This window comes from Mytilus trossulus, chromosome 1, assembly GCF_036588685.1.
Source record: "Mytilus trossulus isolate FHL-02 chromosome 1, PNRI_Mtr1.1.1.hap1, whole genome shotgun sequence".
NCBI classification, from domain to species: Eukaryota; Metazoa; Mollusca; class Bivalvia; order Mytilida; family Mytilidae; genus Mytilus; species Mytilus trossulus.
In genome coordinates, this window is record NC_086373.1 from 31,492,540 (window position 1) to 31,550,281 (window position 57,742).

General features: G+C 31.7%; 4 protein-coding genes across 4 annotated transcripts; 2 read left to right on the plus strand and 2 right to left on the minus strand.

Annotated features, from left to right (window-relative positions):
- Nucleotides 1-6,598: 6,598 nt before the first annotated feature.
- Nucleotides 6,599-7,971, minus strand: LOC134712248 (UDP-galactose translocator-like). The gene is made up of 2 exons (XM_063573642.1): nucleotides 7,648-7,971; nucleotides 6,599-7,213 (listed from the first exon to the last, which is right to left on the minus strand). The coding sequence occupies exons 1-2, from the start codon at nucleotides 7,969-7,971 to the stop codon at nucleotides 6,599-6,601; spliced, it is 939 nt and encodes a 312-aa protein (XP_063429712.1).
- Nucleotides 7,972-12,707: 4,736 nt separating this feature from the next.
- Nucleotides 12,708-17,726, plus strand: LOC134707522 (uncharacterized). Its single transcript, XM_063567345.1, has 2 exons — nucleotides 12,708-12,765; nucleotides 16,018-17,726. Exon 2 carries the CDS (start codon nucleotides 16,023-16,025, stop codon nucleotides 17,670-17,672), a length of 1,650 nt encoding a protein of 549 aa, XP_063423415.1. The 5' UTR covers nucleotides 12,708-12,765; nucleotides 16,018-16,022; the 3' UTR covers nucleotides 17,673-17,726.
- Nucleotides 17,727-25,211: 7,485 nt separating this feature from the next.
- LOC134721489 (UDP-galactose translocator-like) lies at nucleotides 25,212-41,860 on the minus strand. Its single transcript, XM_063584547.1, has 3 exons — nucleotides 41,597-41,860; nucleotides 33,448-33,794; nucleotides 25,212-31,954 (listed from the first exon to the last, which is right to left on the minus strand). Exons 1-3 carry the CDS (start codon nucleotides 41,718-41,720, stop codon nucleotides 31,304-31,306), a joined length of 1,122 nt encoding a protein of 373 aa, XP_063440617.1. The 5' UTR covers nucleotides 41,721-41,860; the 3' UTR covers nucleotides 25,212-31,303.
- A 254-nt stretch (nucleotides 41,861-42,114) lies between these two features.
- Nucleotides 42,115-53,440, plus strand: LOC134721496 (protein O-glucosyltransferase 1-like). Its single transcript, XM_063584556.1, has 10 exons — nucleotides 42,115-42,322; nucleotides 44,718-44,814; nucleotides 45,280-45,417; nucleotides 45,852-45,987; nucleotides 47,465-47,586; nucleotides 47,936-48,095; nucleotides 49,448-49,506; nucleotides 50,352-50,519; nucleotides 51,075-51,131; nucleotides 52,090-53,440. The coding sequence occupies exons 1-10, from the start codon at nucleotides 42,175-42,177 to the stop codon at nucleotides 52,220-52,222; spliced, it is 1,218 nt and encodes a 405-aa protein (XP_063440626.1). The 5' UTR covers nucleotides 42,115-42,174; the 3' UTR covers nucleotides 52,223-53,440.
- Nucleotides 53,441-57,742: the final 4,302 nt, after the last annotated feature.

Consider the following 57,742-nt stretch of genomic DNA (forward strand, 5'->3'; position numbering starts at 1 on the left):
TGCAGCAGTAATATACATTTGTAATTTGTATTGTGAGTTTTGCGACTAGGACTCAAATGCCAAAAATTAAACACACCACCTCGATTTTTCTTACAAACCAAAACATTATGAATTTTTAGAATATGCTAGTAAATGCCAATGCATTAAGAAAAACCGTTCGGTGAACGAGAGTACGGATTGACAATAATTCAAAGCAAAACATTAATATAAGTAAAATGAAGGATTTTCTTTCAAAACAAATTCAATGTTCAAATGGTTAATAATAAAACTTTGATATCTAAGTTAGACATATTCAACTGTAAAACAAAGTTTGCATATGATTTAAATATATTTGCTATGTCAATATTATGACAGTTGTTTTCCAATCATTTGATGTGGTTGAGCTTTTGATTTTGACATCTTGTAAGGGATTTCCCGTTTTGAATATTCCTTGGAGTTCGGTATTTTTTGTTATAATACGTTTTCTGATCTTTTGGTTGTTGTTACGAAACTGTCGACCGACATTGATCTGTTGTTCTTTTGGCGTATTAGATTATAAAACTGGTACATTTCATAACTATTTACTCCACTGGGTCGATGCCACTTCTAGTGGACGTTTCGTCGTGGAGGTTACCACCAAGCCAGTAGTCAGCACTTTGATGTTGACATGAATATCAATTATATTATAATGTTTTATAAATTTCTTGTTTACAAAAGTGAATATCTTTTTTGAAATACTAAGGATTTTCGTATCCCCAGGTATAGATTTTAAATTATAGCTATATTTGGTACATTTTGGAATTTTCGGTCCTCAATGCACTTCAACTTTGTACTTGTTTGGCTTTATAATAAATCTGATCTGAGCGTCACTGTTGAGTATTAAATAGACGAAACGCGCGTCTGGCGTATTAGATTATAAGCATGGTACCAACTCAAACACGAATAGATAATAATTGGCATACTCCTAACCTGGTACAGGACTATGATCTTGTGTATATAATTGTGGATTTAACCTGATTTTATAACTAGCTAAACATCTCACTTGTATGACAACCGAAAATGCATGTTCGATCGGGCATAATATCATTGACAATGGCGATTGTATCGTTTTTCATATATCATAATTTAAAGTTTCCATCTATGTCAATTTGTAGAAGGTTATCCAGATATATAGATGACTTTATGTCTGAGATAAATGTTACAACTTGAAATTGAAGCTCAGCAAGATAATCATAGATAAACTCATCATAGATACCAGGACTAAATTTAGTATATACGCCAGACATCTGCAAAAGACTCATCAGTGACGCTCGAATAAAAATAGTTATCAAAGGTACCAGGATTATAATTTAGTACGCCAGACGCGCGTTTCGTCTACATAAGACTCCTAAAAAAGTGTTAAAAAAGAGCCAAATAACATACGAAGTTGAAGAGTGGGTACTTTTGCCAAAAGTAATTCAACGGTACCCTACTTATATCAGAAAATGTCTCAACGCTTTTATATATGGCGCTAATCCGGAATTGTCTTTCAAATAAAGCAAATAAACAAAAAGATAGGATCTTAATTGATTAGTGGACATTATACAGTGACATATTCTTATCTATCTACCGTTTTTGGCCATTGGAATGGCATTTTCGGTATTTTAGAAGACGAAAACTTGCTTAACTCATAATTGATTTTAATTCCTTAACTTCTGTTGCGATTAGATGTTATATCATTAACGGTACCTATTTTCCTGCACCAGATGCGCATTTCGACAAAACATGACTCTGTATGCGTACATTGCCTATGAATTTTTTTTTAAATTGTTTGTATGCACATTGAACATCAATGTGACGTATATAATTTTTCTAACGTCAGACACTCAAATCAATCCATGTGTTCTTAGACAGTAGATGTAATTGTGTCCTGTTAAATTGTTCCCTTTAAAAAGTTTTGGATTCTCATATATTCTATGTATAATTTTTGGACTAGTTTGAATCTCGGTCTATTTCTGTAATTTATTCTTACATACTTTTGATTTTTTAACCCTGTTTGCGTACATTGCCTATGTAAATTTTAAAATTGTTTGTATGCACATTGAACGACAAATTTATGTGACGTATATAATTTTTCTGACGTCGGACACTCAAGTAGATCCATGTGTTCGTGGATAGGTTTTTGTGTCCTGTTAAATTGTTCCTTTTAAAAGTTTTGGATTCTCATAAATTCTATGTATAACTTTTGGACTAGTTTGATTTCTGTAATTTATTCTTACATACTTTTGATTTTTTAACCCTGTCTGCGCTCATTGCCTATGTAAAATTTAAAATTGTTTATAATCCAGGTACTTTTGATAACTATTGTATGCACATTGAACGACAAATTTATGTGACGTATATAATTTTTCTGACGTCGGACACTCAAGTAGATCCATGTGTTCGTGGATAGGTTTTTGTGTCCTGTTAAATTGTTCCTTTTAAAAGTTTTGGATTCTCATAAATTCTATGTATAACTTTTGGACTAATTTGATTTCTGTAATTTATTCTTACATACTTTTGATTTTTTAACCCTGTCTGCGCTCATTGCCTATGTAAAATTTAAAATTGTTTATAATCCAGGTACTTTTGATAACTATTGTATGCACATTGAACGACAAATTTATGTGACGTATATAATTTTTCTGACGTCAGACACTCAAATCAATCCATGTGTTCGTAGATAGTAGATGTTGTTGTGTCCTGTTAAATTGTTATACGATGATGACTGATGTTCCCATATTTTGACTATTTTATTGATTGTGACTGTTTATTTAACGCATCATGTAAATGTAACGGAATTTGATGAAACTGTTATTAAAGTGAGAGGGTTAGCGCTATAGAACCAGGTTTAATCCACCATTTTCTACATTTGAAAATGCCTGTACCAAGTCAGGAATATGACAGTTCTTGTCCATTCGTTTTTGATGCGTTTTGTTTTTTGATTTTGCCATGTGATTATGGACTTTCCAAATTGATTTTCCTCTGAGTTCAGTATTTTTGTGATTTTACTTTTTTTCAGTGATGCACGCGGCCAAAATATTTGAAATTCAAAGCTTATATAAAAGATGAAGAGCTATAATCCAAAAGGTCAAATTCGTAAAAAGAATCAGAACTATGCATAATGGAGATGCATTCCTTAATTTATAATAATTTCTAAAATTTTGTAACAGCAATTTTTAATTACACAAAACCCGTATGTTCATGCCATGTGCAATGAATAAATATGACGTGTGCTTCTCAATTCATCACTGTGTTATATTGGGGTTCGTGTTCTCTTACACGTATACTTTTTTATGTGTTGTAAATTGTTGTTGTATTCTCTTCGTTTCCTCTTTGGTCAAAGTATTGTATCTTTTTATTCAAAATAGGATATTTGATTGCCCCTACGTAGCTTCGTCTTCTTTTGAAATAATTTAGGAACGGAATTAACTAAAAATCAACATTTGAGTATCAAAAACAGATTAAACACTGTTTAGCGCTTCCATAATTCATTGGCAGTTCTTTCATGATGAACTTCAATCAAGGTTTATTCAATACAAAAAAAAAGGAGGTGTGGTATGATTGACAATAAGACAACCCTACACAAGAGACCAAATGACACTGAAATTAACAGCTATAGGTCACCGACCCCCCCCCCCCCCAAAAAAAAAAAATAATATTTTTTTTTTTTTTTATTTAATTGGGACCTCGGTTGACCAGTTTTCAACATAAGTGAACAACTGAATCACTAACCAGTCAACAACGAGGTTGTGAGTTTGAATCTAGCACGGGAAAGGGGCACTTCAAACCAACATATTTGACTAGGAGTAAAAGTTTCCTACCAAAGCAAAGTTCGGAGGTAATCCCTGGGCACTACAGCTTCCTTCATCATTAAACACTGACAACGAAATTGTATAATAGTTTTGAAAATGGCGTTTAACACCACTCAATCAAATAACTATATTAAATTTATTTATTTCATTCAATTTATAACCTTGTCTTTAATTAGTTGATGTTCTATTCTCAGCTTTTCTTAAAACGGGACGAGTATCGATTGAAATAACCATTATGGTAAATAAACTCATCATAGATACCAGGAATACAATTTAATATATATGTTAGCGGCAATAAGTGAAATTAGGAATTAAGCTTAAATCCTAGGCAATAAGCTAACGCCTAGGCATTAAGTCTAATGCCTAAATGATGTTAGGCATTAGTCTTAAATCCTATGACTTAAGCTTAAATCCTGAAAAATGTGTCCAGGCATTAAGCTTAATGCCTAAAGTATAATTAGTTATCAAAAGTACCAGGATTATAATTTCATACGCCAGATGCGCGTTTCGTCTGCATAAGACTCATCAGTGACGCTCACATCAAAATAGTTAAAAAGCCAAATAAATACAAAGTTGAAGAGCATTGAGGATCCAAAATTCAAAAAAGTTGTGCCAAATACGGCAACTAAATATAGTGTAATGTCGATTGTCGAATTGTGAAAACACTTGTCTCTTGTGGAATACAAAAAGTTTGATCTATAAATTTATTTGTTTTGGAACGTTGGAATGCTGTCTCTTGGATGTTAATCACAATGCTTCCTTGTTCATATTTTATTTCAGGATGTTAATAATGTTTTGAATCGACATTTTATCATAAAAGACTTGAAAAATAATCACGAAAGATATATGTGAAGAAATTATAGTAAATGACTTTGCACAAAATAGTCATTTGAATTTCTGTATTATTCGGGAAAACCTTTAAAAAAAGAAAAAGATATAAAAAAATAATCATACACAAATTGACGAGAGGAATCAAATTCCTCAAGATCACGTAAATTTATGTCTGTGCAAAGTCTTTTGGTCGTTGACTCCAAGTACCATTTATAATAAAAAAAATTAAAAAAAAGAACTTGTCCTCCCTCAATAAAAATTGACCACACAAAAGTGAACAATATTCCTGAGAGTGGCTTAAAACACCAATCAATCAATAAATAAATCACTACCATTAAAAAAGGTCACGATAACTATTTTCTTTACTTTTTTTATTAAATTATTTTTGTTTACTTTTTTTTTTACCAGAATCAATTAGGTAGTCGCTTATGTCATCCAATGAAGCCACCATCAACATTATTTTTCTCTAGCAGCCAATGTTTATGATATAAATAAAAAACAACATAAACTGTGTAAGACTAAAAAAAATCCAAAAAATCTTAAAATCTTAGATTGCTATTACCTCTCCATTTATAGCGGAATTCGACATTTAACGTCTTGTCGTGAAGATAATAAAAAGATTGTTTTAAATTTTCCGAGGCGAAATGTAACATTCAAATTGAAAGTAACGGAATCAGTTTTCGTTGATGCCATTAATGATTATTTACCTGCAGCTAGTAAAGACAAGATAGCTATTCGCGTATGCCTACAAGGATGTTATTACTCTTTGGTTAAGTTACATACCAATCATCTTTAAATCTGAACATAATTATACATCTGGCTATTCACATCATAACTTCAATTTTCTACTAGTAAATTAAAAATTAAAATAAACCACCGGGATTGACCATCTTTTCAGATTGTGTCTGATTACTAGACGATTAATTGGAGAAAACCGTAAATGCCAGAAGGCGATCTCATTTCACAGGAGTTTAAATACGGAAATACCTTTTGCGAAATTAAAAGTCTTTGTTGTTAAAAAAGAAATTTTAAATGCGTTCTTTCGATTTATATCTTTGATATGAAGAATAAGTCTCTTAGTTTGTGTTAACAGTATTCCATATATGGAGCATACAACGTCATTATAAAAGTCAATACAAAATATAGGTATTATTAGTGGCTGAGTTAAAAGTCATAAGCTAGAATATTTGAAATAGTGCCCTTTATACATTTATATTATACTTTGTTACTTTCAGTTTAATAGTATGAATGAACAAAAATGTAGGTAAACGTCAAGAACACAACAATCCTACGACAAAAATAACTGTAATTTTTTCAGAACAAACCTTTTTTTTTATTTGTGTTTGTCTTTAAATCTATGAATTATTAAATAACTAAGGTCACAGCTCCCTCAGGCAATGATGACCTGAGATGGATTCAGCAATTATTGTAGGTCAATTTTTGTAATGAAACTGTTTCAACTGTATTGGTTCTCATACGCCGTTCATCTTCGAGCGTTCATGGTGAAGATTAATTCGTAAAATCACTTCGGACGCATGTAATAAATAAAGTGCTGTTTTCATTTTATACACACTTGTCTGTACTGCTGTTAATAGACTATGATGCACCGAAATGATCATTATCTCAGTAGTCAGTTCTTCGGTATTGACATGATTTAAACTAACATATGGGGCTCTTTATAGCTTGATGTTCGTTGTGGAAATGTTCTGTTTTGAAGACCTTACTTTCCCCTATAATGGTTTACTTTTTACAAATTGTGACTTGGATGGATGGTTGATTCATACGGACACATCTTCTTATATCTAATGTTTTATAAATTGTCCGTTTATAAATTTTTAAGAAATTGAGGTTGAATTAGTTATCTAAAATTGATAATTTAAGTTTCTCAATTGGATGAATCCGATAATCCAAGAATCTATAGATAAATAATTCTGAGATGGTTATTCTAAATAATGTTATTTCACGGAGCATTTACTATACATGAAGACGGATAATACAACAAGCAAAGCCCCAATAGTGAATTCGTTTGTCAAATGAAATTCAAAAAGATATACTGAAATTATACAAGATAAAACAATAGCACCGGAAGTGGCAAAGCCTTTCAGTATATTGTTTGCATATTTTACAACGACTGCAGTACATAACCCACCAAACGATTGTAAAAATATAACAAACCACACAACACTATAGTAGCCATGAAAAAATCCTTTCTCAATTACTTTGACACCATCTTTGAAGCCCATGGTAATGAATCCTACGGCTATTCCAAACATCCCAAGTTGTACATTTCTCAACCAAATCGATTTTTTGGTTCCTTTCAAAATCTTTTCAAAGTAAACACCAGAGAAACCCGAAAGACAGCATGAAGTAACGACACAGATTATACCAACTACTCGATTTTTGTCCTCGTCCAGTACGGCTCCTTTTGAAGATTCTGTCAATGGTAACCGTTCAACTGACACGCCTACAAATAAAATACACAAGGATATCCATTGAAGCCTTGAAATCGTCGTCTTCAACATAATGACAGAACATATCGCTGTAGTAAAAATCTTCAGTTGATATGTTACCTAAAAAAGAGGTATGAATACTGTGTGTTTTTTCTTGATATATATTGGAAAAATTGTAAATACGAATTATTGAAAATATTACATAAATTGTAACTTAATGAAATGAAAGTCACTAAAATACTGGAAAACGAGCTACTCAGATTAAAAACTAAAGAAATATCGAGAGACAAAAATGAGAGTTAATTGTGACAAACTAGATGATACCGGTAATACTATTAGTTACATTTTTCAAAACTACTTTAAAATATGTGTGTGTAAAATGCTATACCTGTATGGCTAGCAGATATCAAATTTTTGCTGGACCCCCACAAAATGATATTTAAATAGCTTATATCCCTTAACGTTATAACAAAAAGGGAATATCTTTAACTATAAAACATTCACAGGTTCATGGACAATTAAATACACCTCAGTTTTGATAGTTAAGCTAGTACCTGACATGTAGCTGCATCAAGATTTGAAACGGCAACATAGAACAGATTATTTTGGAAGACATATATAATGGCAGGGATGGACATACGTAAGCAGTCCACAGGCTGGTCAATAATACTTTTCACCAAATGGCGAACTGAGTTTGATACACTCTTTTCTTGGTAAAGGATGATGGCCAATGAAGCCATCATTTTGAACGCCTCGCACTGGATAACAGCTGTGGATGCAATGAACATGTCACCTTTCTGAGTCCTTACATAACGCATCACCATGATCACAAGTGTCGTCTGCACTGCGAGTAAAACCAAACTTAGGTATTTCAACATTTTTCTCTGCTTTTTTGGTGTTAAGGAATTTGACAATACTTCATGCTGATACAAAGTTTCCTTGTCTAAAATATATCAAAGTTTTATTAAAACTACAGTTTTACACTATTGACTTATATAATTTACATAAAAGAAAATTAAAAAAGTAGGAAAAGCAGCTCGTATTTTGACAGACCCTTTAGTGTTATGTATTGATATCACTTTTGTTGTATTTTCCATATTAGAGGTATGTCAATAGACTCTCAGGGACCATATATATTTATTCGCCAATTTCAAGAAATGAGTTGCTCCTTAACCCTCAATCGTAAAGCCTGTTGGCACACATGATCCCAATGTCCAGATATTCTCTTCTGTATGTTTTAGCAGTCCTTTATCCTCGGCTATAACCCAACGTCTGCGTCAATGATTTTTAATTGATCAGGTTCCCTAGCCTTAAAATCGTCTCCTACCTTTTGACGTTGAATATGTATTGAATGCAATATACATGTCTTTGAAAAGAAACTGGAATCGAAACACCTGTTGATTTAACTGTTTGTTTGACGCAGGTTTTGAAATTGTTGATTGATATCATTGACGTTTTTTCTGTTGTAGAGCGTTTGCTGAAACAGTTGAAGTTAACAATATACACCAATAGCGGACAATTATGTAAATGCAGTTGATTCGTTCTCCTATTGGACTGTTTCTTAAATCATAATGGCAAGAGCCTGTATCGGATATCATACACGTATCAGATACATATATTCATATGTGACGAACATCGAATTGTCGTAAACAGACAAAATTAAAATAAAAAACGAACTCAAAGGAAAATATTTTACCCGGAAAATCTCTAATTTGCGTGTACCTTCGGTACCAAAACATTAAAATCTCAAACTTTGCATAGTACAATAAAAACGAAATCGTACAAACGGTAAAAACTTGACTCCATGCATCTACCACTAAAAATTATTGAAATAAGTTCTGATGTAAAACTAGTAATACTATTTCCTAACTATAAATATGTCATAAAAATAGTGATTGAAAATTTAAAAAAAAAATAGTATGTTCTTTTTTTTTTTTTAAATGTTTTCATACTAAGAATCAATGTTATCACAAGATGCTAGACACCATTACTTCACCTCCAAGTCGGATTGAAAATCATACTGAAAATGGTTTATTTCACATCTCAAAAGTTGCGAAGCCATACAAATTTACAACTATAGTATCGTTACGTTAAACAAGCGCCTAATACTTTTACTTAAAGGCTCTAAGCACTTTGACTCAACTACCTTGCTAACTTTTGAAAAAAAATGATATCTGAAAAATTTAAGCTGCGTATGGCTTTTGTTACATCATTCCCATAAAGTTTAAATCCTTTTGACATTAAAGATTTTCTGGAAATCTGGAAATTGACAACAATAAAGAAACAACGCCTGATATTTGTCTTGTTATCATTCAGTAAAATTCAAATGCGGATCATCCGTAGAAAGCAAACACAACTTAAATGTCAAGTAAATCCAATACTTTCAAAATATGGCCGTTTTCACATTGACCTAAACTCGATGTGGTTTTATTTGTTTTCTTCACTTAACTAAACTCAATAACCTTCCCACTGTTAAAAATCAATGTTTATATGTAGTTTTAAACAGGTTTTGAGAACACGTAGTCAATGTAGACTAATTTGTGGGTTAATTGTTGATAAAACACGATATTAAAAACGTGGATATTATTGTAAATATTGAAGGAAAAAGTTTAATTACAAAAAAACTGAACTGAAAAAATTCAAGACGGAAAGTCAAAAGCTCAAACACATCAAATGAATGGATAACAACTGTCATATTCCTTAATTGGTACAGTCATTTTTTTATGTAGACAATGGTGGATTTAACCTGGTTTTATAGCTAGATAAACCTCTCACTTATATGACAGTCGCAGTGAATTCCATTATTTCATTATTTTGAAAAACAATGAGTGAACAAAACAAAGACATAATAGGTTAAAAATCTCAAATATACGGGTACAACAGTCAACATTATGTTATAATCTAAATGACTATCAAATCAAACAAATATGTAACAAAGAAGCACAAAAGGGATATAGACAAAGCACATTAGCAAAAATAAAATATAAGGCTACACATATTTACAGTAGCACAATAACATAATGACAGGATGTATAAGTACAGAGCCACGTCATATGTATCAACGAAACACACAATTGCATATAAACAAAGCACATTAGCAAAAATGAAAGACAATACAAAAATTATCATAGAACAGTACCACAATGATGGGATAAATAATTAGAACTGATTTTTATAGTTCGTTATTATGTTTAACTGTGTAACCAGTGTCACAGGTTATAGGGAAGTTTGGGATCCCGCTAACATGTTAAATCCATATTCTCTATGTATGTGCCTGTACCAAGTCATGAGCCTATTATTAAGTGGTTATCGTTTGTTTATGTGTTACAACTTTGTTTTTCGTTCATTTTTTGCACATACATTAGGTCGTTAGTTTTCTCGTTTGAATTCTTTTACATTGTCATTTCTGGGCCTTTTATAGCTGACTATGCGGTATGGGATTTGCTCATTGTTGAAGGCCGTACGGTATTTTTGTTAATTTCTGTGTCATTTTGGTCTCTTATGGAGAGATGTCTCATAGGCAATCATACCACATCTTTTTTTTTTTTTATATATAAAGAATAATAGTAATATTTATAAAGACAAATGAAGAATAACAAAATACTTATTATATATTATTCTTCTATTCTTATGGTTAATTAATAATAACTATATATCAACTGTTTACAAAACTTAAGATTTTTAAATACTTACGCCTTTTTACTTGAGGAATATATTACCTTAGCTATATTTGGCAAGTTTTATAGGATTTTTTGGTCTCCAATACTTTCAACCTCGTTCTTTGTTTGGCCTTTTAAGCTTTGTTTTAGATCCGAGCGTCACTAATGAGTCATTTATAGACGGAACGCGCTTCTTGCACAAATACACAATTTCAATTCTGGTATCTATGACTATGATGAGTCTGTCAAGAAGAGCAAATATTTTATATCAAAATCAAAATTAAGATGAAGTTCAGTTATTCATCGTCCTTGATATATATTGGATATATGTGGTTTCAAATAAAAAGAAGACATTGTAAAAAGGTTACGAAGGATCGAAGCTAACTAATTGTAGTATATAAATAAACTCATCATAGATACTGGGACTAAATGGTATATATACGCCAGACGCGTGTTGCGTCTACAATAGACTCATCAGTGACGCTCGAATCCGAAAAAGGGGGAAAAAAAGCAAAAAAAGTACGAAGTTGAAGAGCATTGAGATCCAAAATTCCTAAAAGTGTTGCCAACTACAGCTAAGGTAATATATGCCTAAGGTAGAAAAGCCTTAAAGTATTTCAAAAAAGTATATCACATGGTCTAATAATTTGATATCTGTAAATCCAAATAAAAATAGTATTTGAATTGTGTTTCAGCAATTCAAATCGAAATACAGAAATATTTGTATGATTAATCTAGTTAAAAGTATAGACAATTCTTTTTGTAGAAAAAAAATACTACATAGTATCCAACATCTTAAATATAAATTTGATTATAAGTTGGATGATAAAATGTTAAAAGGTGTCCTAATTTAGCTACTTAACTTTTTGTGTATATCAACGAAAAGTTTAGTTGAAAACAACACAAATATATATTGTAAGAAAGGAAACAAATACGAAAAGATTGAATTCAAAAGCTTACCATAAAAAGACATTTTACATATGAGCTAGATAACAGTACTGAACTGACATATTCATACATTTGTAACATATGTGTTTTTTAACAGTAAAAACAAACCTAGAAAAATTTTCATAAATGGTTTACCACTGCTGGTAGAGATTTATTTCCCCGAGTGTATCACAAGCCCAGTAGTCAGCACTTTTTGTGCGGACATGAATTGTCATTGATATTGTTATATTTATAAATTGACTGACTTTTTGAAATACTAAGGGTTTTCTACCTCAGGCATAGATTACCTTAGCTGTATTTGGCAAAATTTTTAGGAATTTTGGTCCTCAATGCTCTTCAACTTCGTACTTTAATTGGCCTTTTTAACTTTTTTGGATTCAAGCGTCACTGATGCGTTTATTTACAAGTTAATAGCAGAAGTCAAATCCCGTCCCTGTAAGTTAATTTGTTCTGTCATGGTGTTTTCATAATGTAAAAAAACGTGATGTTTTCAAAATGTAAACAAACGCAGTTTTTTCAATCATCCTTTATTCTACAATAGACTAACTCGCACACGACAGTGTACATGAACTAACTGGATTCGCACTTTTTCAAGTCGAGTTTTTCTCATGTTTGTTTTGTCTTTGTATTTGCTATGATCATAATTGGGTTCACCCAAATAAATACTAGTTTAATGTATTGTACAAAAAAATAAATATTTCAGAGATACACTTTTTAAAAACGATGGCACAATCATAAATAGATTTGTAGGGGTCTAGTACATTATACACTTGTTTCTCGCGAACGGTTTCAATCAGAGCATAGGTAAATCGTTCGCTAAAAAGGTTTGCCCTTTTCTGTTTTATTTTCCAATTCATTGGATTTTTTTTCAACAAAAATGTTACACAAATTCAATATGAGTTAACTCTAATTTATCCGCCCACTTGACACAATTATAAATCTAATGAACATGTTATCTGACATTGTGTAATATTTATTTAAGTTATCTGAATAAGGTTAATTGATAATAGAACGATATGCAGTGTATGGTAGGTTGAGGTTTTGACAGTGTACTGTAAATATAAGGTAACATTATTATTATTATGTCTTCTAAATTTGTATTAAAATTACTATTTTTGAGTATTGTTATTATCGTGTAATATTCCGTATTGTTCAAATAAAAGCCCTGATATTGCATTGTTTCCAACAGGACATTCCATGTACCCGTACTTTTTCAGTTACAAATTATAAATCAAAGTTTAACTCAAATAGATCATAGGAAAATGTCTGTACATTTCAATAACATGACAGGTAGTTTGCAGTAATTTCATTGGTTCATGTAGTACATTTGTTTTTTTTTTATTTCCCCCTTTTCAGTTTTCATTAGAGTTCGGTATTTTTGTTCTTATCATTTTGTAACATTTACAATAAAATACATAAATATATAATTGACCGTTGAATTTCTCATTAAATAACCAACACAAATAGGTGTTATAATTTGTTTAAAAATATTCATTTGAAGTAAAAAATTGATATTAAAAATTTCAAATGATTTCTAATTCTATTTAAAAGAAACGCTAGAACACAAAATTGTTTAAAATATGCCTCTTGGATTATTCAGAATCATTAATTCATAAAGTTTAGTTTAGTTTAAACATATTTATTTATAGTGGATTGGGAAACAAGTTTTACAACTTATATTAATCCCTTTCCACTTTGCGGGTGCGAGTGCTGCCTTGTAGCGGCATTAGACTACTCTTTTTCGAAATCTACAAGGGTGTCTTTAACGTGCAAGAGATATGGCTCTCTCTTAACACGGGTCAGCCATTTATCGTCCCCGTCCGACGGACTATCATCGTAACCTCAAGACCATACTGGCAAATGGTGTCAAGGGAGAGCCGAAAATTGAGTTACTGAAATTTTCATCCCAAACGGGAATCGAACCAGGAACCTTTATAAAGTCTAACGGATTGAATTTTTTTTTTATTTGTTTTAAACTGATAATAATAACGGTATTGACGATCATCCGAAGATGGTATATTGTAGATACCAAATACGCTTGAATTTTTTTTACTTTTTGTTCATATCTGCTACATAAAAATATCAGTACAAATAAATATCAAGGTGTAGTTATACCAACCATCATAGTTTAAAATCTCTTTGAATGCGTAAACGTAAAAAAATAATCTGGATCCGTCACTGCCTTAAATTCCTGTTTCTGTTTGAAAATGTCCTATATCTATATTTGTATTTCTCAATAAATCATTTTTATTTACTCAAAATTTCCACAAAATTACGAGAGTAATGCCAAACTGTTACCGATACCATGTACTAAATCCTGATTTACTAATATTACTTCCATCTGCTACTATCTTCTATGTTCTTTGTCCGATTAAAGATACTATCATCATCTATTTACTAATGTTTCTAACTTTTCAAGACAATGCTTTTTATTCATTTTTTAACAAATGAATTTTTATCGAAATTGGTATGTATTTTTAATTACTATCTGTAACCTATAACATATGTTATTTTAAGACAAGTATAATTACCTGCTTTTGTTAAAATGTCTTTTTAAGTTTAATTGATATTTTATAGTGTGTCTTTATATTTTCTAATTTAACACTATTGTTTCAAGTTTGGGTGAAGATTGATGTCTGTTTAAACGTTTATTTGAAACATATTTATTTATAGTGGATAGTGAAAAAAGTTATTACAACTTATATCAATACCTTTCCAATTCGCGGGTGTGAGTGATGCCTTGTAGCATTAGCCTGCTCTTTTTTAAAATCTACAAGGGTGTCTTTTTCGTGCAAGAGATATTGCTCTCTCTTAACAATGGTCAGCCAATAATTGTCTCAATCCGACCAAGTCAGGAATACGGTAGTTGTTATCTTAAAGTTTGTTTCTAGTTGTCGTTTTTTTTGTTGCTCTTCGAATCAGTGTTTCTATTGTGTTGTTGTTTTCCTCATATAGTTGAAGTGTTTCACTCGATTTAAGTTTGTAACCCGGATCTGTTTTATCTAATTCGTTTTATGTCTTTTGAACAGCTATACTACTGTTGCCTTTGTTTATATAAGTAGCAACAAACAAATATACAAAAAATATGTACAGCCATGGTACTGTACTTATACTAAATAAACTCATCATGGATACCAGGACTAAATTTTGTATATACGCCAGACGCGCGTTTCGTCTACAAAAGACTCATCAGTAACGCTCGAATCCAAAAAAGTTAAAAGGCCAAATAAAGTACGAAGTTGAAGAGCATTGAGGACCAAAATTCCTTAAAGTTTTGCCAAATATAGCTAAGGTTATCTATGCCTGAGGTAGAAAAACCTTAGTATTTCGAAAAATTTTCAGTAGCTGCTTTAGTACTATTAGGTTACTTTTTTCAGTTACGTTTTGGAATAATTCAGTACTGATTTTGTTGTACTGCTAAGAATCGGTTACGATTCAGAACTGATTTCTCAGTTATGCTAAGTGACAATAAAAATGCAGGTATGATTTTATAGTGCAGGCTAAGTTTAAATTCAAATCAGTGAAGTATTTATATTTTTTTAGTGAAAAGGTTATTGTAATAAAATATATATTCTTGAAATGAGCCCTCCATAAATGTATATAAGAGGGCCCACTGAATGCCTAAGAATCCCGCCCCAGTCAGGCTTCAATGATTTCCTTTATAATCAACCAAATTTTCCCCGCAAAAGTGAGTGGGGTCCCCCTTGTCCCTATTAAATCCACCTCTGAGCATTGAAAACAGAGTAAGATAAAGCTGTGTTTTAAATAAGAAGCTCACGATGTATTTAGTTGACTTGATAGTTCCCATAATTTTAAATAGTTATTTCTAGGTCTACCACATTAATGATTTTTAAGGGATTCAAATATGAAAATAAAGAGCGGAAACATAATCATAAATAAAAAAGGGAGGAAAAACGACAGACAGGAAAATAAACAAAACTTCACTAAAAATTACTATAAATTATCCCTCTATATTCTTTGTATTTTTGATTTATAAATTAACTGTTTACATAATTTAGAATTTTTGAAATTCTAAGGCTTTTCTACCTCAGGCATATATTACCTTAGCTGTATTTGGCAAAACTTTTAGGAATTTTGGTCCGTACTCCTCTTCAACTTCGTACTTTATTTGGCCCTTTCAACTTTTTGAATTCGAGCGTCACTGATGAGTCTATTGTAGACGAAACGTGCGTCTGGCGTATGTACTAAATTTAGTCCTGGTATATATGATGAGTTTATTTGAACAGTTGTATATTACTGTTACCTTTATTTGCCCTAGCTGTACGACACATTGATTTGTGTTTCCTTCTTTTCTAGCTGAAATGTCAAGTCTACATAAACCACAAGGCTTTCGTGGAAATCAATCTACAGCGATCAATTATTCAGAACGACCAACTGAGTTTATGGAAGCGTACAGTCAAAAACAAGGCGTAGACGACAAAGAAAGAAATTTAATAACCAAAATAGCAAACTTCCGACTTTGCTCAAAACACAAGGGACATCATCTAGAATACTTTTGTTTTAATGATGACCAATTAGTATGTAAGGAATGTTCGTTTGACAAGCACAAAAAATGTTTAAATATTTCAACAACATCTGAGGCATGCAAGGGTGCTTTAAAATCACATGCATTTCTAGAACTAAGAAATAAGCTTGATACTATCATTAAAATCATAAAAGATGCAGAAGAGCGCGATTCATCTGATATGACGTCTACTCATTCAGACAGAAAGAATCTGAAATCTCGCAGTGATGACCATACTTCAATTGCAACATTGGACAGAGCAGGACAAAAGTCTGTCTCGTTTCACAAGTCTAGGTCTAATCAAATGCTTAGTTTTATGTCTGAAGTAAATGAACATTTACAATGTTTCGAATTTGTAGAAAAACAAGGTTCTGATGAATATGCTTTTTTGTTTTCTCACGTGTGTAAGAATATTATTAACGACTTAGAGTTTGATGTTACAAATTGTGTAGAGAAACCGAGAGTACGAAAGCTTTCCATTAAACAACACAAGCCGGGAGAATCAGTTTTATCACTGATGGGTGTAAAGTTTCATAATGCTGAAACTGTGCCAGTTTTTGAGAATAACAAGATGTCACCTAAAATATCTCCATCGGATAAAACGTTGACTTTTCCGCCGAATGAGTTAAAAAGAAAAACTGCCAGCTTGAAACGTACAACAATTGAACCAGTGCTTGTTTCTAGCTTATCTTTTAGTTTCGTTAGTGACCTTGATTTGAGCAGCACAAAATTGTGCAGCATTAGTGGAATGACTACCATGGAAAATGACATGCTCATTCTTTGTGATTCAAACTTTCCGAGAATAATAATTTTTAAGAACGACTTGTATTTATACAAAGTGGACATTCGATATGAATCCTGGGATATTGCGCCCATCATTGAAATGGACGTTTTGGTTACGTCACCAGTGAACGATGATCATGTGATACAATACATTGATATAAACAAAAAAGCAGTTGTCAAAGAGACAAAAATAAAACGCTGTGAGCAAGGTGGCATAGCTACTGCCAACAAAACCATACTGATAGGTTTAGAGGATAAAGTTAAGATCTTAGATCACAGAGGTCGTCAAATGCGAACTATGTCGGGAATCAGTGGAAAAATAAATTATGTCCATGTATGTGGAAACAACAACATCGTCATAGTTACTAAAGACAGCGTTCACTCAGTTACCTCTGAAGGAGTTCTGGTGTTTTCGTACACCTCAACTGATCTAATGTTACCAGGTAAACCAGCTAGTGATCAACAAGATAACATTTACATCCCTGGATTTTATTCACACGTAGTACATCGCCTTAAGTCGGATGGGAAGTTTGTCGACGCAGTTTTGAACAAAATGAACAAAATTTATTTCCCGACGGCAGTTTGTTTTGATATTAATTATACAAAGTTGTATGTTACCACCAACTCCGGAAACGCAGTAAAGGTCTTCAAAGTAGAGAAATAATTTTGAAAATAAGCTATTCTTATATTGGTCAAATACGTTGAGTTATTGTTATAATATTTGGTTGGGGAAAAATTGTTTATTTGAACGTTGGATACTTTCTTGTTAATAAATTGTATTTGTAATATTTTTAAGGATGTATTCTTTTGACGTTTCGTGCGGGAATTATTTAAAAAAATGTCAAATATATTCAGATTGGTCCACATCATCTGTAGTGCAAGTAAAAATAATTGTAAAACAATGATTTTCATGATAAAAGCACAAAAATGGGTAGAAATTGAGAAAAAATAATAAAATTATCAAAAATGGGTACTTTCAACTGGCTATAGAAAAAAACCTAAAACGCTGAAGGTCCCCACCATTTGATAATTCAATTACTTTTTATACAGTCTTGAAAAACCCAAAGCTGGTTTAAAAAACCAGTTTAATTCTAGAATATTTGGGCCTTCGGAGGTGTATATCCTTAAACGTTTCAAATGAGTATTCATAAAACTTATAATTTTCTATAACGGCAGAATCAACCAGTAACATTATTTGACAAATGCTTTTCGTAATGACAGATTGAGAAATCTAATCGTGTTTCCTCCAATCTTTCATTAGCTCTTTGTTATTGGTGTTTATTCATCTCAGTTGATCCAAGTAGTCAGCACTACGGCGTTGACATGAATATCAATGATATGATTATCTTCATAATTTTACTGTTTGCAATAGTATGAATTATTCGAAATACAAAGGATTTCTTAACCCAACCATATCCGTATTTGGCACAACTTTTTGGAATTTTGGGTCCTCAATGCTCTTCAATTATGTGTCTTATGTAGTTGGTTTGGCTTTTTTTATTACAAGTATTGTGATCTGAGCGTCACTGTCTTATGTAGACAAAACGCGCGTCTGGCGATTCAAATCATAAGCCTGTTACATTTGATAACTATTAACAATTTACTTTTATACATTTTCATACTATGTGGAATTCATTAGGGTCCTCGATGGCCAAGTGGTCTAAGTAATTACTACTGTAATCCCTAGCCAGTGAACACTGATATTGTAGGTTCTTACTCAAGTCCAATTCTAAAAAACAAGGATTGTCAGTTTTCCTATCGAAGGTCGGTCGTTTTTCACTGAGCACTCCTGCTTCCTCCACTTATAAAAACTGAACGCCACGAAATAGCAAAACATGGTGCTTAAAAGTGGGTTTTAGCCAACACTGTAAATAAATCAGACATATACAACAGTGCAAATGGCATTTTTGTTTTATCAAACTCAGTATTTCGTTTGTCTGATTGTTCAACCATTACCATGCGATATCGCATTATCGAATTGGTTTGTTTTTATTTTTCTACTCTTTTCACTACACTTCTACACTATCTTATTGGACAAAAGTTTTCCTTTTTAATTAAATAGTCGTTTGGTAAAGCTGAATACAATTATATTTGCTGCAACTCATTTTAAGCATTCTTCTCTAATGAGAAAGGTAAATATGCTAGATATACTTACTGGAGGTGTGATGAGATGATTGATGCTGTTAATTTTCTCCTCAGTTATATTTATGTACGTTTTGGCAACAAAGTTTATCGACAGGTTGTAGGTATCCCCATGGGCACTAATTGTGCCTCTGTAATAGCAGACTTGTTTTTGTACTGTTACGAATCACAGTTTATGACTAAAATCAGTAAAGACCCGTCGAAATTGCATTTGATTAATAAATTCACTGTGACAACACTTACCGTTATCTTGATGATATTTTGTCCTTAAATAATCAAGAATTTTCTCAATATACTGCTGGAATTTACCCCAAGGAACTTACGTTCAATACATCAAATTAATACGGTAATAACTGTCCTTTCCTGGATTTAGATATTTTGGTTTTAAACGGGAAACTCGACACTAAAATTTACGACAAAAGGGACGATTTTTCGTTCCCTATTGTTAATTTTCCATTTTTAGATGGTGACGTTCCTTTGGCAATCTATGTAATACTGGTAAATGATTAAACCAGGAATATCGTTACCATAAATTACTTAAAACCTTTACTAAAATTTGGTTTTGAAGTTTGTTTGTTCCTATAGAAAACTTATATTTCAAACGGGATAGCACATCCTCTTTTTTTACGGGAATGTATTTAACCGTGCCCGGAAATTTAGAAATGATCCTTGTAAACTTTTCGCTCCTTTAAATAAACTCATTCTAAAGGGTTACCATTTCAACACTGTAATAAGATCATTGAATATTGTTTTATTGGTATAAATATTGATTTTGTTATCAGTATATTAACTTGTACGTTATATACATATACACATTGTCACAAAAGACAAGCCAGATATGCTCGATTAAAAACAATAAAGACCAAAATACGGTACGAAGTTGAAGAGCATTGAGAACCTAATATTCAGGTTTTTTTTTTGCCAAATTCAGCTAAGACAAAATAAGGCAAAATATACCAAAAGAATATTCAAACGTGTAAGTCAGAAACAGACAGACAATGCTAAAGCAAAAAAAAAAAAAAAAAAAAAAACCCCGATTACAGGACAAGCAAAAGTATACAAAACATGTAAACCGGGAATCATCTCAAGTGGTCTGGAAGGGCAAGAGATCTGCTCCATTTGCGAAACACTAAGGATTAGTATTTCGTACAGTTATAGGGTTGTGTAGGCTTTTGTTACAGTTAACTAATTTAAACTAACATTTCAGAGATAATTGATGTCTAAACAGAAGTGTTGACTACTGGGCTTGTGAGGTGAGTAAAAATGGTAAAGGGCGCAGCTTTATACGACCGCAGAGGTTGAACCCTGAACAGTTGGGTCAAGTATGGACACAACATTCAAGCTGGATTCAGCTCTAAATTTGGATTGTGATTAAATAGTTGACACAGCATAGGTTTCTGACACAGAATGAATGTGGTCTAATGAACTTAAAATTTTTGTTTTGCCTTTGACCAATTCACTATGCATTTGAATATTAATCCTCTCAAAAAAATGTTTGAAGAAATTTTCTTTTTGTTTATGAAATTCAAATGAGAAAAATTGAACACCACCCCCCCCCCCCCCCCCCCCCCTCAATTTTTTTTCACATCCCCTTTCCTTTATTTCAAAAACCAATCTCAATTCAAATTTCCAATGGAGGTTGCAACAATAATTACTCATTTAAATACATCGTTAAATATTAAAATGTAAAAAAGTGCTTGTTATCACTGAATGGTAAAGATTGTTTTAATTTATCAGTTGGTAATAAAAGTGAATATACATTGTATATTGTATAAAACAATGATTTAAGTGGATTCAACTACTATTCTGGACAAAAAAAGACAACTCCAACTGTGCAATTTGAAGATTTCTTGCTATTGCGCAATACTGTGCAATGGAAAATTTCTTGCTATTGCACAATACTGTGCAATTGAAGATTTCTGGTTATTACTGAGTACTGTGCAGTTGAAAATTTCTTGCTATTGCACAATACTTAATATATTAATAATTTTGGATCCTGATTTGGACCAACTTGAAAACTGGGTCCATAATCAAAAATCTAAGTACATGTTTGGATTTAGCATATCAAAGAACCCCAAGAATTCAATTTTTGTAAAAATCAAACTAAGTTTAATTTTGGACCCTTTGGACTTTAATGTAGACCAATTTGAAAACAGGACCAAAAATTAAGAATCTACATACACAGTTAGATTTTGCATATCAAAGAACCCCATTTTTTTCAATTTTTCAGTGATTTTGGACCCCGATTTGGACCAACTTGAAAACTGGGCCAATAATCAAAAATCTAAGTACATTTTTAGATTCAGCATATCAAAGAACCCCAAGGATTCAATTTTTGTCAAAATCAAACTAAGTTTAATTTTGGACCCTTTGGACCTTAATGTAGACCAATTTGAAAAGAGGCCAAAAATTAAGAATCTACATACACAGTTAGATTCTGATTATCAAAGAACCCCAATTATTCAATTTTTGATGAAATCAAACAAAGATGAATTTTTGGACCCTTTGGGCCCCTAATTCTTAACTGTTGTAACCAAAACACCTAAAATCAATACCAACCGTCCTTTTATGGCCATAAAACTTGTGTTTAAATTTCATAGATTTCTATTTACTAATACTAAAGTTATGGTGCGAAAACCAAGAAAACGCTTATTTGGGCCCCCTTTAAGCCCCTCATCCCTAAACTGTTGGGACCTCAACTCCCAAAATCAATACCAACCTTCCTTTTGTAGACAATGAGAAAATTGAGCCCCCCCCTCACAATTTTTTTTTCACATCACCCTTTCCTTTAATCCAAAACTGATCTCAATTCAAATTTCTAATGAAGTTTGCGACAATAACTGCTCATTTAAATCCATCATACAATATTAAAATGTAATAAAAAGAACTTGTTATCACTGAATGGTAAAGATTGTTTTAATTTATCAGTTGGTACTAAAAATGACTAGAACACACCCGCGAAATCGCGGGCATTCAGAGCGTATTTGAAAGGATGTTAAGTGTTGTAGGAAGAATTTTGTAAAAGATTTAATGACTTGAGAATTTCAGGAAAAGTATCAAAAGTCATAGGTACTTGGGGACAGGAAATTGTTTTTTTTAACCCTCCTCCTTTATTTCCAAAAATTCCATTTTTATGCCCCACCTGCGATTGTAGAGGGGCATTATGTTTTCTGGTCTGTGCGTCCGTTCGTCCGTCTGTTATACTTCAGGTTAAAGTTTTTGGTCAAGGTAGTTTTTGATGAAGTTGAAGTCCAATCAACTTGAAACTTAGTATACATGTTCCCTTTGATAAGATCATTCTAATTTTAAAGCCAAATTAGAGAATTTATTCAAATTTCACGGTCCAGTAAACAAAGAAAATGATAGTGCGATTGGGGCATCCGTGTACTGTGGACACATTCTTGTTGGTTTTCTGTTAATTTCATAATGAACATATATTTAGTGTACATGTATTATGAACATTCCAGTCAAGAGCCTGTAAATCAGTGGTTCAGTGATATTTGTTTTTCGTTCATTTTTTGTACATAAATAAGGCTGTTAGTTTTCTATTTTGAATCGCTTTACATTGTCATTTCGGGGCCTTTTATATCAGACTGTTCAGTATCGGCTTTTGCTAATTGTTGAAGGCCTTAAGGTGACGTTTAAATGTTAATTTCGGTGTCACTTTGGTCTCTTGTGGAGAGCTGTCTCATTGGCATTCATACCACATCTTCTTTTATTTGTAAAACATTTAGCGACTTGAGAATTTCAGAAAAGGTACCAAAAGTCATAGGTAATTTGGGACAGGATAATTGTTTTTCTAGCCCGGCTCCTCCTTTTTCCACAAAAAATACTTTTTTTGTGTTTGTTCTCTATTAATTTTAATGACACATGAATAATTTAAGCGCTTATCTGTATATTATGAACATTCATTAAAAGGGGGGTCGGGGCAGAGGCGGATTCAGGGGGCCCGCCCCCCTTTTCTGGAAAATAATTGGTTGCTTATATAGGGAATCACTGAAGCATGACCAGAGCGGGCCCCCCTTAGGCAGTCAACGGGCCCCTGCGTATGAAAATTTCTGGATCCGCCAGTGCGGAGGGGCCCTGATCCCAATATCCCTGGCCTAAAAAAATAAAATCCCGAGGTTCTGAATTTATTATACAAATTAAATATCTCGACATCCCGAAATTCGAAAAAAGAAATCCCGGATCCCGAAATGGTCAATCCTGAAATTTCGATCTTAAAAACACTCGTTCCAGACATCCTGAAAGTGTATTTTCTTATTACAGTCAATTCTCAGTTTAATAATTGATCCACAGCGGTCACTGATATATTATTCAGACCCTCTCTATTAAATAAACCCTGTGACTGCCGTGGATAGTAAACTTGGAATGATATCAGACAGAAAAAAACACTTTATTCGTAGTATATGTATGTGTTTCAAAGTAAAAAGAAAAACGCAAACCGGAGGTCCAATCTGACTTAAATTTCGTCCAATGACGGATATAAGACAGAAAATACACTGTAGTCATAGTATTAATTTATGTTCAAAGTATACAGAAAAACGCAAACCGGAAGTCTAATCTGACTTAAAATTTCGCCAAATGACGGAAACATATCCGGAGGTCTTTTTTCTCGTTTTTCACCCAAAATAACTCAATCTGAATAATCATGTGAATGGATGACAAATGCGATTATGCACTGTACCCATAGGACACAGAGGCATGATGATTAATTTATTGACCCAAAATGAGGTCTTCTCGTTTAATAGTATAGATAATACATTGTATATTGTATAAAACAATGATTAAGTTGATTAAACTACTATTCTATACAAAGAAAGATAACTCCAATTGATTTCTATTTACTTAAACTAAAGTTATTGTGCAAAAACCCAGAATAATGCTTATTTGGGCCCTTTTTTAACCCCTAATTCCGAAACTGTTAGAACCAAAACTCCGAAAATCAATCTCAACCATCCTATTGTGGTCATAAACTTTGATTCAAAATTTCCTAGATTTCTATTTACTATAAACTAAGTCATTGTGCGAAAACCAAAAAAATGCTTATTTGGGCCCTCTTTCCTAAAATTTAGGGAACAAAACTTCCAAAATCAATCCCAACCTTCCTTTTGTGGTCATAAACCCTGTGTTTAAATTTCATAGATTTCTAGTCACTTTTACTAAAGTTAGAATGGAAAACTAAAAGTATTTGGACAACGCAGCCAATGTGATAGCAATATGCGATGAAAAATTAAAGTTTAAAAATAGAAACCGATTGAGATAATGCAGTTGTTAACATCCTCTGCTACTGTATATAGAATAAACATGTCAAAAAATAGTGCGCCACACCCATTTCTGGATTTACCTTGAAAAAGGCCTGTAACACTCGAACCCATTTTATAGTTTTGATATGGAAATACATAAGAGCATGTTGTTCCAGCGGTTGTTGTTTGTTGGTTTGTTCATAAAAATATTTGTTTCTCCTTTTAAGAAGAAGATAACTGTAAACCAACTTATTTTCGCGAACGATTTAATTTCGCGAGTATAAGAATAACGCCAATATAAATCATCATGAATATGTAAAGGGTGGATCTTTCCTTCTCAAACTTTTTCAAGAATATTTGAAAATCACGAAATTAAATAGCCGCTAACTGGTCATGAAAGGGTAAAACGCAAAATAAAGTATTCGCGAAAATAAGTTGGTTTACAGTATACCATTGGTTTTCCTGCTGGAATAGTTCTTCACTAGTCATTTTTGGGCCCTTTATAGCTTGAAGTGATGTGTGAGACAAGGCCCTGTGTTGAAGACCATACCTCGGCCAATAATTGGATGGAGAGTTGTCTCATTGGTACTTAAATATAAAGCATCTTTTTTTTTATTTATATATTGACAAAAAAAGATACTTGATTTATGGTCAACTTTGAAAAAGGGACAGAGAATCTACACTTCAAATACATTTGGTGTGTTATCAAGGACTTTCTGGTATGATTGCTATTTCTCCTATCATGATGATGCATGTGTAGGAACCATTATCGTGAATATATTTTCTTTGGACATAAATAACACAAATGTAATAATAAAAACATCTTTTATTTGCATAATTGTCCCTCGGTACAGTAAATGCACTATATATCCAACATATTCCCAAAATATGGAATATTTAACAACATGATAACAATAATGATATCATATTTCATTTATGTTATAATACAGTATCTATAATAATAACCTATATGTTGAACTATGCATGCACCATGACACTTAAAATTGATGTGCTAGGCAACTGACGTTACATTTGAAAAAAAATATTACTATATGCTGAAATATTTGAAATTATCTTTTAAAACTAAAGTTGGTCTCCCATTAAGTCAAAATAGGTAAATTATGCTCTAAGAATTGATAAGGGATACATTGTTAAGAATCATAAGACAGCAACCCAAAAAACAAAACCTGTACCACAAAAACAAACCTATCTAGACTACATACTAACCTACAGTCATCAATAACAAATAAATTAACATATGTCACCTTGTCAATTGCCCTTAAAACAAAACACAGATGATTCAATTGATTGTATATTGAAAAGAAACAATAAGGAGGGAATAATATTCTACTGGTCATGTTAAAATTGAAACAGTGTATCCTTGTTGCCTTATCATATAATACCAATAAATATACATTGGCAATCAAAACAATAAAATTAGATGCCATAAAACTGATACATTCTTTTTGCCTTATAATATAATACCTTTAAATATACATTGGCAATCAAAACAATAAAATTAGATGCCATAAAACTGATACATTTGAAATATAGATTAAAGCTCTATGTAGGCAGCAGCAAAATACAACAATGGGAAAACATAAAATTCAAACTACTCTAATAAAATTTTCAAGATTTGCAATTTTTATGTTTTATTCCTTATTAAGTATCCTGGTGGCTTAACTTCAGAATAATCTGGCAGCAAGATGAACAGTTTTTGAAACAAACAGCACCATTTTTTAAAATGAACAAAAGATGATGTTCAAGAAACAGACATTTTGTGGGGTTTCGAATATGGTCTTTTCAACTCAATTATAGATCGTAAAAAATAAGAAATATCAAGTATATGAACTGCATTATTCATCAATAATTTTAATAACAATATTCAACCAAATGTAACATGTGTAAATGGTGTCTGGGTAACAGAATTATACATGTCTTAAACAAGAGGGGGAAAAATCAAACCAGAATGAAACAAGACGTAAACTACTAAAAAAAAAGCCAAGTATTTTTTTATAGATGCTATACAAAGCATAAAATATTTCAAGCCATTGTTATGTTTTGAGCTTAATATAGACAGCTGTCAAACTTTTATGCTATGAAATCTAGAAAGTGAACAGTTTAGCTTGAGATTTATAATACATGACAGTGCAGTCAGTATTTCTTTTCATCAAGAAAGCAAATGTCCATCTTTACAAAGAAGTCATGACAGTGGTCCTGTTGTAGCTTACATTTAGTTGCTAAGGGATGTTTTTCATTTGATTGTCAGGCATGCTTGTTTACCTGTTTATAATTCACACATTTTAGGGACTATCAACCAGGAATCAGGAACAATAACTGAATTGGTTATTATTGGAACTTTTTAAGGGACTATAGTTTTTACATGAAGGCAAGAACTCACACTGAAGTGATTCAATTTGACAATCCCTACTTCAGAACAACACTATCCCTTTTTTTTTAATTATCTTAACATTTTATTGACAAATTCAATTCTACAGTCCAGCTTTAACCAAAAGAAATATATCAGTTAAACTTATTCAAGTCATGGTTATTTTCCAGATTACAAATATATCCAAAACAAATAAATTTCTATTAACTGTAAAAGGATTTATATTCATGGAGTCTAACTTTGATGATTTCTCTGGCTAATGCTGTTCTCTAGGTTTTATTTGGCAATTTTTTTTACCTGTTTCTGAAAAGATAAAATTTGCTCATGGGGATATTTTAATTTTTTTAAATTGAATTGAAAAACTTGTCATATGCACCTTTCATATACATTTCCCACTTTAATATGTTTATGTTTTTTTTTGAAGTAAAATAATTCCACAATAATTCCACAATAATTTTAAAAGTACATGTACAGGAATACATTTATAACAATTACCTTACAATCATTTGTCCCCTTTTATGCAAATTACCCACTACTAAAATATACAATTCATCAACATGAAGCCAAATATACTTGGATAGAACACACAACAGTATAGTGTTTATATTCAGAAGTCTGGCAAGACTGAACCTAAGAAATAGCTCTATTGTACAGACCTAACAGTATACCATTGTGAAATTTTAAACCTGCCACCCTAAGAAAAAATTGGAAAGAACTAATATCTAACAATGATAACTAATTTACAAATTGTTACAGTAGAATCTTCTGTGAAAGTATACTTGTAAACTTTAGAGACCAGCTAAAGGACACCTACAGGTGAGGGAATTGTCGCTACATTGAGGACCCATTGGTGGCCTTCAGCTGTTGTCTGCTCTATGGTCGGGTTGTTGTTGCTTTGACACATTTCCCATTTCCTATCTCAATTTTATCGTACAATCGATATTGCTATTTTAATTCACTGATAGATATTTATTCACTAGTTCTAATTTATAAATCACACTGTGAGCTTCTATAATGTGACCGCATTATTTTTTGTAAATGTTAAGTAGATATCCCACAAATATTTTGATTTAACCAATCAGAATGGATTAAACAAAAGTATATCACATTAGAATTTTAACTGTTTTCAAATTATGTACATTCTTTGAGTCAATTTCACAAAAACACAACTTAGATTGATTGTAAGTATACTGAATTGTTTATGACTTACGATCAATCTTTAACGTTAGTTTTTTTTAGTAAAACCACCTCAAGGCTTTTAAATGTTTTGGTATGAGCATTGCTGATAAAGGTACATCCAGAAAAGAGAGGCTCCAACAGGAAACCCCCCTCAGATCGCAAGGTCGCTTTTAAATTAGTCTAAAGGTCCTTTTTAAGGGAAATGTACAGGTGGGAGGTCTTTTTTTTCCAAATTTTACAGGTCGCAGATCGTTTTTAGAAGGCCCTCAGGTCAGAAGTCGCCTATAAAAAGCCCAGAGCTCGCAGGTCTTTTTTTACCCTGCAGGAGCCTCAAAAGAAGTTGACTTACAAAATTTAACCAGGTTTTTTTTTGGTTATCAGTCTAGTATGTGTTTTGGGTGGAAATTCATAGTTTACTGAAGATTTAACCTGATGAGAATGAGGTGTTTGATTTTTTAATCACCTAAGTTTAGGATGTTGGTCTAGACACTGATTTTATCAATCCAAAACAATTAAAACCTTTTTAATCATCAATAAGGACATAAACTTTAATCCTATATAACTTTTAAACATGAGTAAAATAAGCAAGAAATAGTGTATTATATTATTGTAGAGCAAAATAATATTTCCCACAGAAAGTAATTAAAAGTTAGTGTGCAATAAATTCCAATATTGCACTAGTGCAATAAATCTTCAAAATTCATGATGTCATCAATGACAAAATCTTAGTTTAAACCAATTTTTACTTTTTAATATTATATTGCTATACAATAAAAGGGTTATTGCATGAATATTGGGGAATATTGTCCCTACGTAGAACATATATATTGCACTCGCAAGCTTGTGCAATATAAAATTCTACTCGGGACAATATTCCCCAATATTCATGCAATTACCCAATATTATTATATTTAGTAATTACAAATATTACATTTGACAAATTAAATTAACAGGGATGCAATGATTTAAGACGATCTCAATAAAAATATTCATTAATCATTTCATTTTCACTAAAAATTAACTAACCAATGATTTAAACCCAAATTCGATTATATTTGTATATTTCAACCCTCAATAAAGCATTTCTCATTCCAAAACAAATAATATATCACCATGATTTAAGTTTCAAGAAAGGACTTAACCCAAATAATTCAGTAGTTATATATATTCAACTGCTCTACAATAGCTACATGTACATTTAACAATTTAACCCAGAGTTTGCGACATCTTTTTTTCCTTGGTGGACCTTGAAGAAAATCTGCTGGTCCTCACTATTAATTGTATTGAAAAATACTAAAATTGTCCTTCATGTATGTAAAATTTTGGTGGTAAAATCCTGAGGACCCCCACTTTTCGCGAACTCTGTGAATAACCCAACTACTGTACATGTTAACTCAGAAATTGTTTTGAGTGCATTTATAATTGTGATTTTTGTAGAATGAATGAAAATGCAAGATTGACTATTGCAAGTTCAGGAAAAACAGCATACAAATATATGTATCAGATATCAGAAAGGGAGCTCTTATTCCTATGATACTCGCACAGTTACATTATTTGCATTTAAAAAAAAACTCACAATAATTTCTGAATTTACAGTAAATATTGTTTAAACCACCATAAGATGATTATAAAAGTAAGGGCTATTCCAGAAAATAATGTATGGGGGTTGTTGGAAGGCACACTGTATTAATAATACATGGGTGATGGGTATCAGAGCAACTTTTCACACTATAATGCACTTTAATTCTCAATTACAATTGTCTGGGTGGCGGGTCAGCACTGACAAAAACTGTCTTCCAACCCCCCCACATCCCCATATATTTTTTTTCTGGAATAGCCCTAAGTATACTCAAATCTGATCAGTAACACATATCATTTTAAAACAGATCTATATATGGCATCTGACAGTTTGAAAAACAAATATTCAACCATGATATTTTTTTAAGAAAAGAAATAACAAATAAATACATGTGTATATATTACCAAAATAAACAATAAAATTTAATAATAACAATAGTAATGGGACTAATAATGATTGGATAGGATATATCACCTATTGATACACTAATCATGTATTTTACAATCTGAGATTTCTGTCAATATATAATAATTTATACAGCTGTACATTACACAATGAACATGTACAAAATCTAGTTGCGTTCATTTTGCGTCTGTTAATTGAAATCAATAAACATGTATTACAATAGTCAAGTTGACATAATAAACTTGATAAACTAACACATTGAAGGCGTAAGTTAGTTTTCTTGTAAAAGAAATAGGTCAGATTAAATCTAATTCTCTTTTCTATGCTTTTACCAGATATACTAAGGGAGACAACTCTACCCTTAATGTTTGTAAACTGTACATGCAAATATTGAAATAAGTAATGATTTTTTTAAAGTTACAAAAATACTTTTTATGCAAAATGTTAAAGATTAGTCCGTGTAACATATTAAGAGGCTGTCCAAGTAAATATCAGGCAAATCCTATGATATGGGTGGCGCAACATAATTTTTTCCCCCACTGAATTTTTGGTTCCAATGCAATGTTTATATCATACAAAGGATATATGTGTCAAAGATATTTTTGAATCAACAGTTGATGGCTCAGAAAATGATTTTAAAGTTCACTATCAATGCAACAAAATTTTGTAAAAAATGAAGAATTATCTCCCCTATTCATTGAATCTAATCAGTGCTTTCTATATATTTGTTTTCTCTTTATTTGTTGCAGTTAGTAAAAAAACAAAATTAAAACTTTGAGAAAGAATGACTTTGTGATATGAAATAGATGAACAAAATTTGAAAACAAAATATGTCATGTGCCATCCACTGCCTGTTTTTTCCATGGACACCTTCTTAATACAATACATTTTTTTAGAATCTTGTATCTGTTATAGTTAAACTTATTCACATATTCCTAATATCATTTATATCATTTGTAATTACTGGATAAATGGTTTACAGTGCAGGAAAAGATTTATAAGTATTAATACAAGATATTTAACTAATACTTTTAAACAATATTTTGCCAAATCAATACCATATTGATGTTAAGTATTAAATAAAGCTGTTGAATTATAAAACAGAAAACAATTGCTTTGAACAATATCTATTTTCTGACAACAATTTTTTTCCATAAATACTTTTTATGGTTATAACTGGAAGTGACAATACAAAAGGATAATAAGTATAATACCTCCATTTTTGATTGTCGGATGACGTAAAACAGTATATTTTAAAGTACATGTATATAATAGAGGAATAATTTCAATTATCGTGTGAATACCTGTACTCCTACTTTAAAATCAAGCTTAAAAGCAACTAAGGTCAACTAGATTCATCTGATATTGACCTTGCCATCAGTTGAAGGAGAGGCCCCAACGGGATATTTACTATACATATAAACAGAATACATAACTAGAGAAGCACCAAGTGAAAATTGCAATGTTAATGTGAAATCGAAAAAGTATATAGATGCTATACATGATAAAATAATGGCCGCTGATGTGGCAAAACCCTTTAATATATTGTCAGCATATTTCACTACCACTGCTACACAAAGCCCTCCAAATGATTGTAAAAATATAACAAACCACACAATACTATGGTAGCCATGGAAAAATCCCTTTTCTGTCACTTTTGTCCCATCGTTAATTTCCATGGTAATTAATCCTATCACAACACCCAGACCTCCGAGTTGTACATTTCGTAACCACACTGATCCTTTGGTTCCCTTTAAAATCTTTTCAAAATACACTCCTGCAAACCCTGACATACAGCATGAAATGACAACACAGATGAAGCCTAACATTGGATTCTGTTCTACCGCTGGTGGGGCTTTCTGTTTGGATTCTGTTGGCTGTAATTGTACAACTGACACACCAATAAACAGAATGACCAGTGATGTCCACTGCAACTTGGAAATTTGTTTGTTCAACATGAACACAGAAAAAACAGCTGTGGTTAAGATTTTAAGCTGATATGAAACCTGAAAAAGAAAAAGCATGGATATTGTACCAAATGATTTTTCGTATAAGTAAACACAGACGTCTTATTTCTAAAAATTAAACAAGAGGTCCTATGAGTATAGATGACCTTGACCTTGTAGGCAGATATTCCAAACTAATTAGAAAGACAGCATCAGCTGACTGACCACAAAAATGTCAAGCATCATTTACATCCTTCAACGCATTCAAAACTTCTGAATTTGTATATATGTAAATAATAACAAATCATAACATGAGGTCTGGCAAGCTCTTTAATGGTCTTAACCTTTCATGGGAACGCAAATCAAAACAATCAGTGAAAAGTTTAAAAATTAATGAAGTGAACTACTAGCACAAACATTCCAGCAATTTTAAAGAGTTAAATCCCTTTAATGCCTATGTCAGACTTATATAACTCTGAAATATTTTACATTTATCACATTTTATTAATACTCATGTAACCTGAATAACATATGACACACACATGGCATACATGAATGTACATTTTTCATACATATTTTCAAAGTGATATTCTTATTAAAATAAGATATCTGTATATTGACAAGATCCCACATCCATGAAAGCAATTTTTATTCATATAGATTCTGAACAAGTTATCACAAGCAATTTGAATGCACTGCTGCACCCAAATTTGTCAAAATTATAACTTTATCATGTCTATGGAAACATACTATGTGCAAAATAGACACATCAATTTTTCAAAATACAAGTGTTAAGAAGAAGAAATTACTAGTAAGTAATAAAAAACATGTAATCTAATCTAAAGATTCATTTCATTTTCTAATTTTAATAAGGAAGTCAAATAGAAATATTCTGTTCAAAATCAAACACGCTAACAGAGCACTAATATTATATTCCTCTTAGGAATTCTCCTGTGTTATTTACATGTATACTGATCACCAAAATTTAAAAAAAAATGTAGCTATATGTTTCTCTCTGTATACATTCAGTGGTTCTTGACATTTTTTGCTCTATTTCATATTTGTTTTTTGTTCATTTTTTTAAAATATAAATTAGGCCATTAGTTTTCTTGTTAGAAATGTTTTACAATTGTCCTTTCAGGACATTTTATAGCTGACTATGCAGATTTGGTTTTGTTCATTATTGAAAATGTTGAAGCACTTACATTTACCTGCAGATGTTAATTTCTGTGTCCCTTGATCTAATGCAAAGAGTTGTCTCATTTGCAAACACATCACACCACATCTTTTCATTAACTAGGTTCTAAAGTATTATTTGTGGGTCTCATTGGGGTCTAAGCCTGACACAGGATTGCCGAGTTTTTTGTAAGCGTAACACGTGAAAGTCAAATTATTTTGGCGTGAAAACAGGAAATGAGGTCTTGCGGGACTCGGGAAATGACAAAAAAATGAGAATTGCTTACATAGTGTAAGCGGGATACAGGAATCTGACAAAACAGTAAGCAGGATCCGGGATCGGAACCCCCCAATAAGACCCCCTTAACTAAACATACCTGGTAGGTGGCAGCATCCAGATTAGACACAGCAACATACAGTAGATTGTTCTGTAACACATATATAATGGATGGAATGGAGACTTTCACACAATCCATTGGCTGTTTGATGATATTATCAACCAGATGCTGGACAAATTTGGGAAAACTTCCTTCTTGGTATAGTATTATTCCTAACGATGACAATACTTTGAATGCTTCCGACATCACAACAGCAGTAGTAGACATGAACATGTCTCCCTTTTGAGTCCTAACATACCTCATTGTCAGGATAAGTAGGGTGTTTTGGAGGGCCAACAATACCAAACTTACGTACTTCAACATTGGACTGGGTTCTGGTTGCTTTGCTGAAAAAAAAACATTATTTGAGATTAAATTACAAGGAAATAAAATGATCTAGTCAGAATAAATCATATTTTATTAAATGACCTTCTAAAAAAATAATTTCTGATTATTGTTTCTTTCCCTTAACTATTAGCTATATATAGCTTGGTGTTTTCAATGGTCAGAATAATATACACTTTAAGTTTTTAGTTCCATATCGTATCCTAATAATAATAATTAACCTTACATCTATATTATATACACCCTACATTTTGTAGACGATTTAGTATATCAATAATATTGATTCTTTACTGTCTTAAAAGAAGCCTGAACATATCTGTCAGGACCATCTGTTTTAAAGTATGAAAATGTGGAAGCAGCTTTAACTGATATGAAATATTTTTCAGATTTTGTAGCACAGTATGCAGTGGCGGATCCAGAACTTTTCCTAATGGGGGGGCTCTCTCAAGTCATGCTTCAGTGATTCCCTATATAATCAACCAAATTTTTACCACAATAGGGGGGGCCCAAGCCCCCCCTGGATCCACCTATGGTATGATCCTGAACACTTGAACATATTATTAGTATGGTAACTACTGTGCTTGTTGTTCAAGGGGCTACGTTATATGCCTCTTACAAATTAAAGAATCATGTACAGCAATTTCATAGGAAAAAAGATGTTTTATAATTTGTTTACATCATTTTGGGTATATATACAAAAACACATGAAAGTTATTGCAAACTTTAACATGTACATGTAATAATTCGTATTATGAGTTCTGACATCTTTTCATATAAATAATGTGGTTTTCAGATTACCATATGTATCAGTCTCAAACAGATTTTTACAAAAGAGATTTATTTTACTTTGAATCAATTGCTTAATGTTGAATTTGTGCACTTTAAAACGATTTAATATATTTGCCTTTAATAACAAGTAATACTTAATACTTGTTATTAAAGGCAAATAAAAGATAAGATATCTTGCTCAAGTTCCATATTTTCTTTGAAACTGTGGAATACAACAATATATCCCTCACAACCATGACAACCCAGAGCATATTACACATGTTACATGAATTAATGTCTCCTCACAACCATGACAACACAGAGCATATTACACATGCTACATGAATTAAAGTCTCCTCACAACCATGACAACCCAGAGCATATTACACATGTTACATGAATTAAGGTCTACTCACAACCATGACAACCCAGAGCATATTACACATGCTACATGAATTAAAGTCTCCTCAAAACCATGACAACCCAGAGCATATATAACACATGTTACATGAATTAAGGTCTACTCAAAACCCATGGCCAGTACATTACAAGAATTCTAATCTGTTCAATCAAAATCAAGTCAAATCATACAAAACCTACATGTAGTAATTAACAGGATCAGGTCTGATCAGTGGTGGATCCAGAACTTTTCCTAAAAGGGACACACTTTTCACAAAGAGGGGAGGGGAAAAAGGAAGGGGGGCTGACAGACCAAAAAGGGGGGGGGGGGGGGGCTCCAGTCATGCTTCAGTGATTCCCTATACAATCAACCAAATTTTCATTTTATACAAAATTTCATTGAAAATAGACATACAAAATTTGCTCATATTGCCCTTATTGTTGTCTGTAAAGACTTCTGTCTAAAAAGTAAAATTATTCCTATTCCATTTTTAATGTTCATGTAACTATAAATGAGTGAGTGAAATTCTGATGTACAAAGTTATCTTTTTATTTGCCTTCAAATATTTACCCATGCAACATCCTATTTCTTTATGCATGAACACTTTATAATTAACTTTTACATTCAACATGAATAATTTGACACATGTTTTCTTTGTTTGTATACTGTTAATATTAATAAGTACAGTGTTAAATTTAATGAAAAAAGACATGTTTGTGTAATTATTAATTATTCAAAATGACTCTTAACAACATTAGCATAAGAATTTACATGACTTTAACCTAAAATGATATACACAACGAATACATATCACATGGAATTTCTTTTTGAACTAAGATTTTAACTACTCAATCTAACTGCTCACTAATTTAATAATAATAATAATTTTATTTGCAAAATACACCCATATGGGTCAATGGTATCAATTTTGTTATTTCTATCAATCTGGTTTTACTGAAATTTAGATTTATCATATGCTAATGGTTTTAAAACAATATTAATGCATGAATAAAGTACAATTATCATTCATACATTGTAGGGAACTTTAAACATTATATATACATTTGACTTCAGGCAGATGGGAAGTAGATCCAATTTTTTTAGAAGAGGTAAATGACCTAAGATGTGTGACAGTGTTAACATATATACCAGTATCGGCAGTATGTATGCTAATGTGAATTCAAATTGGTAAAATACAAACATAATGAAATGTAAAGTAGGAATATTACATATTAATTTATGACACAAAATTCAAAACACTTGTGAAATCAAAGCAAAGGATTACACCATTTACAGAGATGTTATTGCCATTCTTTGACTTTTGAAAGGCAGCAGTGATGTGTAATAAGAACTTGCAACAACCGATAATTACATATCCAAAATGCATGATGTTTGATACATTTACCTAATGAAGCATGTGGTCCGAGACCACAATTATTTAGTAGTGCATCTCTTTTAGAACATAAATGAAAATAAAAAAGATCCCACCTGCGCTTTCTTAATGAAACATTTACAGTGTGTTGTACTACTTTTGGGACAAATTATTTCAAAATTATAGAAAAGTTCATCAGCTCTAACTCAAAGTATGAACAATTTTATGTTTAGGGCGTCTTGAAATTTTTTGACAGCTTTTTGACCGAAGTGCTCACTGCTAATTCTAAACCTTTTTCAGCTGGACCAAATCACTACTTTCCTTTAACAAGAGTGCACACACTGAAATGTCTCACCTTCTTTACTAATCCTTGATACTATCTTGATAGACCTAAATATAAAGCTTTATCACAACTGTCACATAAACTCAACATTAACCAAGAAAATGAAACATTGATCAATGAACCATGAAAATGAGGTCAAGGTCAGATGAACCATGCCAGGCAGACATGTACAGCTAACAATTCTTCAATACAACAAATATAGTTGACTTATTGCCTATAAATAAAGAAAAACAGACCAAAACACAAACACTTAAAACTTAGCAATGGACCGTGAAAATGAGGTCAAGGTCAAATAAAACCTGCGTAACCGACATATAGATCATAAAATATTTCCATAGTTGACCTAATGCATAAAGTATTAGAAAAAGAAAAAAAACCCTCAATAACTTAACTTTGACCACTGAACCATGAAAATGAGGTCAAGGTCAGATGACACCTGTCAGCTAGACATGTACACCTTACAATCATTCCATACACCAATTATAGTTGTTGTAAATACGGCGCGACCACACCGCGGGAACGTCACTTAGGTCTTATATTGTAACGTCAAGACTTTGTGACGTGTCACTTGTATACTTGGGCATTATATAGATCGATAACATTATTAGAACATGCAACGTTTTATTCCTTAATTCACGTATTCCCGACATTTTGGTGCCGTGACCAGAATTTATTTCTTGATCACAACAACATTATTCGATGTAAAGGAAGGATAGAGAATGCACCAATTCCCGAGTCCGCCAAATTTCCTATTTTGTTACCAGCAATCACACAGCTAACAAAGTTGATAGTGCGAGATGCACACGAGAATTTACTACACTCAGGAACTAGTAGTGTCATATCGCATATACGTCAAAACTTTTGGATACCGTGTATTCGTCAATTTGTTAATAAGATTTTACGTAAATGTACTGCATGTCTTAAAGTAAATGGAACTTCGTATAAGGCTCCCGGTCCGCCGCCTTTACCCAAAGCACGCCTTCAAGATGCACCGCCATTCACTGTGACCGGTATTGACTTTACAGGAGCACTGCATGTAAGGGATGAACACAAAAATATAACGAAGGCATACGTGTGCTTATTTACATGTGCGTCAACAAGAGGAGTACATTTAGAGGTTTTACCGAATTTATCAGCAGAATGTTTTATGCAAGCTTTTCGCCGTTTCACAAGTCGCAGGTCTACACCGAAAGTTGTTATAACGGACAATGCTCTGACATTTGTTGCAGCTTCAAAAGAAATCAAACAAATAATTGAATCGCAAAATGTACAAAGTAAAATCGCAGATTTAGGTGTACAGTGGAGATTTATTCCGAATCGTGCTCCCTGGTATGGTGGATTTTGGGAGAGACTAATAGCAGTAACTAAAACTACGTTAAAAAAAGTCCTCGGAAAATCATTGGTCGATTTCCAAACCTTGTGCACTATTGTTACGGAAGTAGAAAGTGTAATGAACGACAGACCACTAACATACACCTCAACGAATATCAACGACAGTGAACCACTTACTCCATCGCACCTCTTATGTGGTAGAAAAATAAGATCGTTATCTTATCCACATTCAGAACAGGACAACAGTGAACCCATGTTTATGGACTATTCATCACTTACAAAACAAAATGAATGACAAAGAGAATTATTCAGACACTTTTGGACAAGATGGAAAAATGACTATGTAACATCATTGAGGGAATACCACAAAGCATATGGAAACAACAATGAACAAATTAAAGTTGGCGACGTTGTTCTTGTGCACGATGAGTCAACGAGAATCAATTGGAAAATGGCCATTGTAACTGAACTAATTCGAGGAAACGATGGATTTGTGCGTGCCGCTAAAATAAAGATGAAGAATACCGAAACTACAAGGCCGATAGTGAAACTATATCCGCTCGAAATTACATGTTATACGGAGAAAGACGATACATGTGAACAAAGCACCACACAAGACATTCGTCCAAGACGTCAAGCAAGTGTAAAGGCTGGTGAAAGAATCCGTAATTGGTTGAATCTGCCTTCAAATCGAGATGATACAGAATGGATGTGAACTGTAAACTACCCCTTTTTATATGAACTGTGAATCGTTAATTGTTTTAAAGTGTTAAAGTGTCAAAATTGAATACTACTATACAAAGACAGTTATTATTTTCTATACATAGAGACTTTAATTTTCAAGCGTAAATATTTTTTATTTGAAATTTCTTATTCACATTTGAGATTGTATTGTAATATAATTTTAACTTTTTGCGGCCCCCAGAATGTTGTAAATACGGCGCGACCACACCGCGGGAATGTCACTTAGGTCTTATATTGTAACGTCAAGACTTTGTGACGTGTCACTTGTATACTTGGGCATTATATAGATCGATTACATTATTAGAACATGCAACGTTTTATTCCTTAATTCACGTATTCCCGACAATAGTAGACATTTTTAAACTAAAAGATACATTAATCTCTGTCATTGAACCTTGATCCATTAAACATTATTAAACTCAGAAGAGATATGTTTCTGTATTACTGATTTGTTTTTGTTCAATTACGTACATCCGACATTATTCAAACTCATTACAGACATTTATCTGGGATTGACTTACCTATAATTCCAGACTTTTAAAACATATTCATTTTTTGTCAATCTCCATTGTTAAAGAAACATTCTACCAGGGCAACAAGTCCAGTTGAGTGCCAATAATTGAGAATTTTTGTTTTTATATCTCTACCTCTACATTTTTCTTATACAAAAAATTTTCTCTTGTGGTTATTGACACCTTCTCTTTTCGCTAGTAGTTAGAAAAAGATTGTGCCATGGGCATTGTAAGTTCCCAAGGGTAATCAAATTGCAGTAATCTTCCACAATGTGTTTATTGATAATTCATTTGATGGAATTTGTTAAGAAAATTATAAAATAACAAAAAAGAGGGAATTTTATAAGCAAAGAACACAAACATGTACATGACATTTATTAAGAAAAGATCAAAATTAAAATTTGCAAAGGGCAATTTAGAAAATTTATAAGAAATAATTGATTTTTGTTGTTTTCAGAGCTTATCATAGAATATAATATCACTTTAAACAGCTATTTCATCGTATTATAACTGTTTTCAGTTTTCAGTGTCTGTCTATATATATATATTAATTTGATTCCTGCTCAAATTAATGGGAAAAAAGGATATTGTGATAAACTACAGAAAAAAGTGGACTTGCACCTCCATGACCATGGACATGATATATCGATGGACTACTGAGTGATGGATAAACAAACATATTCTCACAAAAACTTCTGATCCTCAAATATTAACAGCATTTCAAATTATTTGAATGATTAAAAACATTTGAGATAGCTTTCAGTCAATTCTTATGGGATTTAAACACATCTTTCTTTGTTAATCTAATATCCTCAATAAAAACGTGTAATATAAGAAAATTAAATATCAAAAGAGTCTTGCTTTGTTTCTAAAGCATTCAAAGTTAATCCAAGGCCATCTTCATACAGATCCACATTAGTGCATGAATGATATTAAGGTGTGCATGAATGATATTAAGGTGTGCATGAATGATATTAAGGTGTGCATGAATGGTGAGCTATGCACAATGTCAATGTGTATCTGATTAATCTATTTTTAAATTGGTGTTAAATGTGTTTTATGTTAAAACAAATGAAACAAGTATAAGTTAGAGCCATATCTCTTTAAAACTTGTTAACAATGTTTACATGAAATTGTTTTGATGCTAAAAAAATATGTATGTATACATTCCCTTGTTGGAGGGACTCATGTTTTTTTGGCAGATTACTGATACACCAAAACCTTTTCTTGTCTAACATAAAAACACATTGTATACAAATGTGTGTTGTAAATTTTAAATCTTTAAAAGAATTGAATTATGGTCTTATTCAATAAATGTATCAAAAAAATGTTTTAAACTACATATAAATATTTTACTTTATACTTTTTAAGTCAGAAATGACCAGTGAAGCTGTATATACATGTACAATGACTGTGTAACCAAAACATTGTATATTGTTCACTTTGCCACAAAGAAAGGTCAAGGTACTTTTTTGGTAAATGTCAGATGGAACCCTGCTGAACAGACATTTGCAACAAATATATTCATATGGCTGATCTACATGTATTGCATATATCTCATAGTTTTTGAAAAACAGTAAAAACCTAAACAGACATCCGATAATGAACCTTCCAGTCATACAAGCACATCTTTTAAGTTTGTTTACAGTTGACCTACATGTATCCCTCAGATGCTGACTTCAGACCACATAAACATATCATGGATTACTTATCAATAATGATGCCAAAGTCAGATGAATTGCCTTACAGACATTAAGACTTTGCAGAGGTAGATTTGGGGAGGGCTCATTGCTGCCCCCCCTTTTTTTTTTTAGGTTAACATTTGGTCTCCCATTGTGAAAATTTCTTGATCAGGCACTGCTGAAAGTGGGTCTTATTGGGATCTTAGCATGATGCAGGATTGACTGACTATAGTTCTTAGCAAGACACATCATGCAATGATACACATGAAAGTCAAAGTTTTTTGCATGCAAATATCCCTCATTTGTACTCAACTGATACTCATGTTTGGTGGGGGGGGGGGGGGGGGGGGGGGGTAGGCTTTTTAGGGGGAGGTAGGCTGAGTGTGCAAATCCTTATTATAAGTTGAGACTGACTACTACCAGTGCCTTTTGAAACTGCCTTCTCTGCAACAGTACAGAGTTTATGGTCATGTCGTTTGCAACGTTGCAATTAATAAAAATTAAATTACATTTACACGTGAACTACACATTTACATATATAAACCTAAGTGAATTTCAAGGGCTTGTAAATTGACTGATTACAATTGAATCTCTATTAACGGTGTAGCCTTTCTCATTTCCTGAGTATCCAGGTTCTAAGTTTTGCATTACCTATAACTTTCGCATCATCAACCAGTCCAAGCTCAGCATCCCGAGTCTTCTCGTTACTTATCATATTGATTTGTGTAGTTTCTGACGTAGACAGCAGTGTTTCTGTTTGACAAGTCTGTGACATTTGTCGGATCAAAATATCTTGTTCTTACAAATCGATTTGGCTCCGACTCGGTCAACGCGTATAGACGGCAGCAGGTGACATTTTTCCAACTGAGTTGTCAACACAGGTAAAGCGGACCACGTCATAAGTATAACGGATCGGGAAACAGGATTCAGTGTGTATAGACTGGTTTCTATTTCAATACACCCTAGAGTAGCTTCAAATTAAGAAATAATTAATGGGTAACAGTTGTTATCAACGCGAACCTCAACGAAAGCACCCTAGAGTTACTGAGCCGATTCCGCTTCTGCTTAAAAAAGTAACATTTCCTGTTTATTTTCGATGAAAGTTTATGATAAGTCTAGAGAGACTACGCAGACAACTGGTATCCAACAGAAAGTCAAGTGTACCAGATTTTATTATTACCGCAGGCGGGACCAGTCAAACTTGAATCCAGTTTGATATATATGTCAACATGCATTTTGCTATTATAAGATATTTTTTTATTTATCTAGTTATTTGCGGCTTGTCATTATGTAAGGAAGAGTCTTGCGGAACAGATACGGATGGGAAATGTGAATCTAAACCTACAGAAGATCACGAAAAGACTAAATATACTAAAAGTAGTTATATTAGATCAATTTCATAAGTGCATTTACACGTCAACATTGAAAACAAGCTGTAGTCTGGGACTATTATACTAGTCTCAGCTGTAGTCTAACTGGAACTGAAACAAAACTTCCTCCAATAAAATAGTACATCATCTCCATCAAAACACAAATTCATTTATCCTAACGATAAAAATGTTACTTAGATATATACATTATATGATGAGTAGCCCTCCATCGAAAGTACAAACTAATTTATCGTGTCATTGAAAGTTGTTTTCAGCACCTGTACTATTAGGGGGTAGGAAGGGTCCTGATCCTGAAATCCCTGGTATAAAAACATGAAATCCAAAGGTCTCGAATTGAGATAAATTTAAATCCTGACATCCCAAAATTTAAAAATTAATAGATTTCTCGGACCCGAAAGGGTCAATCCCAAAATCCCCAGCTTAAAAACACCTGATCCCAGAATCCTAATTAAGGTCATATCCCCCATCACTATTGTTGTCAGATGCATTCAATTAATTAAACTGTACTTGGAGGTATCTATATCCTTTTGGTCTATAGATAGCAGCCTCATGTCAATTTCATGCCATATAGTATAGCAGGAACATATTTAGATATACTGTTCCCAGAGTATAGTTACATGTATTATTAACATATAAAATACATACATGATGTTCAATTAAATTACAATTATACATTAATTTTGATATGTATTAAATTAGTTACATTTCAATGACATAGTCATTGTAATTGATTAATACATTGCAATAACATAATCAGTGTAATTAATTAAATTTTAATAACTTTGCCAGTGTACTTAAAAAACCCAATTACATTGAGAGTAATTGATTACATTACAATTACATTACCAGTGCAATTGATTACATACTAATTATATTGCCAATGTTATCCATTACATTACAATTACAATTACATTGCCATTGTAATTGATTACATGACCATTACATGACCATTACATGACCATTACATGACCATTACATGACCATTACATGACCATTACATGACCATTACATGACCATTACATGACCATTACATGACCATTACATGACCATTACATGACCATTACATGACCATTACATTACCATTACCATTACCATTACCATTACCATTACATTACCATTACCATTACATTACCATTACATTACCATTACATTACCATTACATTACCATTACATTACCATTACATTACCATTACATTACCATTACATTACCATTACATTACCATTACATTACCATTACATTACCATTACATTACCATTACATTACCAGTACATTACCATTTCATTACCATTACATTACCATTACATTACCAGCACACTTTTCAAATAACATTACAGTTACATTTTTGAACATCAATGTACATAAGTCTTAGTTAAATAGTTTATCATAAATAAAATGAAAAAAACAAACCAGCTAGTACATGCACTTAAAGTCTTGTGATAATTTGAAATTATCAAAAAGATGGAATGTTTTATAGTACAATGTACTCTAATTGATAAGTTTCAGTGTCAGATTTACTTGGTGGCATAAGGGGCCTTAATGGTTTTTCTTTTTTTTTTCTTTTTTTTTTTGTATTTCACTTGGTTTTCTCTGTAAATTTGAAAAAAAAACAGCACTTTACATGGAGAGGATTATGTATAAAATAATTTACAAGCAGTTAAAAAATTATCTGAATTATAATCTTTGAAAATGCAAATATTGTTACCAAGGATGGAAATTTATTAACAACTAATCTGTATCCTTGCATTCATATAATAATTGCTCTCTTAACATGCTTAACTGAAGTTTTTTCGGTAAAGATTGCATGAAATGCAAGCAAATCTTATGGTTCTGACTCGATATCTAAATGTTCCAAGGCTCATCACTACCTGCGATATAGCCTTTTTGTGCTAATGAGGCGTAAAGCAACCAACAATCAATCAATCACTTCCTTTGTTACACGACATGTTACACAAAAACTAAAGTACATTGATCATACATAACATTCTGTACATCCAATCCATCAACATTTACAGAAATTTATCAATGAAATATATGCTTAGACATGTTAGATATTCAAGTCACAAAAGTATGTTTTACTTGTCAAGAAAATAACTTAATTTTAGAAAGGTACAGGATTCTAATATCTGTTCTAAAAATATTGATGATGTCATTTTTAGTCATCTTTAAAAATTGGAGTTATCTTCCTTTGTCCAGAATTGCCATTGTATTAACTACAACCAATGCTTTATACATTGCAATATTTAAAATCACTCATTGATAAATTAAAGCAATCTTTACCCTTCAGAACTTACAAGTACTTTGACTTTGACAAGTTATTGATACAGAAATTTGATTGTATATATATATGATATTTCTTTAAATGTTAAAACATGTTTTATAGCTGAAAATAAAAAGTGGCAGAAATATTTAAAGAATATCAAGAAAGCTGTTAAAGAGTATAAAGATTGTAATCAAAATGACTGTTCCTGTTATGAAAGGTAAACAATAAAAAAAAAAAGAATACAACACTTGTTAAGGTTGAAAAATTTGAATTAGATATCAAAGAAGGCTGCTGATTATTTCCAGTAATATCTTTCCCTACAGAATATGATGTAGGTTGTTTTTTTTCTGTAAAAGGAACATTAAAAATCACAGTAGTAAATGCATAATAAATTTAATTTTCAAATATATTATAACATAAAAGAGGAGTGAAAAATACTAGAGGGACATTCATACTCATAGATTAAAAATAAACTGACAACCTGACAACGTTCTGGCTAAAAAAAGAAAAATACAGACAAAATAATACAATACTCTTTGTAGCAATAGTTCTGTATTTCATCAAATTCATATATGATAATAAGATTGCTAGATGTACTTTTAAATATATATTTTTTTATAAAATGGGGTATTTTCTGATATTTAAGCTTTTCATGCTAACATGTTTGTTTTGCTTTAAACAGTGTTATTGATTCAGACTTAGCTGTATGGAAAGAAGGTATATCTAAAGAACAGTTTGACAAAGCAAATGGAAAAGGAACGCATTACCAAATAATAAATCATAAACTGTATAGAGAAGATGATTGCATGTTTCCAGCAAGGTATGTATACCTTTCTAATGATGAATAACCTCAATATCATCCACTTTCTTTAAAAAAATTGTATTGTTGATTTAAAGGGCCTATATTTTTTGGGAAAAGTTATATAGGACATTTACATGCTGCTCAAATTATTTCTTTTTGAAGCAACAGCTGCTGGTGATGCTAAATTGTAGAGACGAAGACCCTTGACACTTTTTGGCAGTATATGTACCTAAAAAAAATCAAAGAGAAAAGGAGATATGGAAAATGAAAAATTTGTATTATTTAATACAGTGGTAAACATGGGTAAATAGATATAAGAAGATGTGGTATGAGTGCCAATGAGAAAAGTAAGAATTGGTTTATTTTTTACCTAAATTTTGTTATTGAGCAATTCACAACTGTTTATACAATACAAATAATTTTTTGAACAATACTTTGATTTTTTTTTGCAGATGTAGTGGTGTTGAACATTTTATATTAGAGATAATTAAGAAGCTACCAGACATGGAGATGTATATTAATGTCAGAGATTGGCCTCAGTCAGTCAAGTTCCAAAGTCCAATTCCAGTTTTCTCATTTAGTAAAGTGGTAAGAATATTGGTCATTAAACCAGAACTTTACTGCTAATTTTCTGTATCAACTATGAAGTTTAATTATTTTTTGTTCATACTGAAACATTTTCACATACATTATGTGATGTTATAGGAGTGATTTGATACTGCTACAAAAATCATAAATAAAAAGGTTTCAATATTGGTCCGAGACCACAATTATTTCGTAGTGCATTTCTTTTAGAACAAATGAAAATTAAAAAAATCCAACCTGCGCTTTCTAAATGAAATTTTACAGTGTGTTACACTACTTTCGGGACAAATTATATCAAAATTATAGAAAAATTCATCGGCTCTAACTGTTTTGGGTGTCTTGAAATCTTTTAACAGCTTCCAAAGTGCTAACTTTCAACCTTTTTCAGCTGGACCAAATCACTACTTTCTTTTTGACAGTGTAATTTCACCCCCTTCTTGCAATTTGAGTCATTAAACTCGGAGAAATTAATTTGGAAGGGGAATAAAAATTAATGGCGAGTAACCCACTGTCAACACAAAGGACTATACTCGTTAACAATGAAAATCAAGGGACGACAATTGTGGTCTCGGACCTATTGACACAAATTAAGAAAGAGTAACTTCCCCTTTGTCAACATGTCAGAATTGTACTATAACAAATTTCTTCACAAATCAGCCGAACTCAACTTGTTAAACTGACTGCTATACTTTTGAAATATTAAATTCTTTATGTCTTACTTGATTCAACACTTCGTTAGTTGAAATAGAAAATTAACAATTTACCCCTCCTAAGTTGCAGCCAAGTGTAACAACTCAACCTGTAATTACATCATGTTAAGAAAGTTAGCTACTCAGTTTTAAAATAACAAGCTTTTCATAACGCTAGTTTATATTGATAGTTGATCAATAAAGGAACCAAAAGAGCAATTATAAAGTATAGGTCAATGTGCTTGTTTTCGAGATATAAGCTATTGAACTTTTGGCGGGAAAATGTTTTCTCTTGATTTTTCATAGCTTAATCATTGACAAGTGTAAGTTCTCAAAAACTATTAAAAAATAACAACGATTTTATAAGACTTTTACAGATGACTTATAATGATAGATGTAATACATGTAATAGATTTATTAAAAAAAAAAATGGGGGTCAATGGGCAATTTTTTTAAGGCATTCAAATGGATAAAACCCGAAGATTCCGTAAATCTGACAAAATTCCAAAACATGACAATCAAACTTCCTAAAAACATATCTTTATGCTTCTTGATAGAGTAACAGAAATATACTGTAATATTGTACAATTCTTTGTATACTACTAAGATACAACATCAATGTTGGCAGTATTTACTTTACTTATATGTTATTCACCTGACACTTTCATCTCAATCCACCCTAATTTTGCTCTGATATAATTTATCCCTATCTTCAAATTATATATGCAGGAACTGTCTTGTGATGGTTGAAAAATTAGTTTTTTCTATCTAAAATTTGATTTATTTTTTAGGACTATGAGAATTGGGACATAATGTATCCAGCATGGACTTTTTGGGAAGGTGGCCCAGCTGTCTGGCCTATCTATCCTACTGGTTTAGGGAGATGGGATGAACAGAGAGTTATAATACCAAAGTAACTAGTTTAGAAATAGCTACATTTAAACTTGATTTTTATAAAAACAGGGGGAATATGACCAAGTTTTAGATCACATTTAATAAAAATAGTCTTTAAGAGATGAAAGTGATGGGAAGATTTCTTTTTTATACCACAATAAAGAAGAAAAAATCTTTTAAATATCCTTTATGTCATGCATGAAAGACCTACACGACCTATTATTTTCTCCCTTTTTTTGGGAGGACAACTTTATCATTATTCTATTACATGTATTATAGATACCAGTATATATTCATAGAAGTTGCATTTTGATCTTGTTCCCTTAGTTTCTTTAATTCATCCATTTCTTATTAATTCTTTATCACAGAGCAGCAGAGAAATGGCCATGGGATAAAAAGTATGATAGAGGCTACTTTAGAGGATCGAGGACAAGTTCAGAGAGAGATCCTTTGGTACTGCTGTCTCGTAAGGAACCAGATCTAGTTGATGCTAAATATACAAAGAACCAGTCATGGAGGAGCAAAGCTGTACGTGATGTTTAAAAAAAGTGTTAATTTTAAGATTTCAAAGCTAATACAGTTGTTTTTATAACTATCTGTAGATACAAAGCTATACATAAGCACTAGAAATCATTCCTAACCCCTAAAGTATGAACAAAATGTCAGTTTGATTTTAGCTAGATTTAATTCTTCTTATAACATCAATATGTAGATGATAGTAAATAATGTTTGCTCTGTTTAGCATGGATGTTTTGATTCCCTGAGCATATTTGCAGTTGTCTTGTAGTCTAGATCTTGTAATTGCTCTCACACAAATAATTCTTGCCAGGGTTTTTTTTGAATTTTTTTTATGAAAATATGTTTAAATCAGACTATTTAAAGGAGTTATGCCCCTCGGAAATGTAAATTTTATTGAAAATTGCATTTTTAAGTGCTCTCAAACTACATTTGTAATTAATGTATTGGACAAGTTAATAATCAGTGCTAATCAATTATATTTCCATGAATTATGTCCCTTTAAAATGTGAATTCTATGGAAAATTCATTGCAGGCACTCATATGCATTTATTTCTTGTAAGATTTTAATGAAATTTATATTAAAAGGTTGATCTTTGATAAGTTCCATTTTCAAAACAGATCAACTAATTTTATAGGAGTTATGACCCTTGGAAATATAATTGAAATAGGTAATTGTATTGTATTGAGAGATTTATTGCCTACATTTTAAAGAAATTTTATGGAAAATTTCAAAAATAAACATATTATGCCATCACTCCAAGAGTTAGGGCTTTGTTCATACTCCAGTGGAGTATGAACACCAAGAGTTAGGGCTTTGTTCATACTCCAGTGGAGTATGAACAAAGCCCTAACTCTTGGAGTGATGGCATAATATGTTTATTAATTACAGGCAATTTTGGCTATGTAATTAATTACATTCAATTACATGTAATTGAAAAAATGCTCAATTACACATTACATTCAATTACATGATAAATTGTAATTAATTACAGTCAATTACAATTACATATTTCAATTACCCCATGTCTGTACTCCACTTGTCATTTCTTCCAACAAAATTTCCATCACACTTTTCTAAGTTACATTTGAACAGAATAACTTCATATTTACTTAGCAGCTAGTGCCCCTTTAAAGGGTCAAAGTAAAAATTTTGTATATTTTTTTTTGAAAATTAAACGAGCCAATAAGTTTTATTCAAGGTGGTTTTCCGTACGGTAACTTCATGAAGTTTGTTTTGGAAGATAAAATCCTTGCAGAAAAGAAATATTGGAAAAACATATCTCCTGTTATTTTGTTTTCTCATGATTTTCTTATACAAAAATGTACTAAATAGTACAGTCACTATTCATATTTAACTGCAGGATACTTTAGGAGAAGATCCAGCTGAAGAAATTCGATTAGAGGACCATTGTGATCATAAGTGAGTATAGGGAACACTACAGTTTGTATTTTCTTACAATTCAATAGACCACTTTCGAGTTCATCCGTCACCGGCAAAAACTCGTCAATTATGCACACCTTTATGACGTCATTCATCAGATAGTGGGGGTCGCCTGTATCCCTGCACTATTTCATCTATCAAGAGTCTAAGTGATCGTTATTGTACAGGATAAACTAGAAAAATTGGTTGCTCTGTAGGTACTGACTGACAATTTCCTAATGACAGCAGTATTGATTGTCCATTTTGAGAATTCAATTTTTTGAATAATTCGTACAATATAGAATTATAGTTTTCCAACCACTCGCTCAACATTGGAATGGAAGTGACGACGCCCCTAAACGCACAAATGACATTCACTAAAACCAGAGTTTTTGACGGAAATGCATCGAAAGTTGTCTATTGTGTTCTGCAGTAACCATTTGAAAGCACAATAGTAGACTATATATAACTTTCTTTTTGTCAGCTGGCTCTCTTTATTTTTATTTCAATGTGTTAATTGATTGGTTGATAAGAGTGGCAGAAGGACCTTTTTGCGTATGTCAGGATTGGGTCTTTATTTTTCAGGATTTCAGGATTCAGCCTTTTCTTCCCCAAATTTTGGATGACACCCTCCTATCTTCTTATAAAACAGCCGTCATTTCTTTAATTTAAATTAGTGAAATGAAGATTGAATTGATCTTTTTAAAAAAACATGTTTTCCCACAAAATTTTATATTATGCATTAAATTCTTCAAAGTAATACAAACATAAGCTTTTATCTTTTTAGTGTCCAACAAATAAATTTGAATTGCTAGAAATAAGATAAAATTGATTATATTTTTCAGGTATTTATTCAACTTTCGTGGAGTTGCAGCTAGTTTTCGATTGAAACATTTATTTCTGTGCAATAGTGTGGTATTTCACGTGGGAGAGGAGTGGTTAGAGTTTTTCTATCCTGCCATGAAACCTTGGGTTCATTACATTCCAGTAAAGAAAGATTTGAGTGACGTTAGGTAAGTAACGTAGTTTAATTTAATTAGTGCCATTGTTGTCTCTTAATGTCTCTAAATAGATAAAATGTACAATTTCTCATTGAAAACAACCAATTTTGTCTTATGTACAAAAATGTACTATGAATTTATACATTAAACTCATGAAATGTTTATTGCAAATTTCCATATGATTTTGTTATAAAAGATTATATCTTAAACAATTCTCAATGATTTATTGGCAAACACTTTTAATTACTTTTTTGGTTCACCTCATAACAATTTAGGAAGGAGTATCAGAATACTCACTACCTGGAATAGTTGGCTTTATATAGCATGTAAAGTGTCCATTTTTCTTAACGGCATGATTAAAATCACATGTTTTGTCATATTTGATGATCCATAATTACAGGGCATATGTTATTATCTTTACCACCATGTACTTGGTTTACTGTATGGTGTTGGAAATTTGGACCTGAATAGGTCTTTACCAATACTCCTTAGTAAAAATAGTAAATTCTGGTGTGATTGCTGCAAATTTTAAACCCATAGTGAATTATTTATTTATTTTTATTTCAGAGAATTATTAGTTTTTGCTAAAGAAAATGATGATGTTGTAAAAGATATAGCTGAAAGGTAAAATACATATAATTTACATACAGATACATATATAAATATTTTAATACAGGTATATTTTTTAGTGCTTTCGGGTTATAAACCAAGAGTTGGTATGAGACCTTTCTGAATCCAGAAACACTTTTAAATTTCAAAAGAAATTCTATGGCACAGTTGTCAACTAGCTTACTAGTTCTGTAAATTAAGAAATTATTGCGTGTATTTATTATTGTGATTTTGACATTTTAGACTGAAATGCGATTTTAATTTTTGCTTTATTGTTAAAAATACTGTTAAATAAAAAACGAATGAATGCGAGTTCAAATTATGCGAATATAACCCTGTTGCATTTTTCACAAATATAAAAACATCGCAATAATTTCTTAATTTACAGTAATTATAAGTAAGAAAAAAGTAAAATATCAAAAATACTGAACTCCAGGGAAAATTCAAAGCAGAAATTCTCTAATCAAATAGCAAAATCAAAAGCACATCAAACAAATGGATAACAAATGTCATCTTTAATGTAGAAATGGTGGATTCAACCTGGTTTTATAGCTAGCTAATCCTCTCAATGATTTGACAATTGCATAAAATTCAATTATATTGATATTGAGGTATGAACCAAACAAACAGACATTAGAAGTGTTATTGTTGTATGTTACACTTAATTTGTTTTACAGGTGTTAACTGAAACAAAACTGTTCTTTTATAACATTCCTGTATGAGAGTTCAACATTTACAAGCATTCAACGTTCATTCCTTTAAATTATTGCATTTATTCTTTGATAATATTAAACTGCTGTGAAAAAAATCCAGGCAATGTTTTGAATAGGACACGTAAAACGTCTATTCTATATCCAAATATGTAGTTCTATAATGGGTGTAGGGCACCCTGCCCCCTAAATCTGCCTTTTTAATTACAAATGTATATGTATTATAATATTACTGATCACTGATTTTATTTTTTTAATTCCAGAGGAAGGCAGTTTATTATGGATCATTTAAGGATGGAAGATGTCTCATGCTACTGGGGAAAACTGCTTAAAAAATATGGGAAACTTTTAAAATTTAAACCTCAAAGAAATGAAAAATATAGACAATTCAAATGAAAAAGAATCAAGCTAGAAACTTGAAAAAGTTCAATTCAATTCATATCAAATTTTGTAGTGCAATTTACATAACTATTGTAAACAATTCAAATGAAGACTGCATGTGTAGCTTTTTCTTTTTTTACAATAGAACGAATTAATTGGGTGCCATATTTATATATAAAATGTATAGTGGATTTTCATAAAATTGTCGATGATTTATGCCACATTCTTGAATATCTATAATGTTTGTACATGTATTGAGTTACTGTTTTTGACCTTGAATTGTCAGGGTTAGTCAAATGTTATCTATAAGTTTTGGGACCCAAAACAAATATGTATATTTAAGTTTTGGGACCAAACAGCATATATCACAATCTTACAAAAATCATTTAATATGACGCATACTTAATGTATCCTGGCCTTGAAGGCATAAAACTTGCTCTGTGCTCGGAGCACAAAAAACATGCTCGAAACATGAAATCCAGCAATTTGATTGGTTGATTTTCGAGTCTGAGTACAAAAGTCATGCTTAAAAGTTTAATGACCGTGAGGATCCTGCATAAGGATCTTTATTTTGAGGAGAAATTAGTGGAAAATTTGTAACACTTTGTAACAGTGGGTAACTTAATTCTGGTTCAACTCTCATAGAGGAATTATGCTCCATTGGAATACATGGGATCCAGATTTAATTTCCCCATTTGTTTCAAACTTTTCATTAATTGCGTTCATAAAACTTTCGAGTCAGTTTTTTGTGCTCATACTCCAAAATCAACCAATCAAAATGTTGGATTTCAAGTTTCGATTTTTGTGCTCCGAGCACTGAGCAAAGTTTTATGACTTCAAGCCCAGGATTCTGATCTCTTTTTGGATTCCTGATCAGGATACTTGATGTGTGTGAGGATCACAAAGACATATATTTGATAGAGTAATATTTCATTATTCTTCAGTTTTTATCACATGTTTTTTACAAAGCAATTTGTTATACTTCACCAATGATAAATGACAAATGAAATTCATTGAGGAATAATTTGAAAAAAAGATCTCTTAGAACATGATCTGTTAAACTTGCAATATTATTTTTGTTATTGAGTTTTTGGTAAATTGCATGAAGCTATTTTCTTTACAACTTTAAGTACCCTGTGTGTATAAACATTGAAAAAAGTTTGTTTGTTTGATGCTTAAAATAGATTTATCTGTGGTAGATTTATATTAGAAATATAGTTCATACATTGTATATGAAATTTTGTAGAATTTTTAATAAGAAAAAAAATTATAGATTTATTAAAAATGTATTATGTTTGGAATTCTGTCTGTACAATATTGATCTTATAGAAACTGCCAAAATGTTGAACAGCATAAAAACTTTTCATTTTCATTTCATTACAGAAACTTTGTACATATTTTATCATGTGATTTGCCTCCCCTTTTTTTGCATTATATATCAAAAAGTGCAGTAGATATTCATGTTTTATTTTCAGTATATGGAAAAACACTAAATTAAATATGATCATTCCATTTAAGGACTTTGATTTGAATACAATTATTGAAATCCACATGACATAGTATTTGATTGAAGCTGAAGAATTCTGTTATTATACATTTGTACCTTGAGGCTGCTCTATTGTCATTTCATTCATAGTACATTTATGTTTTTTAATGAATTTGTTGGGAATAAATGGAGAATATTTTTATTTTATTATGAATTTGTTAGGAATAAATTATTATATTTTTTAGTGTTGTTATTGAATAGAAAATCCAAAATCCATAATTTTTCTGCCATTTTCCAAAGTTAAAAATGCAGTATAAAAAAAAGTACTTTAATAGTTTTCATGTGTCTGGACTACAACAGGATATCATGTTTACACATCATCATTTTAACCAGTTTTATGGGGTATGGGCTTTGCTCATTGTTGAAGGCCGTACAGTGACCTATAGTTGTTATTGTTTGTGTCATTTTGGTCTTTTGTGGATAGTTGTCTCATCGGCAATTATACCACATCTTCTTTCTTATATTATGTCATATATGATTCTTTTCATGTCATTTCTCATAAATGAACATTTGTCATTGCCAGTGAGATTGAATCTGGAAACAAAAGTGCCCAAGCTGAAATGTTTCTCATGATTTTCTTACATTGATTGATTTAATGTTGAAAGTCTTAAAAAAGTAGAGGTTTTACTATAAAAATTACATGAATGATCAAGTGCAATAACGTCAAGGTCAGATAAACCCTGACAGACAAGCACATGGAATGGAAACCTTTAAATATACATGTCAAATTGGCAGGTGTCATCTGAACTTGACCTCATTTTCATGGTTCAGTGGTTATAGTTAAGTTTTTGTGTTTTGGTCGGTTTTTCTTACCGGTATATTGTATACAATAGGTCTACTATAATTGATATATGGAATGATTGTAAGGGGTACATGTCCAACTGGCAGGTCATCTGACCGTGACCTAATTTTCATGGTTCAGTGGTCAAAGTTAAATTTTTGTGATTTTTCCTTATACTATATGCAATAGGTCTTCTATATTTGGTGTATGAATTATATAATAGTTCTTGAAAAACTGGTCATTATCGTGATATATAGACTGCCCACAGGACAGTGGTATTGACTAAGATAGTGATAATGACTGAGCCGAAGGCGAGGTCATTATCGCTGTCGCAGTCAATACCACTGTCCTACGGGCAGTCCATGTATCACGATAATGACCAGTTTTTCAAGAACTATTATTTTTATTTCATTGAGAAACCATGTTTTGGAAAAACGCCTAAAGCAAACTCGAGTAGTTGTACGATTTCTATAGCAAAGAGCGAAGACCAGTCGTAGTAATACTGCCATTCATTTTAGTGCAACTTTTCAGTATATAAATACTTAATTAAGTTCTCTTTAATTTAATTAATTTACCATTAACGAAAAAATATAATAAACAATTCAACAACTTAAATGTAATATTAAAAACAGGAACATGTTTTATAAAAGGTACATCTTTCTAAACAGAGAAACCACGCCCCAACAGTCATTATCAAACGGAAACCACGCCCCAACGGTCAATATCCGACGTAAACCACGCCCCACCGGTCCATATCATGTAAAAGTTCATTAACAACCGGTTTTCTGGTCCGTATTGTTCTGTTAATGACCGATGGAATTTATTACTGAAGATTAATGATTGTCATGTGACCCCTTTTTATCCAATAAGAGAATCTTATTCTCAACCGATATGAAATAAAATATTTTATGACGTACATGCAAGTCTCACAGGTTTTATTTGACCGTGACCTCATTTTCACAGTTCATGTTTCAGTGTTTTTGTGTTTGGTCTATTTTTCTCTAACTATAATAGGTCAGCTATTATTGTATGGAAGGATTGTAAGATGTACATGTCTGTCTGGCATGGTTCGTCTGACTTTGAATTCATTATCATGGTTCATTGGTCAATGTTTAGTTTTCTTGACTCGGTTTGTTTCTTAGAACATGTCATTAGAACATTAGCAACATGTCAACTATATTTAGTGTATTGAATGATTGTAAGATGCACATATATTTCTGGTTTGGTTTATATGACCTTGACCTCATTTTCTTGTATCATGTTAAGTTTGTGTGTTAGTTATGGTAAATCTTTATATATAATATGGGACTATGAAAATAATATTGATGGTTAGTAAAGAAGGCGAGACATTTCAGCGTTTGCACTCTTGTTTATATAGATGTGACTGTTGGTTTTCCTGTTTGAATGGTTTTACAATAGTATTTTTTGTGGCCCTTTATAGCTTGCTGTTTGGTGCAAGCCAAGGCTCTGTGATGGAGGCTGGTCTTTGACCTGTGATGGCTTACTTTTACAAATTGTGACTTGAATGTAGAGTTGTCTCATTGGCACTCATACATCTTATCTTTTGACCAATGAACCATGAAAATGAGTTCAAGGACAAATGATACATTTCCGGTTAGGCACGCACCACCTTACAATCCTTCCATACATCACATAAAGTTTAAAAGCATGTGCCTGTTAAAAAGTTTAAACCTGTTGCATTTTTTATGCTCCTTTCCTGTGTTTTGAGCCTGTTGTTCAGTGATTGTGGTTGATATTGTGGTCCATACCTGTTTCTCGTTGTTATATAGATTAGACTGTTAGTGTTCCTGTTTGAATAGTATAACACTATAGTCATTTGGTGCCCTTTACAACTTGCTGTTCGTTGTGAGCCAAGGCTCTATGTCAAAGTTCATACTTTAACCGATAATTGTTTACGTTTTATACATTGGATTGTCTCATTGGCACTCATACCACATCTTACCATGTACCTGGCATATCAATCTTGTACAATATTTCCAGAAGCTAGTTATCCAGGATTGGATGCAAATTGTTACAATAAGTTTTGGTTTATGCTTAAATTAGCTTTAATCAAGTTCCAATTGTTCTCTTTTCTTTTACATTGTTTCAGTTTGTTGTCCAGGAAACCTTTTTAATGGGTTTTGCTTATGGCCTTTGAACAGTGCCACCCATTCTTTTATGGGAGTTATTCTCAGCAGAAAATGAAATACAGGAAACTTGTATTATTAGTGACCTCACTACTTTGATATTTGTTTTTTTGAGTTATTGTAAATTCAGAAATTATTGCGTGCATTTATTTTTGTGATTTTTTCATTTTAGACTTAAATGCGATTTTACTTATTACGATTTTGGGAAAGTCCTGTTTAATTCATAAAAAAACATTTCAAAATGCGAGTTTTAATTATTTCGTTTACAACTCTGTCGCATTTTTTGCAATAATAAAATCCTCGCAATAATTTTTGAATTTACAGTATTGTCCTTGGGCAGATGGAGTATGTGCATTTCAGGGACATAGGAACACTGTTCTTTTATAAATTATTTTTTCCTCTTCTCCATAAATATTTGTTCTGCTTCCATATATAATAATAATTAAAATAAACATCTTTATTATAACATTATAATATAATTAACAATATTTCACAGTAAATTTGTGTAATAGATGCATCAGATGTAAAAGTAATTACCTTATTAACAAATCTATATGAACATGCATTCCAGAACTTTTATACAATAGCAAAGTACTTTCAACAATTATTCTGTTACTTTAAAGAAATATTAACAATCATCCACATTGTCCATTTTACAGCATTTTCTCTTTTTTCATGTTCATGATAATAAAGCTTGACTTTTTATATTTTTAACTCACAATAAATGAATGTAGATAACAACAACATGATTGCTTGGGAAAAAGTACCATACAAATCTAACTTTGTAATAGGGCTTTGTAACAGAGTTTGGTGGGGCATAAAAAAGGTTTTGAAGATATGAAGGACAAATACTTCTTTAATAGGATAGTTTATCTCTTGTGATTCAAATTAAGGCTATTAATATGACACAAGATGTTTTTTCACAAAATTGATCCCGTCGAATAATGTTTACAGTTTAAGTGATAGTCTGATTTTATCAACCAATGTGAAAAGAGGTGTTTGCTAAATGATGGAATTCAAAATATTTTTGAAATAAGACAGAGTAATGATAAACTTACAAA

Excerpts from the sequence above, each read along its gene's own strand:
- LOC134712248 (XM_063573642.1), bottom strand. The coding sequence starts at position 7,971 with ATGTTGAAATACCTAAGTTTGGTTTTACTCGCAGTGCAGACGACACTT. Across the intron at positions 7,214-7,647 it reads TTGATGCAGCTACATGTCAG|GTAACATATCAACTGAAGAT; the intron begins GTACTAGCTTAA and ends CCTCTTTTTTAG.
- LOC134707522 (XM_063567345.1), top strand. The coding sequence starts at position 16,023 with ATGTCAAGTCTACATAAACCACAAGGCTTTCGTGGAAATCAATCTACA.
- LOC134721489 (XM_063584547.1), bottom strand. The coding sequence starts at position 41,720 with ATGTCACAGACTTGTCAAACAGAAACACTGCTGTCTACGTCAGAAACT. Across the intron at positions 33,795-41,596 it reads TGATGATGCGAAAGTTATAG|CAAAGCAACCAGAACCCAGT; the intron begins GTAATGCAAAAC and ends TTTTTTTTTCAG. Across the intron at positions 31,955-33,447 it reads TGGATGCTGCCACCTACCAG|GTTTCATATCAGCTTAAAAT; the intron begins GTATGTTTAGTT and ends TTTCTTTTTCAG.
- LOC134721496 (XM_063584556.1), top strand. The coding sequence starts at position 42,175 with ATGCATTTTGCTATTATAAGATATTTTTTTATTTATCTAGTTATTTGC. Across the intron at positions 49,507-50,351 it reads GAGGACCATTGTGATCATAA|GTATTTATTCAACTTTCGTG; the intron begins GTGAGTATAGGG and ends TATATTTTTCAG. Across the intron at positions 50,520-51,074 it reads AAAGATTTGAGTGACGTTAG|AGAATTATTAGTTTTTGCTA; the intron begins GTAAGTAACGTA and ends TTTTTATTTCAG.